This window comes from Phoca vitulina, unplaced genomic scaffold (assembly GCF_004348235.1).
Source record: "Phoca vitulina isolate PV1807 unplaced genomic scaffold, GSC_HSeal_1.0 scaffold19, whole genome shotgun sequence".
Lineage (NCBI taxonomy): Eukaryota > Metazoa > Chordata > Mammalia > Carnivora > Phocidae > Phoca > Phoca vitulina.
In genome coordinates, this window is record NW_022589722.1 from 28,435,471 (window position 1) to 28,505,708 (window position 70,238).

The following is a 70,238-nucleotide window of genomic DNA, read 5'->3' on the forward strand; positions in this document are numbered from 1 at the left end:
TTCCAGGACAACCCTCCTTTGTGCCTGTAACTACATCTGCTTGTTTTCTCTTCCCCATTGGACTGGGAAGAGGCAGAATGGGCCCAGTGCTTTGTAAGTGGTGTTGAACCCTGACTGAGCATTAGAAACTCCTGTGGAACCGCTTAAAAACACAGCTGTCCAGACCCCACCCCACAGCTACTAAATCTAAAATCTGGGCGAAGGCCTGGGCATCTGCATTTTTGACTCCACACGCGATCCTGGATGACGGCAGTGTTCAGAATCTCTGACCTGGTGTTAGAAGGCAAAACTCTACCGAACAATCAAGTTCCTATACGGTTTCCCACATCTGTGTCCAGGCCTCCCTAGAGGCCTCCTGCACACTGGGCAAGTCAGCGGGCGCTCCTACTGCCTCACCCTTCCCCAACTGATTGGAGGGAGACTATCCACCAGCTCCTGTGCTAACAGCAGGAGCACAGCCAAGGTATCAGTAAAGGCAAATCTGGACCTTCATCTTGTTATCCTTTGACCAGTGGAAACACCTGCTGTCCCCAGTATGCTAGAGGACTGCCTAAGGCAGTGATGCACGTACCAATTTTCTTTGAAAAATGGCAAATTACTTTAGGATTTAATTACTTTCCAATGGGTCTACACAAGAACTGGGTGGAAGAGAGAGGGAAAGGGTCATTTACAGAATTGGTCAGTTAAGTTTAAGGTGGGGGTGGGGGTGGGGTGCCCTACTTGTTGGTCCCTGTCCTATTTTCTCCTGTAAAGGAGTGGGTTTAAAAAAAAAAAAAAAAAAAAAAGGCAAGGCCAAAAGGAATGGGGTGTTTAGGGAGTTCAGTAAGCACAATTAGGAGACGGCAACAGGTGCACGTGGCAGACAGCACCCACCTGCCCCTGGAGCGGCCCACCTCGGGTTCATGGTCTGCAAGATCTTGACAATAGTGGGGCTTTGCTCTGTAGTGGCGCTGAAATCCACCGCTACTTGAGGGGCCCCTGGAATTTATGAAGGGCACACAAACTTCTTAATAAAGCCCAACCCCCAGGGCCAAGTAGCAGGTGAGCTAACCCCACTGATTTGTTTTTTTAAGTGCTTTCAGCTCCCTACATCTGTTGATGATGCCCATCAAAGAAATGCAACAGGCTATCAGTTCAGCCCAGGACCTACTACTGAAGGCCTACTGGTAAAATGCGGAAAAGGATTTTTTTTTTTTTTTTTAGATTTCACCATTTGACAGAGAGAGACACACAGCGAGAGAGGGAACACAAGCAGGGGCGTGGGGGAGGGAGAAGCAGGCTTCCCGCTGAGCAGGGAGCCCAATGCGATGGGGCTCTATCCCTAGGATGCAGGGATCATGACCTGAGCTGAAGGCAGACGCTTAATGACTGAGCCACCAGGCGCCCCAGGAAAAGGATTTTGATCAACATTTACCGTCCAGATCCGGACGAAACCAGAGTTAGTGGAAAGCACTCCAGATAAAACTATTCACTTACCACGCACGGGGCCTCTCTGAAGCCAGAGGCCTTGGGCTGGGAAATCAAGTCACCACAAAGAGCATGGTAGGAGCACTCCTGTTCCAGGAGGGGGAGGCCCAAAGCCTCTGGGGACCCTGCATACAACCAGACGCCCGTAGGGCTGAGAGGGCTGGGGAGAGCCGAGTGTGCCCCAGGCCCTGGGAACAACACCCCACGGCCCACAGCTTGCAGCCTCCTGGCTCTCGAAGCTCCGGTGGGCGCCTCCTGCCCTCAAGAGCGTTCCCTCAGCTCCCTCAGCACTTCCACAGTCCGAGGCGCCCTCCCTGGGGCAGTGGAACCTTGGACACAAGTACCGCAGAGGCGCTCACCGTGCTGAATCACGAGGCTGTTTGCAAACCTGTACCTCGGGCAGGACGAGCCGCCTCTCAGGGGCACACCCTGCATCTCCCCGCCTGGGGCAACCCTGCGGGGCAGCCCTGCATCAGGCGGATGGAAAAAAGGCTCGGAGAGCTCTCCGCTCCTGAGCACCCGCTAAGTGCCAGGGACCCTACAGGGCCCCCTCCCCCGGAACTCCTCCTTTCACCCTCCCACCCGTGAGAATGAGGCTGTCAAGCACATGTGACAGGTGAGGAGGCCCTGCTGAAGGCTGCCCTGGACTTGCCGGTACCCAGTTAGAGCGCATGGGTCAAAAATAATGACCAGCTTGAAGAGTTAAAGAGGGGGTGTGCTGTCCCCAGGCTGAGGAACAGCTCACGCTCACAGCCACACGGAGGGTGAGAACAGGTCCATCTGGGGGCGGGAGGGGACGTGGCCGGGGAGGCAGGAGCGCGAGGAAGCTACTTCCCAGGTTACGCCAGCTCCTTCAACCCCTTTCATGAACAGCTCTAGCAGCCTCAGTGCTCAGGCTTTTCATCATCACTGCTCCTCCTCCCGCATGAAGAGACGGCTGTTCATCCCAGCAGGCAGCAGCGCCGGGGACAAGGCAGGCATTAGTCATCAGGAATTTTTCAAATAAACACTCCTGCTAGGAGTGGGTCTCCAAAACAGAGAGTTCGTGGTGTTACCCTCCTGTTCCAAGAACTGATGAGGGCTCCCTAACAAAGCCCAAGCCCTCGGCAGAGCCTCTGGTCTGGCCCCAGCTTCTGCCCGCAGCCTCACCTCCCACTGCACACTCTCTGATGTTCCCGAAACACATTCTGCACATTGGGCCTCAACGCTGGGGAGAGGGGCGGGGGAGGCGTGGAACAAGGCTCTGCACTGCCCCACCCGGCCACACGGACACAATGCACCCCTGCCCTGCTTCCAGGGCCCCGCTAGGTGCTCCACGGGGTCCTGGGAAGAGCACTGTGGGTGAGAGAGCCAGGGCCCCCACTGGAACCTCACGCTCTCCGCCAGACCCCGACCACAGCTGGCTCTGGACAGATGTCTAGTCTGAAGGATTCAGGCCTTTGAGGGGGGCCCCGGATTACTATTATAAAGTGGATTTTAATCCATGGGGTCTTTGGGTTAGAGTTACGTGTACTGAGGTCACCTTTACAAGGAGAAAACACAGATTAGTTCTGTTACAGAGAGTCAACCCTGAATTAGGTGCTTCAGAAACACGTCCCCTTACCCGCCAAGAGTCTTGTGCAGATGTTTTAAATCCCATTTCTTCCCCTCCAGGTTCCCTAACAACTAATTTTCCTCCCCTGTGTTTTAGGTGTACATTTCCTTTATCTTACTTCAACAAGGAAACAAGCAATGAGTACCAGGACCAGAGCCCTGCCCTGAACTGTAAAGTTGACCAACCCCCTTCCCCACGGCTCCAAGGACTCCCCAGACAGGGCAGTTGGCCCAGAGCTGCTCAAACCCACCACACTCATGGTCCGACCTTCCCACGAAGGCTGCCTGCCACCTTAGATGAACCTTCTCTAACTAGGAGGTGGCAGTGGACAGACAGCGATCTTCTGAGAGCTCAACAAATCAAACCACAGTGGGTGACTTTGCAAACCTGACCAGCAGTACGATCACAGCTTCAGGAAAAAACCGACGAGAACAGGCCCGCACTTCAGGTGGTGCCCCGTGCTGTCCTGGGCATGGAGGAGAGCGCCTCACCCTAGTTGAGTGAAGTATCACTCAAAACTCTCCCTTTCTGTATTTTCACATTAATCATCGAAATCTTTTGATGACTAACTGGGGCCCAGGTAATAATAATGACAACGACCCCTTTCTGGACTTACATGGTGTGATGAACACAAAACCCAACGGCTGCTCTGAAGAACAAGCACATTCCATGACCTGTGGGCAAACAGGTTATTTACACTTCCACAGTTTCTTCTGCTATTTTGACTAAGAGGAAGAAAGTTTTTGGAGATCATCACTGGTTCTACTCAAATGACCAAGCACAAAGTTCCTCCTGGGACCTCCATGCAGTGCCATTCCCTCGTTCCCAGGAAGGGCAGAGTTCTTCCAGGAAGCATGTAAGACAGAATGTGCTTACTGTAGGAAATTAGCTTAGACCTTTCAGTTCTTGACAGGGATGCCCTGGATGTAGTCTTCACTGTCTTTGCAAGTAAAAATAAAAATGACGTTTCCACCAGGTTTAACCCAAACCCAGCATGCAGACCAAACTAGTATGTAGAGTCTGTTGCACATTCCCCCAATCCAGTCTTCATGTAACAGTAAGGCAATATTCTCACATATATTCTCACACAAAATTGGAATGTTACTTCTTTATTTAAAAGCCTTCAATGATGATGATGAGAGCTAACATCTACTGGACACTTAGAACCATCAGATACTTTTAAAGTACTTTACATATATGAATTCACTTAGTCCTAACAATCACCTAACGAAATAAATATTATCTACATTTTATAAATGAGAGAGGTATGGAATGGTTAAGTAACTTGCATAAGATCATGTGGAGGGGCACCTGGGGGGCTCAGTCAGTTAAGTGTCTGCCTTCAGCTCAGGTCATGATCTCAGGGTCCTGGGATCAAGCCCCAAGTCAGGCTCCCTGTTTAGCAGAGAATCTGCCTCTCCCTCTGACCCGCCCCTCTCTCATGCTCTCTCTCTCAAATAAATGAAATCTTTAAAAAAAAGAAAAAAGATCACGTGGAAAGTGAGAGAAGGGAATCAAAACTTCACAGGTTGACTCTAAGGCTCCAATGCTTACCTATTGCCCCCCATCGGGGAGGGGTTTGGGTTTCTACTCCTTCAAAAGAAAGAACCATGATAACTGCCCTCATTTGCTGAACACTTACTACCTGGTACAAACTTTACACATTTTTATATTTTCATACTTAATCTCCTCACAACCACCTGCCAGGAACCATTTACTACAAATGAGGAAACGGCCCAGCTCAAAAGTCATCTTGCCAGGGAGGCACAGAACCCAACAACAGGCCCACCAGGGCACCGCGTCTGCCTCGTTGCACAGTTCCCGTTCATCCCGTGGATCCCACCCAACGCCCAACACGAGACTCTGCACACATCAGCGCCAAGAAAGTACAGACCCAACAGACAGTAACAGCCCGACTGCAGTCAGGGACCGAGGGGAGTGACTGCGGAAAGAGCATGTCCTGGGAACCTGGTTCATTCAGCCACTGTCCAGCAGACCTAGGAAACCCAGACAGACTTCCAAGGGGCCAGAGGACTCAGCACCAACTCCACACCAGTTATTAGAGGGAAGACCTAGGAGAGAACTACTCACAGAGCAGAACTACTCACACAGCACAGACTGAGTAAATTAATGCTTTCTGTGCCCCTGTTATGAACGAACCCAGGTGAAGTGCTGGCTGGTGAATTACGTGGTGGCGGCAGGTGCAGTGGATATGCGTGTAGGGGGGTGGGGGTGGGGGAATACATTTCAGTTAGCAACAGAAAGATCTATTTTCGAGCCACCCGCACACGGGAGGTATTAGTAAACTATCTAAGTGAATGACGTCTGAGAAACAGCATCTAACATCTTTACAGCCTGTTTACAAAGACACTTGAACTAATGCAACGTGTGCTGGAGAACTACTGGCCGCCTTCCCACTTCTTCATACAGGTGAACCGGACCTCATAAAGGCTGGAAATGACTAACAATATTTAAGGGTCCAGAGGAAATTTGGGGCACATCACCGCAAATCATCTTCCCAGATCCAGAACAGTCTTCTCCGACAACTCGGAGCTACAACCATCACGAAGCTCTAACCTCCAGTCCCACCTGTTTTTTTTTTGCCCAAGCCTGAGGCCAACTAGAGGGTACTCAGCCCCGACTCTCAGCTCTCCGTGGCCTCGGGCAAGTCACTCACTCTACTTCTCCCGGCCTCAAGCTCTCCGTCTGCAAAATGGGGAAAATATCAATACCTGGCCGATACGGCGGCGAAAAGAGCAAATGGGACAGTAGTTACACGAAAGCGCTTAGAGAACTTGAAACGCCGCGCAACGGAGACAAGTGTTAATAGAGGCGGCAGAGCGGGGAAGCGCACCTAGGATTTGGGAGTTAAGGTCTGGGTCTCAGCTTCGGCGGTAACACGCAGAGTCTGAGCAAGTCACTTCCCCGTAAACTTCACTCGTCCGAACTCTAAGGCCGCGCGGAGATCGGGGAGCACCGGGACCCGAGGGCCAGTCTTCCCAAGGGAGGACCCCTCCCCCCACGGGACGCCCACCCCCACCCCCAGGGCCGCTCCCACGAATGGGGCGCCCCGGCCTCGCCGCCGCCGCCGGCAGCGGCCCCGCCGGCCTCCCCGGAGCGACGGCGCTCCCAACCAGTGCCGACGGCCGAGCGGCTGGGCCCGCGGCGGCGGCGGGGCCGGGCCAATGAGGAGCGCGGCTGCGGCAGGGGGCGGGCGCAGACGGCGCTCCGCGTCGCTCCCGGGCCGCTCCCTCCCCTGCCCCGAGCCCCGCTAGGCTACCGGCCCTGAGCACCGGAGGGAGAAAAGGCCGCTCACCGCCCCTTCGTCGCAGCCCCGCGCTTCCGGATGAGCTCGTCCAGGGAGATGTCCGCCATCTTGCACTGCCGAGCGAGCCGCAAAAAGCTTAGGCTCCCTCGGCCCTCGAGCCCGCCCCTTCGGCCGCTACGGAGCAACTAGCTGCTTCCGGCGTGCGGCGCACGAACTCTCGCGACAGCTCAAACCAGGCAAAAACCGGAAGGGGCGGGGAGATCCCGTGAGCCTTTGCGATGCCAGCTCCTTATCTGCATACGGCGGTCGGCGCAACTACCGTTGCGGGTTCTTTCTAGACACCAAATAAAATGGAAAGCGACATAAACAACTAACTAAATGAGTAAGACAAACCACAAAGGAACTGGATTCTTAGTTCAACGGTCCACTCTGATACTCACCGTAGGGAAAATGAGAATGGAATTCACTACCCAGCGAGTAACACGTGTAAATCTTTATGCCTTAAACTTATGAGTAAGGAAAATAACGATTCGGGGTGACGCCCGAATCCTCACTGCTAATGTGAGACGAATTTTTGAGCGGGTAAAGGTTGCCCCTAAGGTGACCCGCCTACTTTGCGGGATGCCTGGGAGTGTGATCTGCCCGTCCTTCCCCCCTTTAATACTGAAAAAGTAGACGGGCTGGCGGAAGTTGGCAAGCAATTTTGGAGGGTTTTTCTTTTTTATGAGTGAGCTGTTATTCCTGTGGCCTTAGGGGAGGGGTGACGTCGGTCGCTTCCGTATCGGGCTCGCACCTGCTTTCGCCACATCCCCGGTTTACGGGGGATAAAAGTCCTTTTCCCCCGTATGGTTCGTGAACCTTAGGTCGACCACCTTACCCCGTTGTATGAAACTTCACTCTATACAGTGTCAGGCCAGCTGCTTATTTGTGGGTAAGAATTACAGAAGGATACCTGTGACTGCGGCTGCACGCAGTAGGCGCTCACTTTGCGGCTCCGCGGGCGAGAGCTGCACGACCGCCTGCGTCACGTCCCACGAGCCGCCCTTCTCGGCGGCATGACTGTCAGGAGCAAATCGCCTCCCGTCGTTGCGCTTCGGTCGTCCCGATCTATAGAATGGGGCAAATGACAGGTCGTCGCGAGGGTTAAATAGGCTGATTGTAAAAATCTTCCGTACGTAGAATTGCCTTTTCTATGATGCAGCCCGGGGACCCAGCACTAACCTTGGCACGAGGTAGATGTTCAATACATGTTTGTTGCATCAATCGATTAATATATATATATATAAATCTTTATGCCTTAAACTTATGAGTTTTAGAACAGCAAAGAGCATTACTGTACTCTGTGAGTTATTATTATTATTAATTTCTAAGTGCAGTGATGCCAGTGGAGTTCATGTACTGTTGACAGAACACCTAATTAAAACTCTGGCATCAGGAGCTCTGTGGGCGAGAGCTGGTAAAGCCAGCGGGTCCGGGGTCGGGACAGACAAGAGGGCGGGAAGCCAGGTCCCCCCTGCGCAGCCGCGATTGGGAGCTGGCTGGCCCTCCTCTTCTCAGCTGTAAAACGGGGCGCTAACCCCTCCCTCCGTCCTTCCTTTCTTCCTTCCAGGAAGTGCGGGGAGGACCGCGCGGACCAGGTACGAGGAAGGGAGGGCCCAGGTCGGCCTCAGCGCCCTCCCCTGCCGGACTGCGGAGGGCAGGTGCCGAGGAACAAGGGAGGGGCCGGAGGACCGCAGGATTTAAGGCCCCGTCACGACTTAAGTGAAATGTAATAAAGTGACTTAAAGGTTATTTTTATAAAGCCAGTTCAATAAGGTCATTAACTGGGATCAACTGTCGGCGGAGTGGCCCTCCCCTGGAGGCATTTCGGAGGGTGTCGAGTTTTGCAGGGTGGTGTCTGGTTATCTGAAGGACGGGGATCCGGAATCCGGTCATGTGGAGGTTGGGGACTGGGATGTGGCAATCCTGAGACGTGGGCCTTCCCGACGCCTGCGCCTGCGGCATTCCGACGTTCCGGGAGGGAAGAGGCCCCTTACAGTTCTCCCAGGCAGGGCTTCACTGCGTGTCTTGTATGGACACGTCGGACTTTGTGCCCAGTGTGAACAAACGTGGAATTGCCAGGAACGCAGCTGCGCCGTAGCTGAAGGTATCCGGTCCTGCTCTGTTTGGAAAGAGACCAAGAATCGTGCCCTGCTTGGGAAAACCGCGTCCCTCGCAGCAGAGACCGGGAGTCCCGCTGCATTTGGCCCTGTGACCATGGCCCCAGGCGACCCGATTTTTTAAAAATTCTATGTGTAGGCTGGTGATATTACCTGTGAATCCACTTCAGGAGACTAAAGAGGCGGTTATAAATGTTATTTTAAAAGGGTGGAAAGTCATGAGACTAGGAGAGAGGGTAGGGACCAGGTCCAATCCATGCCCTTCTCAGCTCCTGGGGACAGCCCTTGTGAGCTCAGGCAGGTGTACATTCAAAGCCTGAGACTCAGGCCTGTTTTCTCATCCTCCAGAAGGGGACCCGGATGAGGAGACCTAATGTGAGCCCAGTGCTCTGCAGAATCCCCTGCACACAGTAGGTGTGGAGGAGGGATTCCCAGGCCAAGCCCTTTCCTGCCCACTGAGGAGTCCCAGCCCTGCTCTAGGATGTGGGCCTGGGCCAGAATAGAAAGTAAGAGGAGAAGAGAGGAGAAAGGGGCTCCCTGGCCTGAGGCTCGGCTTCTGGCATTCCTTCCTGCGCATTTCCCCATCCTGTCCTCTTCCCCCCTCCACTCCAGTCACACTGGCCTTCACGATGTTCCTGGAGACATCCAGCAGGTCTCTGCCCCAGGGCCTTTGCACTTGCTAGTCACTCCCTCTAGAGCACATCTAGTGTGCTTCCATTTCAGCCTCATTTCCACCGTCCCCTCAGCGACCTGCTTCCTTCCATCTGTTTCTGGAAGTTAATTCCACAGGCTTGTTCCCAATGCAAGGCGTCTGCACTTGCTGAGTTCCCACCACCTTGAACACCTACCTCAGCAGGGCCAGCTTCGTTGTCTCTTCAGAGAGCAGTCCTCACTCCCACGTTGCCTTGTGTCCTGATTTCTGTCTTGGCATTTACCATCTCACTCACGACACCATCTGGCTTACATCTTTCTCACCGGCACCCCAGGAGTAAGGGAGGGCGTGTTGGGGCAGCTGCAGCCGAGTCCCTGGCACTTGGAACAGTGCATGAAGGAACGAGGGAGCTAGCGATCCCACTTGCAGCCTTCCACAGGAAGACTGATGCCTGCCTTACTTCAGGACCCACCTCCAACCCGAAGGCCATTCACTGCTGAGCCTCAGTCCCTCCAGCAGAAACTGAGGCTGATGATGTCTCCCTGCTTTTCAGGGCTGGCCGGAGGGGAAAGCAAAAAGGAAAACAATGGGACATACAGAGTTGCACAACAGGACTGGAGAGAGCTTTTCACACCGCCGAGATGGCGTGAATAAGGCTGGGCATGAGGGGGCTGGACACGAGAGGAGGGTCTCAAGGCTGGACTCCCAGCGTCCACACGCCCTGGCCCGGCTTTCTGTCTCCAGGAATCTAGCCTCAAAAAAATCATCTGAGGGGCACCTGGCTGGCTCAGTCGGTAGAGCACGCGACTCTCAATGTCAAGTTGTGAGTTCAAGCCCAACACTGGGTGTGGAGCCAACTTAAAAAAAAAAACATCTGAAAGGAGGGTGAAGCGGGCCACCGTTATTTACAAAGTCCACAAATGGGGAACAGTCCAATTGTCCAAGGATAGGGGATTTGCTACATAATAAATCATGATCCGTGTGGGCTTATGGAGAATGTGTGACCCCAGGGGAAAGCCCATCTGATGAGGGGAAAAGCAGCAGCCCCCCGATGGGCCACGTGGTTTCATCAGAGCGACTGGCATTTCCTCGGGATGCCCAGTATTTTTTTCCCGTGCATGGCTTTCTGTACAGCCCAAAGCTTACAGGACGAACACCAACACGCATTAGAAGTAAGTGCCGGGCCCCTTCCTGTCTCCTCTCCCACCGCCCCCCAACAGTGACACAAGTCGCAGAGCCTCAGGGAACTGCAGAAGGGTTAGTAATAGCAAAGTTTTATTTCAATGTTTTTTCTGCTCATAAATGATTCTGAAAAAGCCCATACGCAAGAGGCGAACCCACCCTTGTCTAAAGGCAACATCAAGATCACGGAGAATGCTGCTCAGACGAAACCTCCCCTCTGCTGGGGTGCAGGCAGCATGAGGGGCGGGTCTGGGACAGAGGAATAAATACACACGTCTCAGCTCGGCCATCAGCGCTGGTGGCCCGGGCTCCCGAGGCGGTCCACCAGACTGCCGGCCTGAATGCTCAGGTGTGTTGGGAAAGATGCTGAGGCTTCCGGAGGGCCCGTGTGCCCACCAGAGGAGCCCTCGGCCAGCCCCCTCCTCCTCCTCCTCCAGCCCGGAGGGAGGAGAGCCCAGCTCCCTGCTGGCTGGGCTTGCCTGGGTCCTGGGGTGGGGGACAGACTCTCTACCCCACGGCGCCTGCCAAGAGGACTTTTTGGTGTTACTGTCATGTAGTGTCAGGTGCTGAGGCCGGGCTGTGGCCCTGAGCAGGCAGTGAGGGGTGGCAGGCGGGGGTCCCGAGGCAGTGCCTGGCGGGGGGGGGGGGGGGGTGTCCCTGGCACCTGCAGCTCTGGGCTACCTGTACATTCGTGTTTATTTCCAGACGTCGTCTGCCCTGGGAGGGGTGGGTGGAGCGTGGCGCTTGCAGCCTTGGCCTAGTAGTGTGTGGGTGGGTGGGGCAGAGGGAGGGGAGGGCCAGGGCCAGGGCCGAGCATCACTGGTAAGAACCGATGAGGGCCAGACAGGAACCCGCCCAGAAGGTGGCTGGTGGCAGCCCACCTCTAACAGAACCCTGCTCCCAAAGGGGTCCCTCGGGGGCCAGCCCAGCGGGATAGCCAGCCAAGCACAGGCAGGCCAGGCTAAACCCAGGGCCACAGTGGGAGATGTGGGGGAAGGAAGTGATGTTAAAGAACAGTGGCGGGAGGTGTGGACAGGGCACGGTGAGTATGCGGGGCGGGCGTGCGAGCGGCCAGTGCCTGGCCCTCAGAAGGCGAAGCAGCGCTCCTTGGGGTGGCCCACGCGGTCCAGGTTAGGCAGGCAGGCGTACTGGATCATGGGCGGGGGTCCACACATCAGTATCAGTGGCTCCTCCTCTGGAGGCGGGAGGTGATCCCGGATCATCTCTTCATTTACGAAGCCCTGGCTGTAGTCCCAGGCTGCGGGCGGAAGACCAGGTGAGTCCAAGTGTGGCCGCGTGACTGCCCAACGACTGCCCACCTGCCCAAAGCCCCCTCCCCTTGACCGTTATACTCCTGTACCGTGAGTTTTTCCCTTCTTTCAACAAACACTGAAGAATGAAGAGGCTGATCCAGAGCAAACACTTGCTCTGGTCCCCTGCCCCAGCCTGGCTCGCCCAGAACAAAACAGCCAGTAAGCAATTAACAAAATGGCAATAGTGCATAGCTATCAATATTTACTTTAAATGTAAATGGGCTAAATTCTCCAATCAAAAGTGGCTGAGTGGATAAAAAACAAGACCTGTCTATATGGACACGAAAACAGACACATAAATCCATGGAACAGAATAGAAAGCCCAGAAATAAACACATGATTATATGGTCAATTAATCTTCAACAAAGGAGGCAAGAATATCCAATAGGGAAAAAGGCAGTCTCTTCAACAAATGGTGTTGGGGAAACCAGACCGCTACATGCAAAAGGATGAAACTAGACCATTTTTGTACACCATACACACACACAAAAAAGCCCTCAAAATGCGTTAAGGACCTAAATGTAAGACCTGAAACTATAAAAACACTAGAAGAGAGCACAGGCAGTAATGTCTCTAACATCAGCCATAGCAACATTTTTCTAGATAGGTCCCCAGAGGCAAGAGAAATCAAAGCAAAAATAAACTATTGGGACTACATCAAAATAAAAAGCTTCTGCACAGCAGAGGAAACAACCAACAAAACTAAAAGACAACCTACGGAATGGGAGCAGATATTTACAAATGACATATCAGATAAAGGATTAGTATCCAAAATATATAAAGAACTGATACAACTCAACATCCAAAAAACAAACAGTCCAATTAAAAAATGGGCAGGAGACATGAACAGACATTTCTCCATAGACATCCAGATGGCCAACAGACACATGAAAAGATGCTCCACATCACCCATCAGCAGGGAAATACAAATCAAAACTACAATGAGATATCACCTCACACCTGTCACAGTGGCTAAAATAAAAAACACAAAAACAAAAATAAAAAAATACAAACACAAAAAAATAAAAAACAAAAAACGAGGTGTTGGCAAGGATGTAGAGAAAATGGAACCCTTGTGCACTGTTGGTGGGAAGGCAAACTGGTGTAGCCACTGTGGAAAACAGTATGGAAGTGCCTCAAAAAATTAAAAATAGAATTACATTATGATCCAGTAATCATGCAACTGGGTATTTACCCACAGAATACAAAAACACTAATTCAAAGGGATACATGCACCCCTATGTTTATAGCCACGTTATTTACAATAGCCAAATTATGGAAGCAGCCCAAGTGTCCATCAATTGATGAACGGATAAAGAAGATGTGGTGTGTATATATAATGGAATATTAGCCATAATGAAATCTTGCCATTTGCAACAACATGGATGGATCTAGAGAATATAATGCTAAGTGAAGTCAGTCAGTCAGAGAAAGACAAATACCAGATGTCGTCACTCACATATGGAACTTAAGAAACAAAACAAACAAAGAAAAAAAAAAAACCCAGACAAACCAGAAAACAGACTCTTTAACTGTGGAGAACAGAGAGATGGTTATCAGAGGGGAGGTGGATGGGGGGATGGGTGAAACAGGTGAGGGGATGAAGAGGACACCTATCATGATGAGCACTAAGTAATGTATAGAATTGTTGAATCACTTCATTGTACACCTGAAATGTGTAACACTGTATGTTAACTACACTGGAATTAGAAGAAAACAAACAAGACCTATCTACATGTTGCCTGCAAGACACTCACTTCAGATGTTTGTAAGGACACACGCAGACTCAGAGTGAAGGGACGGAAAAAGATATTCTATGCAAATGGAAATGAAAAGAAAGCTAGAGTAAATAAGAGACAAAGATGGGCATTACATAAAGGTAAAGAGGTCAATCCAACAAGGATATAACACTGGTCAATATTTATGTACCCGACATAGAAGTACCCGATTATATAAAGCCAATACTAACAGATCTAAAGGGAGAAATAGCAACACAATAATAGTAAGGGATTTTTAAAAAAGATTATTTATTTGAGAGAGAGAGAGAGAAAGGGAGCAGGAGGGAGAGGGAGAGAGAATCTGAAGCAGACTCTGCCCTGAGCATAGCGCCCGAAATGGGGCTCGATCCCATGACCTCGAGATCATGACCTGAGCTGAAACCAAGAGTTGGATGCTTAACTGACTGAGCCACCCAGGTGCCCCAATAGGGAGGGATTTTAATACCCCACTTTTATCAATGGATAGCTCACCCAGACAGAAAAGCAATAAGGAAACATTGGCCTTAAGGAACACGTTAGACCAGATGGGCCTAACAAACATTTATAGAACATTCCATCCAAAAGCACACACACATTCTGCTCAAGTGCACACCTCACAGCTGTCAGAATGCCATCATCAGAAGACAGGAAACACAAGTGTTGGCGAGGATGTGGAGAAAAAGGGACCCTCATGCACTGTGGGTGGGAATGCAAGCTGGTGCAGCCACTGAAGAAAACAGTATGGAGGTGCCTCAAAAAATTAAAGATAGAATTACACTATGATCCAGCAATCCCACTTTTGGGTATTTATCTGAAGAAAATGAAAACACTAACTCAAAAAGATTTCTGCACCCCATGTTCACTGCTGCATTGTTTACAACAGCCAAGATAGGGAAGCAGCGGAAATGTCCATTAATGGATACATGGGTAAAGAAAGTGTGTTACAAATACTGTCAGGGAGCAAGAATTCCTGTCCCTTCAAGGTCCTTCTAGCTGGGCTAAGAATCAAATTGACATGAGAGAGATTAACAGGAGAAAATCAAATTTAAGAGCGTACACACAGGGAATCCACACAGACACAGACATTCCAAAGACAGTCAGGCAAAATGAGGTCTATATGTCATTCTGAACTAAGGAGAAGGGGGCAGGGCTCTGGGATTTCGGAGGGAAGGAATGCATTTCACAGGGTGATAAGAAGAGCAGATGTTTGGTAGTTAGATGTTTGCCCTACCCGACAGATGGATCACTCAGGTAAAATTTACCTCTGTTAATAGCCCTCATTCTGGGAAAGACCCCCAATTTAGATTCTTCTGTATAGTTAAGGAAGGGATCAAAGTTTCTCTTGAGCTCAGCAGGGTCTCAAGTGCCTCTAGCTCAAGATAATCCACATGCCAAAGTGGCACATTTGGTGGGGGGGGGGGTCCTGAACCCCTTCAATACAATGGAATATTACTCAGCCACAGAAAAGAATGAAATCTTGCCATTTGTGACAACATGGACGGGCCTCGGGGGCATTATGCTAAGTGAAATGAGTCAGACAGAAAGTCAAAATACTGTATGAGCTCACTTACACGTGGACTCTTTAAAAAAAAACAAAAAAAACCCAACACAACCAAAAAACCCCAAGCTCATAGATATAGAGAACAGATTGCTGGTTGCCAGAGGCAGGGGTGGGGGGAGGGAGAAATAGGTGGAGGAGGTTTAAGTCTATTTTTAAGAAATTGCACGGGACTAAGCTGTATTTGCTAGTGTGTAAAACGTGCAGGTACAGAACAGCTCAATTTTACCAGGATTTTGTTTGGACAGTGTATTTTTCTTTATACAGGTACTGAAGGTGGCTTTGTGGGGAAACGCAGGGCCGCTGTCCTTGCCACGGGAGCTCACCCCGCTCCCCGTTCCTTCACTTCCACACCAGCCTAGCCCGCCTGCTACCATGACCTTTCTCAGCACGAAGGATTGCAGTTTATACCTAATGCTGTAGCAACACCCCAACTCCTCTTGAACTGTGGGTCAGGGTAGTAATAAACATACGTGTGAGATGCTAGACCACCCAGCCCAAAGTCCTCCTTGGCGGGTCTGAACGGGTCCCCAGGAGGCAGCACTCCAGTGGTGAGCCATGTGTCACCACCAGGGGTCAGCGCCGGGCCCTCCTCCTCGGGCCACAGGGACCAGCCTACCCTCCCATGAGACCAGCAGGGAGGAAACACCTGTTTCCCACCTTTGATTGAGACAGGGATACAAAAGAAACATTCCTTTCTTTACTGTAGGAAAAGGAGCAACTCCCCTTCTCGGTGGCCCTGCCAGACCTCCCTGCCTGACCCTACAGTTGGCCTGTGAACAGCGGCAGGGGTGTGTGTGTGCGGGGACGACCAGCACGGGTCCACTCATATGTGCATTTTTGGCCATTAGTACACTACTGTCAATGTATTTTCCTTATGATTTTCTTGTTAACACTTTCTTCTCTCTAGCCCAGTTTACTGTAAGAATACCACATGTGTGACATACAAAATAGGTGTTAATGGGGGATTTGTGTTCTTGGTAAGGCTTCTGGTCAACAGTAGGGTATGAGTGGTTACGTTTTTGTGGAGTCAAAAGTTCTATGCGGATTTTCAACTGCACGTGGGGGTCAGTGCCCCGAATCCTGGTGTTGCCCAAGGTCAGCTGTGCTTTGTTTCTCCCTGGTCTCACTAACCACCTGCTACCTGACTCTGTAACTTGCTAATAAGCCTGTTTCCTGTTCATCTCCCCCCACTAGAACATCAGCTCACGGGGCCAAGCCAGCTTCAGGAACAGTGGACAAGGAGCCTGGTTCAGATGGGCTGGTCCAGGCTGGCCGGCCAGCGAAAGATCTCGGGATACTGCTGTCAGGTCCACGATCCAACCAGGCCCACACATAGCTCTTGGCCAGGAGGCCCAGGACCCGGCTTGATCACCCCAGAAGGACGGCTCCTCTCGGGGATGGGTCCAGATGATCCAGTTCATGAGACGGGCGCCCATCCCTACAGCCCATCTGCTCAGTTCCAGGGGAAGCAGAGGTGGGATGTCCCCACACCATGGTTGAGCCCTGGGGAACTGTGGGCCCCAGGAGGAGGGGGGAGGCAAAGCAAGGGCAGGGTGGCCGATCACACACTGGGGCCCGTAAGGGTGCTTCGAAAATGTCGTTTCCAACATTTAGAAGTTTCCCATGGAGATGCAGGTCCCTGCTTCTCTTGAAAAGTAGAAGGGCCTGACCGACAGGGCTGCTGCCACTCGGCCAAGCATCGTCAGTGTCGCAGACCAAGAAGCCTGAGCTACTGCTTTTCTCACAGCAAAGAAGAAATTGAGATATTTCTTGTACCCACATCTCTACCTACAGCAGGAGAATGAAGCAGAACTCAACTCCCAGAGGGCAGCCTTGTTTCAGGTTTTGCAGGCAGCCCTCACTTGCCGCTCCTATGTGACCTTGGCATGGGTAGAAGGAGCGTCACTGTAGGTCAGCCCAGCCCCCAAGGCCCAGGGAGAAAACGGTGTAACATGCCTTACAGGGTACAAACCGCACAGGGGGCGCAGTTGCCCCCACCCCCCCGCAGTGACCCTGCTGACCTGCCCCAGAGTGAGCCCCCCCACCAAGGGCAGAAGGCCAGCTTGCTTAGTCCAAGGGCGGAAGGCCTTGGGCTCTGGAGGAGGATGGGAGTTCAAGCCTCGGCTTCGCTGTTTCCTAGCTGGGGGTTCCCCTCTGACCCCTCCTTCATCTGTGAGGTGGGGTCACACCACCTCCCTCTCCCAGAACCACCCTGAGCACCATCGGAGACCAAGCGAGTCGAAGGCCCAGCACCCTCACCCAGCCCAGCCCACCCAGCGCTTCTGTCTCACCTTCAGGGGCCTTGTCCACAGTGTACCAGAGCTTGAAGCGAGCAGAATGTTCGTTCCTCAGTTCCTCCAGCTCGGGCCGCAGCAGGATGTCCTTCTCAGTCTGGGGGGGGGGGGGAACGCAGGGCCCGGAGGTCAGGAGGGACTGCCCTTGGAGACACTCGTCGCCCAAATGGCTCATCATCCCGCCCACCGTGGGCCACACACTTGGCAAAGCTTGCAGGACAGCAGCCCGGCGGAGCTGACCCAGACTCCCAGAAACGTGCGCCCCGTTCTGCCCATCTCGCCCGAGGCGCGGCTCGAAGCTGCGGATGACGTTCATTACAAATGGCGTTTGCAGATGGTTTCTACCGCTGTGGGGACACGTGCCCCACATAACGGGGTGGAGGAAGCGAACAGCTGAACACAGGTGCGGTCAACTACGGAACAAGGGAAGACCGAGGCAAACAGGCCAAAACCTGCGCAGTGCCTGTCCCACGTAAAATAGCAGTTGGTTCTGGTGACAGGTGCCCCATCCCTCAGATAAGCCTCCTTACGTTCTGGTATCTTGGGTTGCACATCCTTAAATCAGGAAATGCAGACAACGAGTCCCCAAATCACACCTGCTCCTTCCACAGTCTCACCTACGCTGTGGCCTACAGCTCCCCACTCTCTGCTCCCACCGGCTTCATCCAGTTGGCTCCACGTGGCCAGTCCTTCAGCTTGGTGTCACCTCCTCCAGGAAGCCTTCCTAGACTCCCCAGGGGCATCAGCGACCTGCTCCTCACATGGCCCCTCTGACCACAGGCCTCTCTGCCGCACGAGTCTCCAGGTCACTCCCAGATAGAAGGGGCTCCTCGAGCCAGTGGGTGGCGTGACTGACTTCAAGGGGCTGTTATAAACTGGGGGCCAAAGGGCTCCATCAACCAGAAGGGATCACCTACTCACAAAGCACTACTGGGCCCCTGAGCTGGGGCAGCACGGCCCTCCCCAGGGAGGCAGACCTGGGAGAGGTGGGGATGCATTTCCTCTGCTCCCACAGGACCAACGGCACCTCGACATGCTCAGCGAAAGGGGCTCCTGGGGGGCTATTCACAGCAGGGACTGAGCAGGAAAGGACGGATGATTCGAAGCACAGCAATTAATATTTCCTGAGTACCCACTGCGTGGAGGGGGTCCTGCTGACAGGAGGGACCGACCCAGCTCAAGGTGCACTTGTTCTCACAAGGACCCTGCAGGTCTGGTTTCTCAGTATTCCCCTCCAGGAAATGGGCTGCAGGCAGGAGGCATGAGTCTGCAGGTCCCAGGGAGGAGGATGTTGATTGTTTCTTCCATTTCTTTTCTTTTTTAAAGTAGGCTCCATGCCCAGCATGAAGCCCAATGCAGGGCTTGAACTCGCAACCCTGAGATCAAGACCAGAGCTGAAATCAAGAGTCGGACACTTCATCGACTGAGCTGCCCAGGCGCCCCTCGTTTCTCCCATTTCTCAGGGGGGCAGTGGGCCCCTCCTGCCCTGATCGAGTGAGGACAGGGCCAGGGCTCAGGCTGGACAAGCTCTGTGTAAAAAATGCTAAAATATGGAAGTAAAGAAAAATTCCCTGATAGTCTTCAGAGATAACAAGTGTTAGGATTTTTTGTATGTCTTTTAGGCTTCGCTTTCTAATAAGTACATATACTTTCTTTTTAACAAAAATGGGATCAGAGGACGCATGCCACCTTGTCACCTGCTCTTCCAAGGTAAGAACATGTCACAGACCCTCCACGTGTCATCAGCCTCTGAGTGCCTGTGCTTCCCTTACCAGCTGCCCAGCTTGCGCCGGACAGAGGGACCACCTGTTCTCCACTGAAGGGCATTTAAATCGTTTTGAACACCCTCCTTCATAAACAATGTCTCTCTGCCCATCCTCACTGCCCTACCAATTCCTTAGATAAATCTCAGAAAGTGGAGTTCGGGGCAGAAAACTCCACACAGGTAAGGCATTCGATACACGTGGGTTTCAGTCATTCACACCAGCAGGGCACCCAACACCGTCCGTCTTCCTACGCCTTTGCCGGCCCTGGGTAATAACCATTTAGTCTTGGCCAATCAGATGGATGGAAAGTAAATCTCATGTTTTATTTACTTATGTATTTACTTTAAAGTTTATTCATTCATTCTTTTTTTTTTTAAGTAATCTCTATGCCCAATGTGGAGCTCGAACCCATGACCCCGAGATCAAGAGTTGCGTGCTCTTCCGAATGAGCCAGCCAGGTGCCTGTATTTTTTATTACTTAAAAAAAAAGGTAAATTTGTCACTGGCTCTAGTTGTATCTTACTAGTTTGAAAAGACTCTTTCTATATTGGTGATGAGGTACGGATTTTTCCCGGAGTTATTTATCAATCTTATTTATAAGGTTTTCTCATTTGTAAGCCGATGGGCTCTCCTTTCGTGTCTTGCTTACATTGCCCATTCTCATTCATTCATTCAGTACTCATAAAAATGCTCACCTAGCCCCTCTAAAGCTTCACTTTTCTACGTATACATTTTTTTTTTTTAAAGATTTTTATTTATTTGACAGAGAGAGAGACAGCGAGAGAGGGAACACAAGCAGGGGGAGTGGGAGAGGGAGAAGCAGGCTCCCGCCGAGCCAGGAGCCCGATGTGGGGCTCGATCCCAGGACCTTGGGATCATGACCTGAGCTGAAGGCAGACGCCCAACCAACTGAGCCACCCAGGTGCCCCTCTACATGTATATTTTTAACCTAAACCTCATTTTACTGGAAGGTTAAAGTAGGGATCTACTCCACATTTTCCAAATTCATAGCAACTAACCCGACACTCTTTTCGTCCCTCTCCTCGGGTTGAAATGCCACCTGCAAAGCCTTGGATATACTTGGGCCTGTTTCTAGGCCAGTGCTGCTCAGCAGAACTTTCTGCAATGATGGGGATGGGAATGTTCTAGATCTGTTATCCCAGACAGTAACCACGAGCCACAGGTGGCTACAGAACCCATGAAACGCGGCTAGTAAAACCGGGAAAGTGAGTTGTAAATTTTAGTTAATCCTCATTAACTTAAATGTAAACAGCACATGTTCTAGCATGTTCCAGCACAGTCTAGACTTTCCATTATGTTACCAGAAATGTTTTAAGTCCAGTAAGCCCGGCTGTCACGTGTGGCTCAGGAACCACTGTTCCCAACACTGATGCTTTAGTAGCACCCTCCAGCGGGCTGGATTCCTCCTTCTTATTCTTTCTTCTCAAAACTTTCTTGGTTGTGCACGGACACTTTGTCCTCACATAATACTAACACCTTCTCTGCTTTTTTTCCACTCTCCTGCCATCACGGGGGCACACTGCCACTTCCAAAGGCTATGTAACTTGCCACACTGCCCCAACCGAATGCAAAAACAGGTATGGAATCCAGCTGCTTCTAATAAGCCAGACATTAGAAAGGTTTGCAAATATATAAAACGGGACGATATTTTCTAAAATAGTTATTTTTCATAAAATACGCTCTGGCTCAAGTCCTGGTCCCACTACTTCCTGTGAGCCTGGTCGGTCAAGCACCTCTCTGGGTATCTGAGCTCAGAGCTATAAAGTGAGCAATTCCACCACCCTGGCTAGTGAGCCAACAGGCCTGAGGATGCCCTGCACAGGCGACACAAGAGTGACAGCCTCCAGAGACTAGCCCAGCAGCACCGAGTGGAACTGCCATCCCCCCACCCCACCCCACCCCCACCAGCTTGGAATTACTGGCTCTTCCCACCCACCCCGGGGCCTCGTCAAAGCCGCCTCGGTTGGCTTCAGGGCAGTATCCTGTAGTTGTGGGAGTCCAAGGACCTTACAGATGGACGGGACAGAGCCTGGGCCAGAGGGGCCCTGGGACAAGCTGACCTGAACTGTATCTAGAGGCGCGGCAGGCCTGAGCGTGGCCCCTGCGCTGTAGGGGGAGGGGTATCTCACCTCGGCCTTCCCCCAAAGGGGTGTCACTTTGCAAAATCCACATACTCAGTCATAAAACACTAAACCTAGAAAGACCCTTGGGGTGACCTTGTTTCATCAGCTAATTCCACAGTGAGGGAGCGGAGCCCAGAAAGGGAAAGTGGTCTGTCCAAGGTCACACAACAGGCCAGGGCAGACAGGCGGTAGGGTAGGCGTGGGGAGGAGGACATGCACTCGGGAGTCAGAGAGACCAGGTCCAGACCCGGCCCCGAGACCCCCAGCTCAGGGCGGGCCCGCAGCTGTGCTCTCGGCCCCTCTGTAAGGATTGGCCCCTCCGGCTCCAGGCCAGCCCCAGCCCCAGCCCAGGCCGGCATTCTTCCACTTCACGGCCAGGTTCCTACCTCTGTTTGTGGGGCGAGTGCTGAGGTTCAGAGGAAGCAGCCAGGGAGCAAATCCCAGGGTGGGGAATGCTCCAGGTGCCTCACCCCCTCGGCCCCCGAAGCAGCCCCACTTGGGTCAGACACTGGGCTCCAGACTGAAAAGCCTGACCCCCACCAGCCGCAGGAAGGCTGCCCGTGCCCAGGACGCTCAGAGCACCCTCACATTTCAGCCACGGAGCCGCACAGACCCCCTGAGCGGTGCCTCGCAGGGCCCTGCACCCCCTCTCTGCAGGAGCCCGGTTTGCACATCTTGGGATCACCCACTGACCTGGTTGGCAAACAGGAGGTGGCACACGGTAGGGTCATGTGGGTCTTTCATGATGGCGCGGATCACCTGCAGCATCGGGGTGATGCCTGCAAAACAGCAGCCCCCCACATGCTGAGTGAGCCCCTGCTGTATTCGTGCACACAGGCCCAGGCCCAGGCCCAGGCAGGGGGTGGCGTGTCAGGACAACCGGGCCTGGGCTCCTGACCTCGGGGAGCTCACAACTGCTTCTAATCTGTGCCCCGTCCCATGGTCTGACCCTGACCTTGACCCCCACCCATGACATCTGCCTGCCGAGGCTCAGCAAGGGGCTCAGAGTCCACGTACCGGTCCCTCCTGCAATCATGCCGACAGACTTCACCATCTTGATGACGGGGTTGGACTTCTTGTCTGGACGGATGGCAAACTTTCCTGCGGAGAGGAGCAGGGAGGAGATGGGGAGACCCCAGCTCTCAAACATGCCAAGCTTGGGGCTAGATGGGCTGGAGCACCGGCCCCTGCTTCGGGGGTCTGAGGTGCGGGCAGCCACCATTGGGGGTAAGACAGGATGAGAGAGTGACAAAAGCCAGCAAAGAGGAGCAGGAAGATGGGCCCTTCGTTCCCACCACAGACGGTGCGGGGGGCAGTGGCGAGGCTGGGGAGCCAGAGATGCTCTGGCTCGATGCTTTCACTTGTCTGGTTTCAGTCAAACAAAGCCGGTCTGTGGGCAGCCAGTCTGCAACCCCTCTGCTGGCCAACTTCCCTCCTATACGGCCGGGGAAACGGAGGCCCCAGAGAGGAGACCGGCTGCCCAACAAGGGCCACCCACCCAGACAGCAGCAGACCCAGCCTGCACTGTGCCCACCGGGGCCTCCGGGCACTCCAACCCAAAATCACCTTTGCCCTGGTAGACCAGCAGCCCGTTCGGGCCCCGGAACTCAATGGTGTCTCCAATCTTCAGGCTTTCCAGGTACTGGGACATCTTCCCTCCAGCAGGGAACTTGGGATGGGTGTCTTTGAAGTAAACCTGCAAGACACACCCAGTCCTCAGGCCCCATTCCCAGGGTCACCGGGCTGAGCTCTGGGACTCAGAGGGAAGGGAGCGCCTCTTCCAGGGTTCTCTGCGGCCTGTGCGTGGCTCTTTCACGTAAGGCCCTGTCCACCCATCTAAACTCACCTATCTGCATGCCAGCCCCCCAGGAGTCTGCTTTTCCCTAACATCCCCTCTGAACAAAGCGTCAGCCTGGTGAACAAGGCTCCCAACTCGAGGGCTTAATGTATTAACGTTCGGCCAAGAACGGTCTCTGTGCCCCCTCCCGGTGGGAGATTCCCACGCTGTCAGCACAGAAAAGGCTCCGGGAAGTGGGCTTAGCTCCCTCCTGTGCATGTTTGGTTTTTTCCATTCTGTGCTGTCATAAAAACAGCGTTTCTGGAACAACTTCCCTCCCTGTGCCCTGTGGGACTTCCCCTTTGAAAGAAAGGAAGTGCTACAAGACAGAGATAGGGAGCCTGAGGGCATGCAGCTCGCCCTGCCCAGGGCTGAGGGTGCTGGGCTGGGGGTGGGGGGGCCAGCAGCTGTGATGGGCAGGGAGGGGCGGCTGGGGAGGGAGAGACAGGCAGCCCAAAAGGCCTGGGCCTCGGGGAGAACACAGCACAGGGGGGTGTCAGCGTGGGGGAAGCGCAAGGACAGGGAGAGGCGGCCAGAGCCATGTGCAGGCCAGGACTCTGACCTTTGTCCGGGGCCAATGGGGAGCAGGGAGCAAGGTCTCTGAGCCAGAAGGGGCCTGGTCTTCCTGAGTTTCCCATCCTCTACTTGGATCCCAGCCCCACCCCCAACACCTTCTCCACATCCGGCTAGAGTGATTCCAACAAGAACAGATGCTCCAACCCTCGACACATTCCCTTTCCTTCCGGACAAAGCCCCAAACCTTACTGCCTCCCTATCCCCCCTAGTCCTCTGAAGCCCCTGCCCTTTGGCTGCATCAGTCTTTTTTTTTTTTTTTAAAGATTTTATTTATTTATTTGACAGAGAGAGACAGCGAGAGAGAGAGAGCACAAGCAGGGGGAGTGGGAGAGGGAGAAGCAGGCTTCCCGCGGAGCAGGGAGCCCGATGCGGGGCTCGATGCCAGGACCCTGGGATCATGACCTGAGCCAAAGGCAGATGCTTAACGACTGAGCCACCCAGGTACCCCTTCTGACTTCAGGGCCTTTGCACCGGGAAGGTCCTTCTCCTTCCTCTCCGTCTGGTCAACGCCTCCTCGGCCTCCACGTCTCGGCCCTCTGTTACCTGCCCAGGGGAGCAGCTCCCATCACCCCACCCGCCCCACTCTGTACCATTCCTGGTGCTCAGTCTCATGTGCTTCTCCCCTAGAGCAAGGGTATCCACTCTCCAGGCAAAGACAGGCTCCCGAGCCTGGGCCTGGGCACCCAGTACAATCTAAATGACACTAAGCTAAGGAGGGACCCAGGCCCACCTCCTTTCCTGTCCTCACAGACCTAGCGCCACCCCAGGACCCTGTGAGACCCAGGGCCTCAGCTGCGGCCCACAGGGGCCTCTGCCTCTGTCCTTCCACCCACGAGGGGCCCAGTGAGGGGGTCCACACAGTGGAGTTAGGACAGTAAGCCTGGCCCCCAGGAGTGCTGAGCCAGGGTGGCCATGGGGATTTGGGCCTTTCCTGGGAGGGTCTCCACACCCCACCTCCACTGGCCTGGGCTGGTTTGCATTTGCTGGACGTGTAATCTGAGTACATGGATCATTCTGTAAAGCTTGTGCTTCTAATTTTCACAAAAGTATACTGTGCTATGGTTGTCATTTCTCTTTCCACTTGATGTGATGACTTTTTTTTTTAGAGAGAGAGAGAGAGAGCGCGCACGTGCAAGAGAGCACAGTGCGCAAGAAGGGGGGAGGGGCAGAGGGAGAGAGAATTTCAAGCAGACTCCACGGGGCTCGATCTCACAACCCTGAGATCATGACCTGAGCCAAAAACAAGAGTCGGACGCTTAACCAACTGAGCCACCAGCGTGCCCCTCAACGTGATGATTCTTAAGATCCTTGCTGGCTGTTCTGGGCGTCTCTGATCTAATGGCTTCATCTCTCCCACAGCGTGTACCCACCCCTCACCCATGATGGATCTCAGCTCCCCAGACAACGACCTGAGCTCCTCACACCACTCTTGAGGGGGCTTTAGATTGTTTCTTAGGGAAACGTGCTCAGGAAAGGACCGGCTGGTCACCGAGCCCGTGTGACTGAGTGTGGTGGGGCAGGCCCCCTGGGGCCACAACCGGACACCTAGTGCCCTAGGCTCTGCCCATCCAAGAGCAGGCAAGTGAGCTCTGCACGAGCTGGTCAACCTTCCTGGTTTCTCTCCTGCAGACGATCTGTCCTCAGATCCTGCCCTCTGCCAAGCCCCCACATTTGGCTTATGCTGGGAAACTCCAGTTTGCTATTCATTCAGAAACCAGGCACGAGGGAGCACTGGGCCTTCAGAGACCAGATTACAAGGGATGTGGTCACTCCTGCCCCCACACGGCCGCGGCCCCAAGACCTCACCTTGATGACCAGGTCCACAAAGCCCTTGTCATCATCGCTGGAGACGGGCGTGTAGGGCCGAATGACCAGGTTTCCATCGATCCGAGCTGAGAGGTAGATGTGCTGGCCTGCAGGATGAGGAGGGGTGATGCCGGTCCCGAGGGGGCCATGGACTACCTCTGCAGCCTGTGCTGGGTCGAGTCAGCCATCGCCCCGTGCTCCGCCCTGTCCTCCAAGGCCAGCCTGGCCTGGGCTCCAGGGCCCCCTTTCCGCCCCCACCCCCCGGGGATTCCCATCATGCCCCAGCTTCCTGCTGCCACACCTCTGCTCCTGCCGGGGACACCAGGGATTTCCCCTCTCTTTCGGACACTCATCTTTGGAGGCCCAGTGTGGCTGTCACCTTGAAGCCTTCCCCACTCTCCCTAGTGCAAGTGTGAAGCTCCCACTCTCTGACCTAGCCCCCGGCGTCACTCACCGACGGGGAGGCCCAGGATGTGCTCCGGCGACGGCAGGGCGAAGCGGAACCGCCGGGTGTCGTGGCTGATCAGCTGCAAAGAGACCCGAGCGTTGGGCGGCGCCCCGCCCCCAGCCCTCAGAGCTGCTCGTGCCCCGTGCCACCCAGAAGGGATGCCGATGCCACCCGCGGACTCACATCCTGCAGGCACGTGTGCACGGGCGCCGGAGGCAAGCACACCGCATCTGTTCCCACTGGCCCAGGGAAGGGCAGGGACCCGCCCGGGGCCACCCAGCGAGGTGATCAGGGTAGGGAACAAACTCAGGATCCCAAAGGGAGGCTGCCAGATGGCCCAGAAAATTCTGGGGGCAAGGGGGAGGATCCAACCCTGCCATCAGCTTGGGCAGTGTCCTGGGGTGGCAGGAAGCCCTCGGGCCCTGGGCTGGCAAGCTAGGGGCAGAGCTGAGACAAGGCCCGTGTACCCGGGCCGAGGACACAAGAGAGGGGCTCCAGATTACACTCAAAGCCCCCTGAGAAGTGGGACAGCTGTGACTGCAGCAGGGCTGCACAGGGCAGGAAGCGTGCCAGCCCCACTGCTCACGAGGTCACGGCCACGGCTAAGAGCCCTAAGCCAGGCCTCCACCCTGCGCAGGATGGGCAGGTGACGGCCACTTCCCCTCCAGAGCAGGGCAGAGGCTGGTTAAGGGCCAGGCTGGGCCAAAAAAGGAGCCGGAACCCAAGCCCCTGAATCCCCATTAAGCAGTCTTAAACCAAGGCCAGGGGAGGCAAGCCTCCCACAGTGAGCTGTGGTCAGAGCCGGGAACAAGCCCAGCACCCCAGCCCCCTGAGGCCCCTGTGGGGTCTCTCCTGCACCCGGGGCAGCCAGGACGGGGGGTGTGGAGGGGCCGCACAGAAGGCAGGCTGCTGTCCAGCACTGGTCCGCGCCCACACGAGACCAGGCGACGTGGCAAGGTCACAGATGGACACAGTGTCATCACTTGGAGGGAGGACAGCAGACTCCTCCAGAGGAGCAGAGCATCATTCTGAGTGTCCCTGAAGTGTCCGAGCAGAGCCAGGAGGCCCGGGTCTCAGAAAGCCAGAGCCCACCCACCACTCAGGACACAAGCAGCGGTCTCTCCACCCCAGCAGCCCAGGCCTGAGGCTGCCTCCCCCAGGAACCTTGCACTCCACGCAAACGGAGCCCCCAGGCCTCCTGGGAACAGATTCCAGGATTATCCATTGGTCCTGGGGCTCAAGGTCAGAAACCCACACGCCAGACAATTTTTGGAAGAAGAGAAACGAGGGAAAGACACTGATAATTCTTGGGCTGGATGACAGTGGCAGGGCACATCTGTGTGGGGCTCAGCATGGTGCTGGCGTTCAGGAGGCTGCTGGCCGTGATGAGCCGAGCAGTCGACCCCCAGAGCTTCAGGGGGACCTTGAGGGTCAACAGGTACGGGGAGGGCAAGCAGTGGGGGCTTCCCTGTGCCCCTGGGGGAGCTTAGCAAAAGTATCAAAAAGCGGACCCACCGGCTGACCCCGGAAAGCCACCACTAGGCTACAACGGGGAGGCGGCAGATTTAACTGCTAAGACACTAGCCTCCGGCTCAATCCAAAGGGACTGGTGGGTCCACTGTGCAACATCCCTACAGAGAAATACTAGACTGTCGTCAAAAATAATGAACCAGCTTTAGGTGAGATGTGATAAGGTGTCCATGTTGTATGGCTGGCTAAAAAATCAGGTTATTAAAAAAGTGAGAGTAAGTATATACACGCCTAAAACTCTGCAAATCCACGTATATGAATGTGATGCCCAGAAAAGGCTCACACGGGCCCGTGAATTGGGACCCTCCACACGGGGGAGGCGTGGCAGGGGATGGGATGGACAGGACGTTAATACTTCACAAAGAATTTTTATAGTGAGCACATACAAGCCATATATTCCTTCTGGAATTAAAATTTTTAAAATATATATAAAACATAATGAAAAGATAAAGCCTGGTAAAAGCCTCTGGGAAGCGATTTTTTTTTTTCCCTATCTTTGGTTTTTGACGTGTCTGTGACCTCCCGGTCCTGTGCCTCAGGGGACCTCAGACTCGCATGGAGCTCAGGGTGGAGCCGGGGCCCAGGGCTCAGGGCCTGGCAGGTGACTTTCTCTGCTCCATGACTCAGTTCTCCCTGTCACACCCTTCCAAGGCAGCTGCCGGTGGCCAGAAATAGCAGCAGGGAGGGGCTCTGCTGAGGGAGAGTAGGGAGAAAAGCAGCTGTTATAGGGATGCAAGTCAAAGGAGGGAGAGGATGGTTTTAAATCATGATCAGACGTTTGAAAAGGAAAAGGGTCAAACAGGAGGGCAAGAGTAAGCCTTCCAGAGGGGTGGATGGAGCCCCATAGCGAGATAACGGGATCACGAATCTGCACAGAGGAAGAGATACCGGGGTCCAACAAGCACCAGGCCCGGAGTAGATGACCGTGGGGGCAGGGAGGAGTCATTCACTTTAAGGAAAGGGGCACTGGGCTGGGAAGCTCCTGGGACCAAGGCAGGGGTAGGCCTGAATCCTGGTTCTACCCCTAACTCACAACGTGACCTCCAATGCCCCCCTGCTCCTCTCTTGCCCTCTGTTTTCCCATCTGTTAAATGGGCGCTTCGACCCCAAAGTCCTGAGGGGTCCCTCTTGTTCTGGCTTTCTGTGGGATAGAGAGCGTAGTTCGGAGAGCAGGCTCTGTGGTCAGAGACCTGGGTTTGAATCCTTCTGCACACTTACAGGTAACTTTAGAAGGCAACATCACTTCAATTTCCCATCTATAAGAAGGGCAGACAACAAGACCTACTTTGGAGCGGGGGCCGGGGCCCTGAGTACACACAGCAGGTGCTGAGAAACACTGTGATGCTGGCAAAGAGGGTGAGGAGCCTCCATGGGTCCAGACCCCCACGGTGTCGGGCACTCACCTCCTTGTCGATGAGCCGCAGTGGGTACTTGATGTCCGGGCTCTCAAGGGTGATGGCCGGGGTGGAGCGCTGGAACAGCTTCATGAGCAGGCTGTAGAGGAACCAGACTGGGGAGAGGACCACGTGGCCCAACTGAAATGACAGGGACAGACCCACGAGGTCAGTGTGGGCACGGGGAGGGGCCTGCCCCCTGCCCTTCCCGCAGGCACACCAGTTGGTTCACACCTCCAGGCCTCTGCTCGTGCTGTCCCCTCTGCCAGGAGCACCCTCTCCCCACCATCCTCATCTAGGGAATCCCAGCATCCATTCTGGTGCTGGCTGGGCAAAGTTATAAAACCCAGGCACATGAAACCTATCACCGTATTCCTAAGTCACTGGCAAAGCTCCATTTCCCAGAGGAACCAGGACAAAGAAAGCTACGTAACAGAGCATGTGTCCCTTTTCACTTTGGCTGCCAGGAAGCTCAGAGTAAAGTTCACAAGTAATTGTGCTTCATTTTGAGCACTGTGTATCTGTGCTCCCTCCCTCCTTCCCTTCCTTTAGTCAATTTCCCTGGTCCTATTAAGTGATGTTGAGCCCTAGCTCTATTTACATAGACACACCCCTGAGCCCAGAGTTCTGCCTTAAGGTGGGAGAGACAGCTGAGGGACTGACCTGGGCACTGGGGAGCTCTGCTCCTTGCTGGCTGTGGGATCCTGGCTAAGTCCCTTCCCCTCTCTGAAATGAATGGACCAGATGATCTGCAAGGTCCCCTGAAACTCGGAGAGTCTACTGCTCAGCACCATGATGAGCCCCACACGGGCGTTCATCTCAGGACAACCCTCAGTGGGTTGTCATCACCACCACTTTACAGATGAGCAAGCAGCTCAGAAAGGTGAAGCAACCTGCCCACAGTCACACAGCAGCTGGTGGGTGGGGAGCTGCAATGTGAACCTGAGTCCACTCACTTCCCCAGTCCCACTCAAACAGCGGGCCCATGCTCACTCTCCTGCGTGACCCTGAGAGGCTCCTCCTTGCCAGCCCCCTGCCCCCCCATATCTCAACCTCACAAAGAGGTTGTTTAGATTTTTGTTAAGAGCTAGTTTAGATTTTTATTTATTTTTTAAAGTAGACTTCTTTTTAAGGATTTATTTATTTATGAGAGGGGGCGGAGCACACGAGCACGGGGTGGAGCAGCAGTGGGAGAGGGAAAGTCCCAAGTCGACTCTGTGCTGAGCATAGAGCCAGATGCGGGGCTCGATCCCACAACTCCGAGATCACGATCAGAGCCGAAACCAAGAGTCGGATGCTCAACTGACTGCGCCAGCCAGGCACCAGTGTTTAGATTTTTAAAAAACAGAAAACCCAAATCCCATGGCCAGATAGCTCACTGCTTTGGTTTACTTGGGGAGAACACCCTTGTGGAGGAAGACAAGTGGTCACCTGTTCTTTCTAGCTGTTTTTGTCCCGGGGGCAAATCACTTAGCCGCTCTGAGCTGTTTCTCCATCTGTGAAATGGGATCGTTTCATCTGCCTCTAACCATGAGGAAAACAGTGAGGGCCATTCTCCAGGACAACTGGCCAAGACTCCTCAAAAATGTCAACAGCACAAAAAAACAAAGAAAGGTCAGAGAATTGGTCCCAATTAAAGGAAGCTCTGGTGGGTTGAATGGTGGCCCAAAGATATATCCACCCAGATCCCGGGAATGTGACCTGACTTGGATAAAGGGTCTTTGTCGATGCAACCAAGCTAAGGATCTTGAGATGAGATCATCTGAGATTATTCTGGTGGGCCCTAAACCCCATGACAAGTGTCCTTATAAGAGAAAGAAGACTCAGAGGCCACATGAAGACAGAGACAAAGACGAGCAAGGTGGCCACAAGCCAAGGAAGCTAAACATTGTTGACAGCCACGGGAGCAGGAAGAGACAAGAAGGACCCTTCCCTACACTTCCAGAGAGGGCGGCCCTGCCAACACACTGATTTCAGACTTCTGGCCTCCAGAAGAGTGAGAGAATAACGTCTGCTGTTTTATGTAGTTTGTGGTGACTGTTAGAGTCCTAGGAAACCAATAGAGAGGCCAAAGAGACAGAGCACCAGAATGCGATGCGTGGCTTTGGACTAAATCCTGCGTCAGAAATAAAACAGCTATAAAGGGCAATATTTTTTTAAAGATTTATTTATTATTTGAGAGAAAGAGACAGAGAGAGCGAGCACAAGCAGGGGAGGGGCAGAGAGGGAGGGGGAGAATCTCAAGCAAGACTCCCTGCTGAGCGCAGAGCCAGAAACAGGCTTGATCTCACAACCAGGACCCGAGCTGAAATCAAGAGTCGGATGCTCAACCGACTGAGCCACCCAGGCACCCCTATAAAGGGCAATATTGAGACAATGGGTGAAATCTGAATTAAGACCCATGGATTAGATAAGAGCATTGCAGGGGCGCCTGGGTGGCTCAGTCGGTTAAGCGTCGGCTTTTGGCTCAGGTCATGATCCCAGGGTCCTGGGATTGGCCCCACATCCGGCTCTCTGCCCAGCAGGGAGCCTGTTTCTCCCTCTGCCTGCCACTCGCTCGTGCGCTCTCTCACTCTCTCTCTCTTCTGTCAAATAAATACAAATCTTAAAAAAAAAAAAAAAAAAAAAGGATAAGAGCATTGCATCAATGTTACTTTCCTGATTTGGTCACTGTCCTGTAATTAGGCAACAGAATGGCCTTGTCCTTAGGGGGTAAAGGGGCATCGTACCTGTAACTTACTCTTAAATAGTTAAAAAAATAAATAAAATATACACACACCCACAATAAAGCAAATATAGTAAATGTTAACAGTGGGTCCATCTGGGCAAAAAGTATACAATGGTTCTTTGCACATTACTGCAACTTTACTGTAAGTCTGAAATTATTTCAAAATAAAAAGTGGGGGTGGGGTAGGGAGGAGCCCACACTGGTGGTTTGAACAGTGCGGTGGTAGAGGCCCATTGAGGACGGCAGGAAAAAGCTCCTGTGTGTCCACACAGAACACTGCTTCTCCAGAAAGCTGGCTCACATTTTGTTCTCCAAGCATCACTAGCACACCTCCCTGACTTTAATTCTCTCAGCAAATGACCATGTGTTCTCCTTATCATCATCCTACAAGTTCCCCTTTTTGCCTTGGCGGCCAGGAAGCTCAGAGCCAAGTTCTCTGCTTGCATGGAGGCCTCTTTGCTTCCTTTGTGGGCTTCTGGAGATAGCATATTCTGCAGAGCATGGACCTGGAAGTGGCTGGGTGAGAGGACCCTCGCCTCTCAAGGTCCAACCCACTGCTCCCTGGCTTCCTAGAAGCCTTGCCAGGATTCCCCAGTTTCTATCAACCCAGGGAAGGCGCTCTAGCTGAGTACCTGAGGCCTCTCTGAGCCTCAGTGTTCTCATCTGTAGAAGGTAGGTAAGAGCTACTGCTCTGCCCACCTCCTGGGGGAGCCGGGATATGAGATGAGATGGGGGCGCCCAGGTCACAGAGGAATGTGGGTGCACACACAGGAGCTTTTTCCTGCCGTCCTCAATGGGCCTCTACCACCAGGGAGATGGAACACCCAGGTGAAGGAAGGGCAGAAGCACAAGATCCCATGGCAGGCCTGGCCCCTGCTCCCCAAACTGGCCCAGCAGCTTCAAGTTACCTTGTCGCAGCTATGGTTTCAGGCCCTTTTTTGGGCTCAGAACAATGTGCCTTCTCTTCCGGGCAGGGCCTCCAGGCTGGGTACAGCCTAGGCCCCACCCCACAGAGCCCCTGGTCTGTGACTAATGAGTCTGAAGGAAAGGCCCATGGGAGCCAGCCAGGGCTCCCTTCTCCAACCCCACCCATCACAGCAGGGGCTGGGGCCACGCGGCAGGGGTCTCTGGCCACTGCCCATTTAACCAGCACCCACCGTATCCCAGGCACCACACGGCGTTTCGCCCATCCTGGGTCTCATTAAGGGGCCTGGTTGGCAGCCCTGAACCCGGGGGTCAGAAGGCCCAGGTCTGAAACCCCAGCTCAGGACCTCAGGAGAGAATCTCAGCCTCTCCAGGCCCCACCCTCCTCAAGTGCAAATGGCCGGTCCCATCTAGGGCTGGGGAGGTGGGGGTGGGGGGGCGGAGATGGAATAGGCCACACACACAGCAGGCCGACAAACGTTTCCAAGCTGGCAGTGCTCGGCGAATGGGATGTGAGCAACCTGGGAGAATCCTCCTTTCGACCTCAGGCCATAGACGCCATGATTATCACCAGGTTACAGATAAGGAAATAGACCCAGGGAAGGCCAGTATCTTGCCCCAATCGCACCAAAGTCAATCCTCAGGGGACCACACTCACAGGGGATACTACTGTCCCTGTTTCTCAGTGAAGTGACTTGCCTGTGGTCCCGCAGCAAGTCAAGGGGTGGAGCCAGGACTCAACGCCAGGCCTGTCTAGCTCTTCCTAGGCCACCTCCCAGGACGGGTGCCCTCTCTGTGCCCTGGCCACAGAGCCCGAGGCCCGAATCCCACCTGCTCCACCACAGTCCGATATCCTGCCTCCCACAATGAGGCCCCAACTGCCAAGCCAACAGGGCACCCACCCCCTCCTCAAACACCCACGACGGCTCCCCATTGCCTACACTCAAGGCCCCTACCGTATGGCTACAACTCTGGCCAAAAGCCCTTCTTGCCTCAGGCCTTTGCATACTCTTCTTTCTGCCCCTAATGCCCTTTTTCTTCCCTCATCCAAACAGGAAACTCCTATTCATCCCTCAGAGCCCAGCTCAAATGTCAAATCTTCCTTGACGGGCCCCTCCCTAGTTAATCAGGCCCTCAGGGGACTTCCACAGCCCCTACTCCCCTCTGCAAAGTCTGTGGGGGCGAGGAGATTCTGCAGGCCCCTCCCAGAGAAGCCATATCCGTTGGGAACACTGTTGAGGGAGAAATGAAGTGAAGTTACATTTGCAGGAAATCACCATTGTAGGGAGCCCTGGAGATGAATTGAAATGACAGTAAGAGCCAGCTGGAGTTGTGTTTGGTGCTCCCTGGAGTTTTATTTTCCCGAGTGCACAGCCAAGTTTAATAACATAAGACCCCTTGGCCTGCAGCTCGCTCCCTTGCATTTCCTCACTGACCCACAGCAGTGGGAGACAGGCCAACTGCATTCATTTGACAAATGAGGAAACTGAGGCTCAGGGAGGCCCAGGGTGAAGTCTGGGCTTGGGTTGCCAATTTTCTCTCCCTTATCTCTCACCTGCCCCAAGCCCACAAACACTGGCAGTGAAAACGGTTCCTAAGTCAACAGCTCTGAAGGCAAGTCCTGAACAAGGGTTGCAGCCCTAGCACAGACCTTCCAGATGCCAGGTCCCAGCCTCGGGGACCCTGGATGCCAGCCTGGGCTCAAACAGCTGGGGCCAGCGCCCACATGTGGTCATGGCTGACACGGAACAGCAGACCCCAGAGCAGAAGCCCCAGAAGGGTGGGGGCATCTGGGTGTCTCATCACCACGGCACCCCCAGAGCTCAGAGCAGAGACACTCCATAAATATTTGTGGATAAATTCGTGAAGGGACAACAACAAGCCCCACCCCCGCCCCCACTCCAGGCCTTTCTCTGACTCTTTTTATTTTGTCTGGAAGTTTCAGGAACCAGGGCAAGAGGCCAGGTCCCTCCCGGGAAGGCACGGGCCTACCAGCTTACCCTGTCGATTTAAAAAACCCACAGCCCTCCACAGAGCACAGGCCCAGGCGGCTAGGATCCTAGCTTCGATCCTGTTAGGCGCACCCACCTTCCAGAGGTATGGTGGGTTCAGTGCCAAGGCCAGAAGGGGCCGCCCACGTGGGCAGGTGATACGGTCAGCCGCCTCCCTTCCAGCGCCCACTGCCAGGGACCAGGCTCTGCAGAGCACCGGGCGGCCGCCCTGCGCATAATTATTTCCCATAATCCTGAAGCCCATTCCAGGCCAGAAAGCTGAGGCCCAGGTGACAGACCTGGCCCAAGGGCCAGGATTTGAACCCCGGCATCTGGCTCGAGTCCACGCACTGAGTCACCGTACAACACTGCCCCTCTGTGCCCGCGGGCACCGTGCGGCCCCTGAGAGAGCAGAGGTGGACTTGGCAAGCGCAACATTCCTACCCGGGGAGGCCGCTGTGGGCAGCTCGTCCTTCAGGCCAGAAACCCCCGGGAGCACACCTACCAGGGCTCACGCTGGATTCGGGGGACACAAGCCAGGGCACCCTGCCCCTGAGGAGCTCAAGCCAGTGGGGAAGCCAGATGCAGTCAGGGGAAAGGGTACAGTGGCTTCATCTCCCGAAAATTGAAGGCTTTGCCAGATTCACAAGGGGCAGGAATGCCCCTGTTCCCGCAACTTGGGTTCCCGCAACTCTGCACCCCCCGCCAGCCCTGCACGCGGTGGGCAGAGTAAACAGGAGGCAGACGGCTGAGGCCAAGGCCCCACCCCAGCTCCTCCTCAGCCGAGCTGCTCGTACACAGACACACACACACGTACACACACACACACACGTACACACACACACACGTACACACACACGTACACATGCACACGCACATACCCACGTTACCACAGCCTTTGGGGGGGTGGGTCTAGGAGACAGCTGCCTCCCAAGCCTTGACCTGATGCCCCCCAGGCCATGCTCTGCCCACCAGGGAACCCAGCACCTGCCTTTCCTCACCTCTGCTGACACAGAAGGGGCAGCCGGAGTCCCAGGATGTCTCCAGGGAGCCCCCCCAGCTCGCCCACCACTGCTGAGGGGCTGGGAAGCCTGCAACCCTCCACGGGGCACCCTGCCCTGCTGCTCAGCCCCTGGAATTCCCTACTGGGACTGTGGCATCCACTCTACCCGGGTTAGGTCTGCGTGGGCAGACTGAGCCCCCCCCCCAGGTGCCAGCTCCCTGTGCTGAGCCTTACCTGCCTGTCGCCCACCAGCTGTCCTGCTGCGATCTGAGTGTCCACCCCCGTCCTGGTCCCCTTCTCAGGAAGTGGAAGGAAGTTGGAGGGAGTGGAGGAAGTTCTGCAGAGGGGGGCTCCTGGCTCCGAACTGTGGGGGAGGGGAACTCGGGAGGAGGGGCAGGTGCACAGCAATGCTGCTCTCAGCAGGGGAGACACAGCCCTGCTTTCCTGGGGCCAGGGATGAGGGCCACAGATGAGGCACAGGGCAGCCAGGGCGGGGGGCGGTGGCAAGCCTGGGACTCTACCTGTAATGGCAGCCTGTCCGGGCCCACTGAGCACTCACGGCCCTGCTGGGGGCAGGGGAGCCACCGTCCTGGATGGTGGGCCAATCCCCGTGTTCCCCCCAGGTGGCTGACAGACTCAAGTGCCACCCCTTCAGCTGGGGCCCCCTGGAGTATGGGCGGAGGCCTCCCGCAGAGCCTGCTCATCTCCGATAAGACGTCTGGGGCCCAGAGCCCGAGCCAGCCTCCCGCAGACCCTGTGGAGACCGTGTGCCAGGAGGCCTAGCTCGGGTCTGCTGTGGGGATTTCGGGCTAAGCGGGGATCCCAGCAGGGCACACACAAGGAAGGGGCAATTCCTGCCCAGCCACCTGGGGGGAACACTGGGCGACTGGCCTGCCGTCTGGGGCTGCGGCCCCCCTGCCCCCAGCACAGCTGTGAGTCCTCAGTGGGCCCCCTGGACCGAGGAGGCCGTGGACTTGGTGAGTCTCCTGACTCCCAGACAGGGCTCTGCCCCTCACAAGGGGGTTGCCAAGAGGCCTTGGCTCTTCAGCAAAAATGTATGGAGCGGCCACACGCTGGGGACGCACTGACAAATCCTACCAACACCAGCTAGAAGGTGAGAAGCGTTGGGAAACAGAGCAGGGGTGGGGGTCAGGGGGTTGAGTAATGGAGGAGGAGGGTCAGGACGTTACTCCGAAGCTGAGTAATACCCACAGGTTCGCCCTGGGCAAGGCTGCTCCTTGGTCTGAATGTCTCCCAGAGTCCTGGGCTGGGCCACAACTGCATGACAAGTACCCAGGCCAAGAGGCCTTTTGCCTCACCGTGAGGAGGAGCCTCACAGAGCCAGAGGGAGGAAGCAGGCACCCTCCAAGTCCCAGGCACCCGGGGTGGCGGTGGCGGTGGAGGCAAGTGGCTCTGGGCCTAGTCCTCAGTGCCAGGCCTGTGGCCTGCTCCCTGCGCCCAGCCAGCACCCGGGACCAGAGTACGTGTAAGGGCATGGGAGGCTGCCCTCTGCCTCCAGCCTTCACCCAGCCCGGCCACTGTGGCTTTTGAGAAATCCAAGAGCAGAGGCAGGTCGGGGGGAGGCCCTGGGCCGACCCAAAAGTGACAGCATGGTGGTGGACTTTGGAGCCCACAAGTTCGGGCCCTGCCAGGCACAGGCAGGCGGCCGAGTGTGAGTTGCATTTCTTCATCTGTGAAATGGGGCTCACAAGTCTGTCAGCTTCTAGCATTCACGGGAGAGCCGGAGCCAGGCCTGGCTGCGCCCCAGGGCCCCTCCCGGCAGGAGACAAGGCTGCAGCGCGGTCACTGTGGCCCAGAGGAGCCACAAACCCTGCCACCCGACCACAGTACACACATACTCCACGCCCACATTCACGGGCTCTCAGATGCTCTCACACACGTTCACTCCCACCTGCTCACTCGCTCACACACACACAGTCTCCCCCTCACACCTCCACACTCACACTGCCCACCACCCCTGCTTCGTAGATTCACTCAGCCACACATCTGCACTCTCAAACTCACGCACATGCACACTCTCGTGCACACTCACACTTCACATATTCCATCAGCCGTGTATCTGCAATCACAAACTCGTGCGCATTCACACTCACACGCACTCTCGTGCACACTCACACTTGGCACTACACCTAGTCGTGTCATTTGTTCACGCCCAGCCACACACGAGCGCGCTCAGACTCCTGCACACTCCCCCTCGCTCACCAGCACACCCAGTCACACTCCAACTTTCCCCGCCACACCCTCTCCCACCCTCACGCGCGCGGCTCACGGGCGCAGCCCGCTCCTCCCTCCACTGGGCGGGACCGCGCGGGATGTGAGGTGCGGCGGGGGGAGGGATGCGGGCGGGCGGGGCGCCCCGGTGCCCATCAGCCGGGTGCCCGCCCCCCGGGGCCCGCCGCCCGCACGCCCCCCGGGCAGGAGGGCTGGGTCCCGGCGACCGAGGGCCGGGGCGTGAGTCGCGGCTCCCGCGGCCCACGCGCGGGGCCGGGCGGGCCGGGTGGGGTCTCCGCGGCCCCCATCCCCGCGGCCCCCGCGCCCGTCCCCGCGCCCCCGGCGCCCCTCCCCGCCTACCGTGCTCAGCTGGGCTCCCATGGTGGCGCCGCACGGTGCTCGCTCCGCCGCCGCCGAGACAGTCGGGCCGCCGCGCCCAGGCCCCGCCCCCGGGCCGCGTCACCCTCGGAGGAGGGGCGGGGCCGAGCGGGCCCAGGCGGCCCCGCCCCGCACGCCGCCGCGGGGAAGGGGCGACGGGGGACCCCGCGCACGGCACGTGGCCCGCCGCACCCGCGGGCCGCGGTGCGGTCGCCAGGCGAGCGCGCGGCCGGGGTGGCCCGCGGGGCCGCCTGGGGTGGGACGTTGGCCGGGTCTGGGTCCCGTTTGTCAGCAGAATGGGGGAAGATGGCGCCCCCCCTCGATGGGATCCGGAACATAAAGTCCGGAAACCACCAGGCCACGCCTGGCCTAAACTCCGACGGAGGCACCTAGCGCGGTGCTGGGCCCCGGGTCCTGACACTGCTTAGCTCCGTTCCCCTCCAGGCCTTTGAACTCGCTGTTCCCTCTCTCCGGGACACTGTCCCCAACGGCCTCAGAGCCAGCCCCGGCCTACTGTTTGGCTGCAGGTCAAACGTTCCCTCCTCAACAAGGCCTGCCCCGCCCCTGTGGTCTTCCTAGCACTTGGCCTGGAGCTGAAGTCATCCCATTGTGTTCCCTGGGGGCGAGGCGGGGCGGGGAGTGGTCTGCCTCCAGGCCTACTGCCTCCCAGCGGACTGTGGGCTCCCTGAGGGCAAGACTTTTTTTTTTTAAGAATTATTTATTAGAGAGGCAGAGGGAGAGAATTCTCAAGCAGACCCCCCCACACATACTGAGCGTATAGCCTGATGGGGTGCAATCCCAGGACCCTGAGATCATGACGTGAGCCAAAAATCCAGAGTCTCGTGCTTAACCCACTGAGCCACCCACAAGCCCCCCAACTCTGCTTTGAAGTCCCCTGCGTGCCTGGAGTCTAGGGTATAGTGGTTGCTCAATAAATACTTGTTGAATGAGCGAATTTAACAGACAGGACCGCCTCTGTGTAAGCCCACGCTGGCTCCAGGGCGGCTCTGTGGCCTTGGCCTCAGGAATGGTCTTGGACCCAGATGTGAGCTCCTGGTAGTCTGACTGCTCAGGCTGCCAGGCGTCGCGTCCCTGCAGTGTGATGCTGACCAGGCAGGGAACGGGGCCTTCCAGGCAGAAGGAGCTGGGCAGAACCTGGAGGTAGAAACAAGGTGGACACACACAGGGCTGCAAAAACCAGAGAGGCTGATAGAGGTGGAGCTGGAGGCACAAGGGGATGATGTGAAGTCAGGATGAGGCAGTATGGGGACCTGGGTGGGGGGAACTGGGATGTGGGGAGCCCTGGAGGATTTAGGCATGTGAGGGAGTGAATGGCTGGTTTTAAAGGGCAACAGGGGACAGCGTGGAGGGAGGAACAGAGAGAGGGATCTACTACCATAGAATATAAGGGTAAATGTGGCAGCAGATCAGTTAGGTATGATTTCAGTTTTATTGATCACAATTTTTTTTCTTTTTCTTTCTCTCTTTTTTTTTTTTTAGTAATCTATGCCCAACATGGAGCTCAATCAAACTCAGGACCCCGAATTCAAGAGTTGCATACTCCATGGACTGAGCCAGCCAGGTGCCCCTATTGATCACAATTTTAGTATTACAAAGGAAGTAATGAAATCAGAAAGCTTGAGTTCAGGGTGTGCAACCAGTAACTTCCCATGAGTAGGTGCTTCTTTGGACAAGCACCCTCGTCCACAACACCTTCCACTGAGGCCTGGGAGCAGAAGCTCACCCCTGACCTCATTTTCCGCAGTCACGTCTGGTTTTCTTCATGTTCTTTAATGATGATGATGATCACAAATGTGGACATGTGATGTTGGCGTTTGTTCTCCTTGTGAAATCTGGAGGTGACTAACTTGGCTTTCTCCTCTGATCATACATCCTCACAAGCCATGAAGAATTCCCGTATAGGGCTTTTCCTCGAAACATTCATCCCTTAGATGGCATTAAATATACAAACAAAACTTAAATAACATTTAGACTAAGGCTATAAATGCTAGTCCAGCAAACAATCCTACAAAATCGGAATTAAGATGAAATCTATTTTTCTGTCTTGTATTATTATTTAAATTATTAGATGCATTTGTAGACTCGAAAAGGAAATGGCTTTCCTCCTAAAGTTATCACATTATTACTGCCTCTCATAAGATTATGTTAATTATCCACTTTATCTTTGACCCTCTTCATTTTTTCTTTTTTTTTTTTTTTTTTTTTAAGATTTTATTTATTTATTTGAGAGAGAGAGAATGAGAGACAGAGAGCATGAGAGGGGTTAGGGTCAGAGGGAGAAGCAGACCCCCTGCCGAGCAGGGAGCCCGATGCGGGACTCGATCCAGGGACTCCAGGATCATGACCTGAGCCGAAGGCAGTCGCTTAACCAACTGAGCCACCCAGGCGCCCCTCTTCATTTTTTCTGTATATAAAATTAACATTGTTCATAATCAACATAAAGTGTTGAAGCATTTTGCTCTCTCTGTAATAAATCCTGTCTGTGTTTACACCTCAACCCACTAACACACCTCAGTATGTAGAGCACAAAAGGAGATTTCACCCCTAGTTACTTCTGGAAGCTTCCCTAGAAAGTGACCCACCTGCCAGGCCTGGCCTCACACGGGTGTTGGTTCCTGCTTGCTTGTGAGACCACATTCCATGGCTGTACATGAACTTGGAGAGGCCAAACCTGGCGCACAAGTGGACAAAAATTGAAGCTGAAGCCAAAACTGGGGGCAGATTTGGTCTGCTTGAGGCTCGCATGTGGTCAGGACGTTTGCTATGAGCTCTGCATGGTGCCAACTCCAGCATCCCCAGAGACCCCTTGCAGCCACACCGTCCAGCTGGCTTGGACCCCAGGCCCAGCAATCCTGTCCTCTGGCTGCCCCCATCCCTGAAAAGGGACTGGTCCAGGTGTGTTTATTTTGCCCAGTTATTGATCTGGGCCTCAACTCCCAACAGAGGTCCTTCCTGGGGTTTGGATCTGCTTACAATGGCCGAGTGAGACCCTAGGCCTGTTGCTTTCCAGGGGACACCGTTACAATTCCTGTCCCCTTTTCTCTGAGCTTCCCTCTTCTCCCTCCTGTCTGATCCTGCGTGCATCTTGGGAGGTGGGATGTCTATTCAGGGGTGGTAGGGAATGCAGGTTTACGGAGTTGTGGCTCCTTTTCTTTGGAGAGAGAGGGCTAGATTCCTACCCAGACTCCATGGGAGTTGCTTACGCCTGCAGGTCTATAGGGTGCCCATAGTGTTGGGGAGTATGTGGGGCTCAGAGAAAAGAGCTGGGATGACACTGATCAGGTGGCCCTCTCCTGCTCTTGAGACTCAAACCAAGAGGGTAGGTTTCACTGCCATTCATTGTGTGACAGGCTCAGGCCTTCCCCTTTCAGGGTCCCCCTCTGAGAAAGGATGGCTGTGGGTGTTGGGGAGGGCACAGTGTCTTCAAGACCACTTCTACTTCTGATATTTTATTTCTGAGTGCCCTCAGACTTGGAAAAATACCCAATGTTCAGAGAAATTGCAAGAATAGTACTACGAGGGACACCTGGGTGGCTCAGTCGGTTAAGCGTCTGACTCTTCATTTCGGCTCAGGTCATGATCTCGGTCTCGGGGTCACGGGATGGAGCCCCCCATCAGGCTCTATGCTCTGTAGGGAGTCTGCTTGAGGTTCTCTCTCTCCCTCTCCCTCTGCCCCTCCCCCTGCTCATGCTCTCTAAACAAACAAACACACAAATAAATAAAATCTTTACAAAAAAAGAATAGTACGATGAACTATCAGATTCACCAACTGTTATCATTTGACCTCTCTCTCTCTCCCCCTTCCTTCCTGTTTTCTTTTGCTGCACCTTGGAGAGTTCGTTGCAGGTTATGTGACCCCTCACCTCTAAACACTTCACATTTCTCCTAAGAACAAGGCCATTCTTTTATATACCACAGTTAAATGACCAAATTCAGGAACTTTCACATCGACAGGACACCATGACCTAGTCCCCAGTCCACATTCCACTTGCCCCAGCTGCCCCTATAATGTTTTTTATTATTTTTTCTGGCTCAGGCTCTAATCCCAGGTTAAGCGTGGCATTTACTTGACAGATCTCTTTAGTGTCCTTTGGATCAGAGAGCAGGTGATGGACTGTTCGCCTGGTGTTGGCTGCCACGTCCACCTACAATAAGTTACCTTGATACCATCTGAAGGTCCTCATCCCCCACATTGGTTTTTGCATTTGCGGACGCTCCTTGCCTGAGTCAATTGTCATCATGGTGATTTAACTGGTTTACTAGTTGCTTTGGGGAAAGAAAAAAAAAAAAGACCTTTGTCCTAATCATTCCTCAAGGTCCTTCAGGAAGCCAAAGAACAGAAACTCCCCACAGGCCTGTTTGCCTTCTGGGCATGAGCTGTCAGCTGAGAATCCCCTCCTCTACTCAGGTGTTTGCTCCTGGGGAGAGGCTGAGAGACCGGGTGGAGAAACCATTAGTTTCATTTCATGGAAGAGGAAACTGAGGCCCAGAATGAGGAGAGAAGTGGGCAGCCGTGAAGCAGCTCCTCCCAAAGAGTCTCTGGGCTCCAACACCTTCCACGGACCAGGGTACGGGTTTGGAAAGGAGGTTTTCAGGCAGACTGCAGGGCAGAGTTTCAGGGTCCAGGTTGGGGCTCTCTGACCCCTGACAATCCCCCTGGTCCCTGTGACCTGTGTAGGACCTAGGTTGCCAGATTTAGCAAATAAAGATATAGGATGCCCGGTTAAATGTGAATTTCAGCTAAACAATGAATACTTTTTTAGTAGAAGTCTGTCCCAAATAAAGCACTTAAAACACACTTATACTAAAAATTACACTAAAACCTCATGATGTCTGGGATGTTTGAACTGACACAAGGGTTGCCAATTAAGATACAGGACACCCAGGTCAATTTCAATTTCAGGGAAACAATTTTTAAACTCAGATGTAGGGAATGAAAACACATGTGGCAGGTGTTGTCAGATGCAAGAAGTGAGGCAGGTGAAGTTGGGGCCTTGAATGCCAGGAGCGAGAGTAGATGACAGCCCTGGGAGGAAGGGACTGAAGCTCAGAGAGCCATGGCCAGACAGTTCTAGAAATCTCCCTCTGGGGGCACCTGGCTGGCTCAGTTGGTAGAGCACACAATTCTTGACCTCAGGGTCATGAGTTCAAGCCCTATATTGGGCGTAGAGCTTACTTAAAGATAAAAAAAAGAGAGAGAGAAAGAAAGAAAAAGCTCCCTCTGGCTATGGGGTGGCGGGGAGTGTGGGCAGAGGTGAGCAAGGCTAAAGGTCAAGGAGCAATCTGGGCACAGCTGCAGGGGCCAGTGACATGTCAGGAGGTTCAGGCCAATGGTCAGGGGATGAAAAGAACATTCAGGAGGCAGGACCTATGGGGCCTGAGGCCCACCAGCTCAAGAAGGTGGGCAGGAGGCTTCTGGCCTGGCATGGGAGTTTGGGGGGCTGTGGGAGGGGGCAGGGAAGGCCTGATAGGCAATGGGGTCCAGCATCTGTAGTTCAGAAGCAGCCAGGCCCCAGAAGGAGAGTGTGGCCCTGGGCAGGGAAGGAGGGACACGGGGCTAGGGCGGGGTGGGGGCTGTGCAGCCCCATCCTGGGAGGCATCTTCGCCCACATTACTTCCCCCAGCTCGTTCCTGCCCTATGAGGAGCTAGCTGGACTGCAGGGCCCTGGAAAAGAGCAGGGGCGGAGCCCAAGCCTGCCAGACCACCTGTCTACCCCCACCCCTCACTGAGTGTCTGGAGAGGCCCTGAAATGATTTGTTGGGAGCTGATGTATTAATCTCCTTAGGCATTTGCAATTTGAAGAGAGAACTTGGGGGGGGGGGGGGGGTTGGAGCAGTGGCAGTAGCAACTGGGACTGGGGTGGCTTCCCAGCCAGAGACTGGTGTTACTGGTGGAATCTAGGCACCTGCTCGGGTGCTTCGATGGGGAGGGGGCACCTGGACAGGCGGTCAGCTCCAGGGTCACCAGGCCTGTTCTGGAAGCCAAGCAGCCCGCTCTGGCACAATCTTCATGTGGGCAACAGGGAGGATGATGACACAGGAACTGGTGCGGCGTGCTCTCTATGTGGTAAGCGCGTGAGGAGTATTCGAAGACAGCCCCGGCCTGGGGGGCTCAAAACCCACGCGGCCAGTGGAATGGGGTGGTCCGAGGAGCCAGCTGAGCTTGAGAGCAAGTCATCCCTTACCCAGGGCACCACATCCCCACCTTACAGAGGAGAGGCGTGGCTCAGAGAGGGAAGAACCTTGTCGGAAATCACACGTCACGCAGCTGAAGGGGGTTTGGGCTAGAGTTTGAACCCAGGTCTATTTCCCTCTGACACTCAGCTCTCCCCATGACCACCTGGCCCTGGAATTAGGCATCCGTTTTTTCCTCTTCCTTGGTGGCCTGGGCTGCCTTATGGTGAATGGCAGGGACTGAGTCCGGGGTGGGGACTCTGTGTCACTCCCCCTAAAATACTGCCTTCTCTAGACCAGAGATTTTCAAATCTTGGCTCTTGCCATGTGACCCTGGGCAAATCACTCCCCTCTCTGGGCCTATTTCCTTGCCTATAAAATACAGGATCTTCTAGAATCTAGGTAGAATCTTGACGGAACAAAAGTTGCAAACTGCTGGCCAAGGATGGCATCCAGCCCACGGAAGAATCTGTTCTGGGTTTAGCTTCATTTGAATTAGTTGCCAACTTAGGATTTCTGGCTTCTTGTGACAAATCCAAGGCTCTCATTAGATCAGCTCCCGGTCTGGGGGCCCTTCAGTTCCTGGATTTGCAACCTCTGGTGAAGCTGATTCTAAGATTCTCCCAAAGTGCCCACACAGGATATAATTCTCACGCACTTTGCTCCCTGGGAACCAGGAGACGAGGGGTCTAGGCTTGGCTCTGCCCCAAGCTTGGCTCTGTCTGAGCTTAAGCCAGCCACCATTCCTCTCTGGGCCACATCTGTACACAAGGATGATCAACACATCTCTCAGAAGGCTATGTTGGGGATTAACCGAGATGGCAGTATAAACCTGCGTTACAAAGCTGGATCTGTGCACAGGTGGAAATTAGACCTAGGAGCATGATTACCTGCGTGTCTATGGTATGCCAAGAGCCAGGCTGGGGACTAAGAGATGAATGTGACTCAGTCTCCAGAGACACACAGAAGCAATGAGCTGAAAACAGTGGGGAGGAACCCCAGGTCAAGGCCTTTCACTTGTGGGTGAAATCAAGGAAGACCTCACGAAGGAGGTGACATCTGGGCTGCCACCACCAGATTCACTTATTCATTCCTCCTAGCTTTACCAAGCACCTACTGTGTTCCAGGCATCATTCTAGGTGCTGGGGGTCCAGCAGTGAGCAAGACAAAAATGCCTTTGAAGAGCTGACATTCTAGTGGGGGAAAACAGAATAAACCAGAAACAATGAGAAAAAAAAAATAGACCTATTATGTCAGGTGGAAAAGGAAAGGCAGAGCAGGGCCAGGAAACAGGTAGCAGTGGGTGTAGCTATCTTAGGTAGGGGTCAAGGAGGTCTTCCTGAGGTGATGACATTGAAGCAGAGACCCGAAGGAAGTCAGCAAGCAAGCCCTGTGGATAACTGGGGGAAAAGTATTCCAGGCAGTGAGAACAGCCAGTCCAAAGGCCCTGGGGCAGGAGTAGGTGTGGCTTCTTTAAGAAGCAGCAACAATGGTGGTTTATTCCATTTCTGTGATGCTAGCTAGCTTCGATCACTTGGCTCAGCCATGTCCGCCAGACTTTTCCCTGTAAAGTTTCTTTCCGTCTTTGTATTGAATAAGTCTTCTATGGCTGGGGCACCTGGGTGGCTCGGTGGGTTAAGCGTCACCTTCAGCTCAGGTCATGATCCCGGGGGTCCTGGGATCAAGCCCCGCACTGGGCTCCCTGCTCAGTGGAGAGTCTGCTTCTCCCTCTCCCTCTGCCGCTCCCCCTGCTTGTGCTCACTCGCTCTGCCTCTCTCTCTCACATAAATAAATAAAAAATCTTAAAAATAAGTCATCTATGGGATGATCCTTTCAGACTCATGACCCGATTTGACTTAATCCTCATAGCAGCCCTATGGCAGTTTTAAAACATTCTTTGACATCCCACTCATTGAGAGATGGGGGTCTGGGTCCTGTGACTTCTTGACCAAAAGAATATGGCAGAAGTGACACTCTACCATTGGCGGGGGGGGGGGGGGGGGCAAGGAAGGCCATAAGAAATTGGTGGCATCCAGTTCCTGTCTCTTGAGATGCTTTCCCTTGAAACCCAGCAGCCACCATGCTGTGAGGAAACCCTAGCAACCCAAAGAGAAGCCCCTGTGGAGAGGAAGCGAGGCCTCCGACCCTCTGCTCAGCTGACCCCCCAGCCATGGCCAACGTCCCAGCCATGTGAGTGTGCCATCTTAGAAGCAGGTCCTCTAGCCCCCCAGCCGAGTGGAACTGAGCCGCCCCCCTGCAAGCTCTGTTCCAATTTCACATATGTGAGCAAGTGAGAAATCTGTTGTTGTTTTACACCACACTACGTTTTAGAGGGGTTGGTTACACAGTAAGAGTTCACTGGGTCTCAGAAGGTGTAGGACCCAGAGCGTTCCCGACTGAAAAGCTGGTGTTATTGAGGTCTTCCTGGGTGCCGGGTGCTGTTATAACTCAGCCCCACGGTAAGCCAGGGTGGGCTACAGTTGGGGAAACTGAGGTCCTGCGCTATTCAGCAACACGCCAAAGGTAACACAGCTAGCGAGTGCGGGCTGGCTTCAGAGTCCTTGTTCTTAGCGCACGTGATGGGCCGCCACCTGATTCAAACCAGCCAAACGGGAAGGAAGGAATGTACTAAAGGCCCCTGGAGCAGCTCACCAAATCAAAGCAGGGGCAGCCTGGGGAAAGGCTGGGGAGGACCACGGCCAGGGCTTCCCTCCTGCACATCTTTGCCTCTCCCTTCCGGGGAGCCTCATCTCTCCAGTCCCGATGGGCCTCTTCCCACACGCACGTGCCTCCAGCACCCGCGCCGGGCTGGTTGGAATAAAGAAATCCTAGGGAAGGACCCTGATTGGGCCCGTTTTGTCATATGTCCATCTTTAGGAAATGGCACTCTCTGATTGGCTCAATTTGGGTCAGGTGCCTCCGCTTAGCCAATCATTCCAGTGAGGGAGGCGGAGTCAAGTGGGGGTGGGCGGGTCGGGAACGCCCACTGGAATCACTGGGCTGGTAGAGGTGCGCACAGGAGGGTCCCCAGGAGAAGGGGTCAGTCAGCATGCCTGTGACCACAGAGCAGTTGAAGCGAGCTGGCTGCCACCCGGTGGGGGTCACCACTGGGTCCTAGAGCTGGAAAAGGCTCCATTCCTGACTTGCTGTGTGTGACCTGGGCAAGGAGAGGATGGGAAGGGGCTCTGAGGACCTCAGGAGGGTGTGGGATTTGATGCACAAGAAGGAGGAAGGGAGCCGCCTGGCGCCAGGCGCTTTGCTTTCGTGGGCAGATAGGATCAGAGATCTTGATCTGGGCTCCACTTTCTCTCTGTTTTCCCCTGTATTTTCCTCCTTCCTTTTCCGTGTGCTCGCTGCCCCTGGGGAAGGGCTAGGCAGAGCAGAAGCCCGCCACCTGTCTGGAGCAGGAAGAGGACTTCCAGCACGGGCAAGAGCTCCTTGAGAATGCACAGAGGAATCAAGGCTCCCAGAGAGGCGGACCCACGGCTGGGGCAAGTGGCAGGGGGCTAAAGGAGGTGTGGAGATCCTGGAGCCAAGGGGCCTACCCCCCCCCCCCCCCCCCCCCCCGCACTCCTGCTGGCCCATAGGATGCCTTGTGTGAGTTAGAGAGAGGTGCCCCCTCTGGGAGATGCCCCTGCTCTGCCCCGCGCTGGGATCCAGGGCTTGGTGGGCGCCCACGCTGGGGGTCAAGCTGGGTTTCCACTCCCCCCTTTGCTTGGTTCTTGCAGGACAGGCCCAGACGTTTCTAACTGCATCTGTTTCCTCTGTGGGTCACACTGCCAGAGACCAGACCCAGGTAGTCTCCCTAGAAAAGCCCCTGAGCCCCGTAGGGATAGGAAGCAGCAGGGAGCTGCTCAATTTCAGCCAGCCTGTGCTGATTTGTGAAGACAGGCGCCCCCCCCCCCGGGCCCCCACCCGAAATTCCTGAGACTCTAGAGCTGAGCTTGTGTTTCCCGCCAGCTGTGTGTTAGGCACTGAAACTGCTAGAAAACAGAAATCAGTGTTTCTTGTACAACTGTGCATGGTGTGAGCTTCATATCCAGTGCACACCAGTGACCTCACTTTGTTCTTATATCAACCGATGAGACAGGAAAGCCATCTTAGGCTCACAGATGGGGACCCTGAGACAGACTCAGAGAGGTCCTGGAACTGCCCGGAGTCACACAGCCCCACGGCACCCAGTCACTCATGCGACCGCTCAGTCTCTAACTTCCGTCCTCTCCCTCTTTCACTCGTTTGACGATTTTATTGAGTGTCAGTTATGCCCCTCACCCCCTGTGAGATCTGAGGGTACACTGCGGGGAGCAGGCCAGACAGGGAACAGGCCAGGACCCCCCCCCCCCCCCCGGGGAGCTGAAAAGCTTCCCGTTGACTAGCCATGTGATCTGTTACTTGGCCTCTCTGAGGCTCAGTTTCCTCATCTGTAAAATGGAGACAATATAGGGTGCACCTAAGGAGTTCTTGGAAAGATCCGATCAGATCAGCTATACTCTGGGAGGAAGCTCCTGGGCACCACCACGCTTGAGCGGGAGTTCTGCTCACCTCCTTGAATGTGGGGCATCAACGTAAGTTATTTGGAATTCTCCTGCCTGGGAGATTTGTCCCCCTCCCCTGTTCATTTATGTAGTCAATCATTTATTTATATTAATATGGACTCATGGCTATATTTTTAAAGAGATTTTCCTACTTTGGGTAATCATCCAATTCTCTCCTTTCTTTCTTTTACTCAGATTGTCTTTGGCCATTGGTAACTTTTTGTTGGCCCGTGTCCCTTTAGCACACAGCATGTGTGTGTTTATTTTTTTTAAAGATTTTATTTATTTATTTGCTAGAGAGAGAGAGAGAGTGAGAGTACAAGCACGGGGAGTGGCAGGCAGAGGGAGAGGGAGAAGCAGGCTCCCCGCTGAGCAAGGAGCCCCATGTGGGACTCGATCCCAGGACCCTGGAATCATGACCCGAGCCAAAGGCAGCTGCTTAACTGACTGAGCCACCCAGGCATCCCAACATGTTTATGTTTAAACACGTCCCTGGTTCCTGGCACGACGAGGTGCTCCGGGCTTATCTTGTATAGATGCTGCCCTAGTCCCAGAATCAGCCATTTCTCCCAGGAGCTGGAGAATGGCGTTAGAAACCAAGGTCTGGCTGAATAACATTCCAGTGTATGGATATATACTTTATTTATCCATTCTTCTGTTTATGGATATTTAGGTTGTTTGCACTTTGGGGCTATTATGAGTAATGCTGTGGGGCACCTGGGTGGCTCAGTCAGTTGGACGTCTGCCTTCAGCTCAGGTCATGATCTCAGGGTCCTGGGATTGAGCCCCGCATCAGTGTCCCTGCTCAATGGGGAGTCTGCTTGTCCCTCTCCCCCTGCCCCTCCACCTCGCTTGTGATCTCTCTCTCTCTCTCAAATAAATAAATAAAATCTTAAAAAAAAAAAAAAGTAATGCTGCTATGCACATCTGTGTGCAAATTTTTGTGTGGATATATATTTTCATTTCTCTTGGGGATATACCTAGAGGTGGAATTGCTGGGCCATGGTGTGATTCTATGTTTACCTTATTGAGGAACCACCAAACTGTTTTTCAAAGTGGCTACCCCCAAAAAAAACAAAGTGGCTACCCCATTTCCCATTCTGACCAGCAATGTCGGAGGGCTCCAATTTCCCCACGTCCTTGCCGGCACTTGTCATTGCTTGTCTTTCTGATTGCAGCCATCCAGTGGCTGTGAGGTGGGATCTCAGTGTGGGTTTGATGTGCATTTGCCTTGCGATTAACGATGTTGAGCATCTTTTCATGTGCTTGTTGGCCATTAGCGTATCTTCTTCGAAGAAATGTCTATTACAGACCCTATGCCCACTATTAATTGGGTTGTTTGTCCTGATCCCTGCTTTTGGGCACTCCCTTCAATGTGGGGCCTGAGGAGTGTGCCTCTCTCACTTCACCCAAGCCCCAGCCTTGACTGGAAAGAAAAGAATGGGGCTCCATGAAGCTTAGTGATGGGGCACCTCATCCATCCCCAGCGGTGTTCGGTGACAGGGTGCAGGATGAAAATGGGGCAAAAGGATAAGGGGCCTAAGTCTGGGTGGGTGGGTGGGTGTCCTGCTGTGTGAGGAGGGGAAGGGGCCAGAGGGTGTGCTCTCACCCCCACTGGACACCAGGAGTGGGGACCGCCAGGGGCACCTGTTTATGCACAGGCTCTGGGGGATGCAGGGAAGGTGCTATCCCACTCGGGCTACAAAGATGCTCCCAGAGTCCCTACAGCTGACACAAAACAGAGGTAGAACCTGCTCCCTGCTGTGGCACCCCGTCTCTCCATGCCCACAGGGCACCTGGAGTGCCACCTTGGCCTCTCTCAAGGCCACCCCACCCAAGCGAGATCCAGTGTGTTGGCCCCTAAACCAGATTGTGCCTGTTTTATCCTTGAGATTGTAAACCCTAACGTAATTGTTGTGTAAGCTGTTGAAACTTAAGGGCAAAACATAAAAAGTGCGGTGGTTTCCGTGAGAATAAACTTGAACCCCACAGGAAAGTGTGATACAAGCCAGTTGCTTAAACCATTTCTGCAAAGGAGGTGAGGGAGTTGGCTGCTAAATACAGGGAGGAGATAATCAAAATCCAGAAGGGCTCTGTGTGCACATGGCTTGTGGGACCTCCGGGGGATCTCACTCAGCTTTGGGGGCCACGCCTGGAAGTCACAGGTGCTGCCTGATGGGGGTGGGTCAGGCAAGAAGGATGGTCATCTCCAGCAGCAGCCCCAGGTTCCAGAAGGGTCTGGGTGCTCACCAACAGTTCCCTAGGGGATGTCCGCTTACACACGCTCAAGCAAACTGTTGAAGGCACGCGTGTGCCCCTTGTTACCCAAGGCTCTCTAATTCAGTGAACTTCCTCAGTAACTGACCATCCATGGTCTGTCCATGGACCTAATTGTGGAGGTCACGAGAGCTCGTCTATGTGATGGCATCCTGTGCTCCAGGTACGGCGTGGGGAGACCAAGACCCCGCGTGAAGGAGCGGAGGGAAGCAGAGGGAGGGCCTGGGACCCACACAGCAACCCTGTGTGGGATATGCGCAAGGTTAGCAGCTCAGTTTCCTGGAGGCCATAACTGAGGCTCACAGGAAGGCAGGAGTCGCCCCAGAGCTGCTTGCGGACTTGCCGTGTGGGCCCTTTCCCATGTTTCTGGCTGTGGTGCCAACAAAGAGCATCATGGGACAAGAAATGAGTCCAGAGAGAGTCCCGGGGGGGGGGGGGGGTTCCCAAGAAGTGCGCCTCTAAGATTCAGGAGGATTCAGATTCTTGACACAGCTGGAAGCTGGAAGGAAAGCAAGGAAAGAACACAGGTTCCAGGCTCAGATGGAGTTGGGTTCAAGGCCCAGACCCTCTATCCACCCGCTGGCTCTGTGGCCTTGGGCACATCCCTTGGCTGGAGTCTGTTTCCCACCTGCAGGGCAGAGATGATGATGCACCACACACCCATCTGTGGGGCCGCACTCCCTCCTCTGTGAGGGAGTGCCTCACGGGGTTAAGGAGCACATGGGTCAGTGGTGAGTGCTTTGGAGAGAAAGCTGCCTGTCAGATCCCTGACGCTCAAGGGCTTTGCCATCCTGGCTCCCAAAGACCATGCTGCCAGCCAAGGTATGAGTTCCTGGCCCCAGGTGAAGGAGCCCAGGCTCTGGGATGCAAGGTTTGGGCATGGGGGGTGGGGGATGGGATGGCAGAGTCCCATCAGTCAAGGCCTTTCTCTGTCGTGATCACTTCCCCTCTAGGGACCTCTGTCTCCTCAGCTGTGCAAAGGGGACAATACCCCAGCTAAGGCACCGACTGGGTAGTTGGGAGGGTCAGAGGAGTGCATTCTCCATTCCCCAAACTCCATGCATTCCAGGGCATTCTGAGAGGTCTGTTCCATCTGAGCTCCATCTTCTGTTACATCCTTGAATTGGTTCACTGTTTTCTTTTAAAAAAAACTTTTGTGTCATCCCAAGTAGAGAACAAATATCATTTACCAGAAATAGAAAGTAACCATAAAGATAAAAACAATGGAAAAAATGTGATTAAATTCTAGCTGGGTAATGTCCCGAGACCTGGGGTGGGGCTGGGGTTCCTGTTCTTCCCTGGATGAAAAGGGTGTTCATCCAGTAAAGGCCATCCATGTAATCAGAGGCTGGAAAGAGACTTGAAAAGGCAGAACTTTCTCTCCATGGGAGTCCACATTAGTTAATGTCCACATAGCACTAAATGACCCCAGGACCCTCCGGCCCCAGTGGGATGCCTGCGCATCTAGGGGAGTGGCAAAGGACCTGCTTGGTGAACCCACACACCCCGCAGCAGCTCCCCTGGGCAAGCTAGCCCATACACGTGTCATCTGCGTGAATTAGGACCTGGCTTCTCTGGGTTCTTGGTCAGCTTCTTGGTGTCTGGTTAGTGGAAAGTCAAGTCCCACAGTCCACTTCCAGTCCCCCTGGGAATGGCAGGGGCAGAGGACCCAACCACAGATCCCGTGGGGTCCCCTCCCACAGAGGCCCCGTCCTGTCTGGACCACACGGCGACCCACAAGGGGACCTTGTGCTATTCGTGCACTTAGCGGGCTGTATGGAGGCCTCCATGGGCTGCCCTCGAGGAGCTGAAGGTCTGGGGGTCTCGCATCCAGAAACAAGGGGTTACAGAGTTGGAGATGGGGGGGCGCCATGGAGGAGGGGAGGCCGAGCATCTCCCGTGAGCCTCCAAGTGGCCTGGTGAGCCCACAGCCACCTCACCCTGTCTGGGCCCTGGTTTTAGAGCAAAGAAGGAAAAGGAGGAGTTCTGGAAATGGAAGAGGTGCAGGAACATGGCCAAGGGCCCAGCTGGCCAGGGGAGAGACCAGCGAGGTGGGGGAGCCAGACTGCCCAGGTCCTGATCTAGGCCAGAAATGCCACCTCGATCAGCACAAGTGTGGCCTCCCACACTTGGGACGGGGGACGGTGAGCCAAAGATGACAGCTGGAGGTCTGTTCAGGCTGCTGGGTGGGTGAGGAGGGGCTGCAGGTGAGCAGGCAGCGGAGAGAATCGTGGGGCCCCCAGGGGAGATGTCCTGGGCAGCTGGCGAAGGGAGCTCTGCGAAGCTCAGGTCCCAGCTTTGCTATCCAGCGCCCCCCGGTGGACAATTTGAGAGTGGCCGACAACCCAGAAGAAGGAGAAAGGAGACTGGTGTTGCGCTTCCTTCCCAGATGGGGACAAGTCACCACGTGATGCAGCGTCCTCAAGCAAACCCATCTGAAGCTGGCCCCCCCCGCTCACTTGCTCCGGGACCTCAGGCAGGCCCCTGAATTCTCAGTTTTATCATATGTAAAATGGAGTTCAGTCCCAGGAGGCCCTCGGCTATTTGCGGCTTCCTCCCCATCCCCCATACCACTTGTTTGCACTGACCACCTCGTGACAGGGTCACCTCGCAGGTCTCAGAAAATCTGCAGGAGGCTGAAATACTGACGTTGCAGTCTGCTTGACCTCTCCGCCACCACCCCCCAAGCAACCCTAGGTAAGTTATTTTCCCTCCCTCAGCCTCGATTTCCTCATCTGTAAAATGGGGTAAATGGTCTGTAAAGCACTCAACACTGAGAAGACCCTGTCTTCTTGCAGGTAGGATGACTCTGAGGATTTAATTACAGTAAGTTCATTTTTTTTTTTAAGATTATTTATTTGAGAGAGAGAGCAGAGCTAACGAGAGAGAGAACACGCGTGAGGGGGAGGGGTAAAAAGAGAGGGAGAAGAAGGCTCCCCGCTGAGCAGGGAGCCCGATGTGGGACTCGATCCCAGGACCCTGGGATCATGACCTGAGCCACCCAGGCGTCCCGGTGTGCCTGCTTTACATCCACCTCCGTGAAGCCATGCGTCTGCCCAGTGGCAGCCACATGCTCCTTCCTCTTTAATCAAGCCTGGTGGAAAACCCTTTTTCTTCTACCTTCTGTGACCCTGGGGCTGCTTCATACCCCCTGCTCAGCCTAGGCCTGTCTCCTGAGGCTTGAACCTGTGTTCACGGGTGAGACATGGGTGGCTGCTGAACCGGGCCTGCATCTCTCCTGCAGGTGACATGGACTGTGGGTAAGGCCTGGCAGGGGACCAGGGGTGCAGGTTAGTGTCCCAGGAGCTGCGAGGTCACAAGCATTCAGAACAGGCAGCATTGGGGGGCAGGGATAAGGAGAATGGGCTCAAGGAAAGAGACACCAGCTCTGCCACCTGCCCATTGTGTGACCCTAGGCAAGTGACTTGACCTCTCTGAGCCTTGTTTGCTGAATTGTAGAGAATCCTATCTTTCACCAAATGAATTGACTGCAGGAGAAACACCAGATGAGCATCTCAATAGATGCTAAGGAGGTATTTCATAAAATCCAACATCCATTCCTAATCTCAGAAAAATACCTTATTAAAATAGGATTGGATTTTATGCTTCAACATGATAAAATATGTATAAATATATGACACCAAAAGCCAGCATTCTATTCTCTAGTGAAACATGAGATGCATTCCCATTAACTTCTGGAACAAGGCAAGGACTTCCTGTCACCACACTTTACTGCTGCTCTGGGGGAACTAAGCCATGCAATTAGACAGGACATATAAATAAGAGGGATAACTGTTGGAAGTGCAGAGGCCAAATTCCACTATTTTTAGATTATTACTTGGAAAAGCTAAGAGAGTCCATTGAAAAAATTACTATTTAAAAACCAAGTGCATGGGGCGCCTGGGTGGCTCAGTTGGTTGGGCGACTGCCTTCGGCTCGGGTCATGATCCTGGAGTCCCGGGATCGAGTCCCGCATCGGGCTCCCTGCTCGGCGGGGAGCCTGCTTCTCCCTCTGACCCTCCCCCCTCTCATGTGCTCTCTCTCTCTCATTCTCTCTGTCTCAAATAAATAAATAAATAAAAATCTTTAAAAAAAAAAAAAAAAAACCAAGTGCAACTAGTCTATGTGATACTATAATGGTGGATATACATGATTATGCATTTGTCCAAACCCATAGAATGTGAGACACCAAGAGGGAACCCTAATGGACTCTGGGTGACAATGACGTGTCAGTGCAGGCTCATCAATTGTAATGGATGTCCCACTCTCGTGGGGAATGTTGATAAGGGGAAGTCTGTGTATGTGTGGGTGCCAGGGATGTATGGGAAATCTCTGTACCTTCTGCTTAATTTTGCTGTGAACCTAAAACTACTCCAAAAAATAAAGCCTATTAAAAAAATCAATTGCCTGTATGTAGCCTATCTATAGATATATAGTAATTGGTTAGGATATGTATCTGAAGAAAAGACTTGATTCACAATAGCATTTAGGAAAAAACAGTAAAATACCAGGAAATAAATTTAGCAAGGATTGTGTTAAGTTCTATGTGAAGAAAAGGGGCATAAAGGGAAGATCTGAATCAAAAGACAAGCTTTATTCTTGGAGAGAAACCCAACATCTTTTTTTTCTTTTTTAAGATTCATCCATTTATTTTGGAGAGAGAGTACAAGCAGGAGGAGCAGAGGGAGAGGGAGAGGGAGAGAGAATCTCAAGCAGACTCCACGCTGAGCGTGGAGCCCGATGCGGGGCTCGATCCCACAACCCTGAGATCATGACCTGAGCCAGTCCCAAGTCAGAGGCTTAAGCGACTGTGCCACCCAGGCACCCCGAGAAACCCAACATCATTAAAATGTCTATTTTTTTTTCTAAATTACTTATGCATTTAATGAAATCCTAACAGGATATTTTAAAAATTAATTAAATGATTCATCTAGAAGAGTAAATGTGCGAAAATTGCTAGGAAAAATTCTGTAACGGAGGCATAATGAGGAAGGACTGACTCCACTAGCTATTAAAAGATGTAACGCTTGTTATTATAATTATCTAAGTTAATTGAGCACTTAATATGTTCCAAGCTCTGCTCCAAGGGCTTTGTAAAGACTAAACCATTTGATCTTCATTCCAGCACTTGAGGTAGCAGGTATTAGGGTTTAGGGGCTCAATACATGTACCCTTTCCCCCCTGCTCAAGTTCAAATCCACTGAGAGAAAGACAGGGACATATCCTTCTTACTGACAGAAGCTGGATTAGGGGGTGAGGCAACAATGAGCTTGTTCTGATTTTTATTTTATTTTTTTAAGTAAGTTCTATGCCCAGTTTGGGGCTTGAACTCACAACCCCCAGATCAAGAGTCCCATGCTCCACCGACCGAGGAAGCCAGGTGCCCCAACAAGTGAGCTTCTTAAAGCAGAACTCCGTCAAGAGATTGAAAATATAAGTCAGAGACTGGGAAAAAATATTTGCAAAACATGTATCTGATAAAGAACTTGTATCCAAAATATACAAAGAACTCTTATAACTCAATAGTAAGAAAGCAAATGAACAACCCAATTTATTATATTATTTTTTTATGTAGGACAGTGTCCTTTTTTTATGATTTTATTTATTTATTTGACAGACAGAGTAAGCGCAAGCAGGGGGAGCAGCAGAGGGAGAGGGAGAAGGAGGCTCCCCGCTGAGCAGGGAGCCCGATGCGGGGCTCCATCCCAGAACCCTGGGATCGTGACCTGAGAAGGCAGGTACTAAACCGATGCCCCAAACAACCCAATTTAAAAATGGGCGAAAGATCTAAACAGACACCTCACGGAAGAAGATATACAGATTGGCAAATAAGCATCAGAAAAGATGACCAAGATCATCTGAATTAGTCAATTGCAAATTAAAACGAGATACCACACACAACTATTAAAATCAAAATGGCCAAAATCCAAAAAGCTAAAATAAACAAGCTCAAATGCTGGTGAGCACCTACAGCAAGAGGAACTCTCACTCATTGCTGCTGGAAATGCACAATAGTATAGCCACTTTGGGAGACAGGTTGGTAGTTTCTTACAAAGCAAAACATAGCCTCATCACATGATCCAGCAATCACGCGCCTTGGTATTCAACCAACTGACCTGAAAACTAATTGTCCACACAAACCCTGCACATCAATGTTTGTAGCAGATTTATTCATAATTACCCCAAACTGAAAGCAACTGAGACGTCCTTCAGTAGATGAAGAGACAATGCAATGCATAGCCATACAATGGAATATTATTCAGTGCCAAAAACAATCTAGCAGTTAAGCCATGAAAAGGCATGGACTAACTTTAAATGCATATTGCTTAGTCAGAGAGACGGGTCTGAGAAGGCTACATACGTATGATTCCAACTACAGGACATTCTGGCAAAGGCAAAATTATAGAGACACTACAAAGCCCAATGGTTGCCTGGGGTCTGGGGGAGTGAGAAGAAGGATGAACAGGTGGAGTATGGTGGGTCTTTAGGGCAGTGAGACTGGTATCCACCGTGTCATACAGGACAGTATGTACCCACACTGTAATTGTGGATACACAACATTATGCGTTTTTCCAAACCCACAGATAACTGTGCACCAGAGACAGTAGACCCTAACGTAAACTATGGACTTTAGTTAATAGCAGTGTATCGGTATTAGTTCATCGGTGGTAACAAATGCATCACCCCAGTGTAAAACGTTAATAATAGGGGAGCAGTGGGCAAGGAAGGGGGGTATATGGGAACTCTGTACTATCTACTCAATTTTCTGTAAATCTAAGACTGCTCCAAAAAATAAAGTCTATTAATTAAAAGAAAAGAAGGGACACCTGGGTGGCTCAGTCGGTTAAGCGTCTGCCTTTGGCTCAGGTCATGATCTCGGGGTCCTGGGATGGAGTCCCACATCAGGGTCCTTGCTCAGCAGTGAACCTGCTTCTCCCTCTCCTTCTGCCCCTCCCCCTGCTTGTGCTCTCTCTTTCTCAAATAAATAAATAAAATATCTACAAAAAAGAAAAAGAAAAGGAGAACCAACCCAGAAAGGGACAGACTCTCCATCCAGCACAAGCAGCTGGAAACCCCGCCCCCGCCCCGCCCCCTCCCCCACATAGGAGTGGGAGGAGCTCTCTGGGGACCCCATGGGTGGGGAGCCGGGTACTGGAGGTGTGTCCAGTTCCTCATCCTAACTCACCAATCACGTGGGCCTCTCTCCTTCTCCGGGGCCAGCGATCTAAGTGTTGGGGAAAATCCCTCCCAGGCGAGGGGGTTCAGGACATGCTACCCCAAACTTTGCGGCTTGGGCGTATTGGTTATTTTGAGTTGAAGGCATTTGAGACGCCGCAGACGCAGCAAAGGCTCTCAGCCCTCCCCGTTTCTACCTAAAAGCCGGTCATCACATTTCCCGAGAGAAAGGTGCCCTCCCTGTACCAAGAAGAGAACATTCTTATCACCAGAGCCCAGGGGTCGATGCCAAATCGGATGTGTACCAACAAACCTGCTAAAACAAGCCCTCTCTTCCCAGAGTTTCCCCGTATACTCCCCAGTCACTGTTCCACATCTTCCTGCCCCAGCCAAGCCCCATCGTCTGCTCACGTCCCTACAAGGTACCTCATTCTTTATGCAAAAAGGTATATAAGCTTTTGGGCCCATGGCTTCTCTGGGTCCTCATTTTTCTTCTGAAGATTCCTATGTACTCATAGAAACATGTCATAAATCTGTATGCTTCTCCCCCGTTAACCTGTCCCAGGCCAGCCGCAGACCCAGGAAAGTCCCCAAGGTAGGTAGCAAGTTTCCCCCATGCAGGGAAACAGAAAGGGAGCAGGGGCAGGGCTCCCAGTCCCACAGAAAGTTCTATTATTTTCCCTATTTGGGGAAAAGTGGTTCTGTCCAATGCAGAACAGCCATCCGTGGAACATTTGAGAGTCCGTACAAAGGTGGCCTTTCAAATTAGGAAGGGAGAGATGAATTACTCAGTAAGTGGGGTTGGGAGAGCCTGCTGAGAACCACCCCAGCCTGTCGCTGGCCCTAGAATTCCTGCATCACAGCCACTCATGCTGGCTTCCGGTGTGGCCACACCAGCCCTTTATCAACCCTACTCTTCCAGCAGTGCGTGCTTACCCCGTCTTTGCTACCCTAGGGCTTGGCGCGCCAGGGGGGCTATGTGTGAGTTGGCAGTTGGGGGGCCTGGCCCAGAAGGTGGGCACCGCCTTCTTGGATGATGGGGGCGGGCACCGCCTTCTTGGATGATGGGGGCGGGCACCGCCTTCTTGGATGATGGGGGCGGGCACCAGCAAGCCTGGTGATAAAGCCGGTGGAGTGAGCAAAGGGTGAACCGCACAGACAGGGCAGTGCGTCGGCGTGTGCGCACATGCACGTGTAGGTGTGCGCGCGCACATGTGAGTGCGCGTTTGCAGGCGTGTGGTGGGCCGAGTGTGTGCCCCCGGCACGTGCGTGCGTGCCCGCGGTGTGCGCGTGCCATCCAGCGTGGGGGCGGGGGTATCCGGGACGGAAAGGTCTGCTCCGTGGTGACTCCGCTCTGCCGGATGTGGGCTCCCTCGGATCGCTCCCTCCCTTTGCCCCTGGGTGTTCCTGGAGGAGGTGCGCACTTTTCAGACTCCCCACCGGTCCTCCCAGCCCGCGAGGAAGCTTGGGGGAGGTGGGGGGAGGGCAGGGCCTAGGGGTCTGGGGAGGCCGCCCCGCCTGAGGTCAGCTTGTGGGGCGCGCAGAGCCGTGGTACGCACCTGCGGGCAGGTCCCGGCCACCAGGGGGCGCCCCGAGCCAGGAAAAGGCTCCTGCGCGGGTTGGTGGGACCCCAAACAACCACCTCGGTGGGGATGTGTGTGTGTGTCTGTGTGTGTGTGTGTGTGTGTGTGTGTGTGAGCGCGCGCGTGCATCTCCACTGTATATGCGTGCATCCGCGCTGTGTGTGTGTGTGTGTGTGTCCACCGCTCCAGGTTTACGGGCCTGCGGGCTCTTCCACCCCAAATAACCACCCCAGGGCGGGCGGTGGGGTGGAGGGGAGGCGTGTGTGTCTGCGTGTCTGTGCATGCATCTCCAGTGTATGGGTGTGAATCTCCGCTGTGTGCGTGTGCGTGTCTCCACCGCTCCAGGAGATGTTCCCGGCCGTTCGGCGTCCGTCCCCCGCTACAGACCCCTCGGCGGAGAGGAGAGGCCGCGGCCCCCCGAGGGCGGTGCAGTACCCTCGCGCCATGGGGCGCCGGGGAAGTCGGAGGACGGAGCAGAAACTGCCCAGGGGAGGGGGGACGGCCCGGGGAGGCTGCCCGAGAAGGCAGGGAGGACGAGCAGGGGTTCAGTGGGTGGAGAGTGTTCCGGGCCCCGAGGGCCGGGAGGGGGAGAGCTGGCGGGGCTGGGGAGACCGGCCGGGGCCCTGGTGAGGGGCCGGGGTCGCCCTGCGGAGATCTGCGCTCTGGACCAGGGCGTCCTCAGATTCCCCGGGAGGCTGCGGGGCGCCCTCTGGAGCCTCGGGGCCGCCGTCTGGGTCCCCCGCGCAGCCTGGAGGCGGCAGCCCCCGATCTCCAGCGCTCGTGATAAAATTCCCTTCCCTCCCCGCCCAGCTCCTTCCCTGGCCATCCCCGCATCCCGCTTACTCCCCGCCTCGCTCAGCACTTCTAGCCCTGCCCCTCGTTCTCCAGCGCCCCAGGGGCTTCCGGCCTGGGTGGGCTGAAGCGCTAGAACGAAAGCCCAGAGGCATGGGGGAGGGGGGGGCGGGCACGCAGGGCCCATCCCCTAGGCATCCCCACTTGATGGGTTCAAGGAGGCCATGCGGTAGTGCTGAGGACAGAGCCTGGCACAAAGAAGGTGCTTAATAAACGTTCATGCTTTGTAATAGCTGTCTCCCCGCAAACCTCCCATAGGTGCCAGTTAACTTCTCCAAATTTCACACTCTGGAACTTTCTTCTGTCCCTTTCCACCTACCTCCTTCCAAAACAGACTGCTTCCTCCAGCCCGCACCCCATCTCCTTCCATCCAGTGGGGCACTGGTGCTGAGCCCAGTGGGAGAGCGGGGAGGGGTGTTCTTGAGCCAACATTTCCCACGAGGACTTCCTGCACAGCCTGAGCAGGGCGGATTCGGCTGGAGACTACTGCAGGACCAAGGCCATCTCAGGCCGCCTGTCCTCCTGGGCAGTGGTGTCTCCGAGCTTCAATTTTCTCATCTGTAAAACGGAACTAATTATAGCCTTTCCTGTCTGCCTTACAGTTTTGCAATTAAATCCATCCATCCGTTCACCAAACAATAAGGGAAGGAGGGTGCTTGTTATTATATGTGGCATTATGCACACACCTTAACACATCAATCCCTCCTGACCAGTCCGGAGGTAGACAGGCTGTATTACCACCATTCCACAGATGAGGAAAACAGGCCACTGGCTCGCTCCCTGGCATCATGCAGCTGGGCGTGAGCTAAACCGGGCATTCTGGCCTGACAGGCACCTCTCTGGACACGGTCCACCGCAGCAGGGGCAGCTGTATGGTAGCCCACGATAAATAGTGGCTGAGTGAATGACACTGCAAAAGTGCCCTTCGGAGAGAGGGTCCGACTAGGGTCCACACCCCAGCCTGCTCAATGACACAGATGAACATTGCAGGCTTTTGCACTGCAACAAGCAAAGGATGGGATTTGCCATGCAGTTTCATCCCCATCTGAGATCTGTGATTTGTTGGGTCCCCTGGGTTGTCACAGGGCAGGGTCTTTGGGAGAAAGCTCGGGACCTCTTGGTGTGGTTGAAGGAGCATGAGTTTTATCCTCAGAGAGAAAGGAGTTCAAATCTTGACTGTGTGACCACCTCTCTAGGGCCTCAACAGTCTCGTCTCTAAAATGGGAATCTTTCTTACAACACAGTAAGGTGGTTCTGTGAATTAAACAAGAAAACTAGGTGAGAAATCCTGCAGAGTGAGCAAGAATCACGGCACAGACCAATTTCTCGGGGGAACCATGCTGTGGCTGTTGAGGCAGGACCAGGAAAAAATTAACTTTGCCTGGAAAATACCTTCTTAGTAGCTTTCCGTCATCCCAGCTTCCTGGGGAACCCACCCTGCTTGTCGCTGGGGTCACTTGCTCTGCTTAATTAAGCTCTTCTTGGAAACAGATTGTTTGCAGGTTAAGAGCTTGTCGAATCTGACGCAGGATGGTGGCAGGACAGAGGCACTGAACTGCATTTGTTCAAAGATTAATGCAGATAAGCACCGTGCCATGCTCTCCTGGGCACAAAGACAGCCAAGGTTTTGTTTTTTTGTTTTTTTAACTTCCATTCTGAGATTAATTTTATTACAAAAGAAATCAACCCCGTTGTTAAAAAATGAAATTACATAATAGCTTAAATGTTTGAAACTAACAAGTCCTGCCTCTGGTATATTTCCTTTTCATTCTGCTCAAAACCTGAAGAGTTGCTTTTTTAGGTCCTCGGTCCTCTTGTATTTTATGAGAGGCAGCTAAAAGAAGACCTCTGGCATTTTCAACGTTCTGCCTGGACAGCACTTTAACCAGATCCACACATTCCTTAGACACATTTTCTATATTCTACCTCACCACAGGCAACAGCTGGGCTAAGTGTTATGGCATAGAGACTAAAGTTAAAGCCAATATCGTGTACCGAGTTAACTTCTGGTGAAATCAGAAGACCCTCAAATGGCCAAATGGCAAGTCCCCCTAACCCCAACTCTACTCCTGTGGATGGATAAGGCCCCTAGCTAGGGACGCTGGGTGCCTCAGTCAGTTAAGCGTCTGCCTTCGGCTCAGGTCATGATCCCAGGGTCCTGGAATCGAGCCCCGCATCGGGCTCCCTGTTCAGTGGGAAGCCTGCTTCTCTCTCTCCCTCTTCTGCTCCCCCTGCTTGTGAGCTCTATCTCTCTCTGTCAAATAAATAAATAAAATCTTTCAAAAAATAAAAAAGGCTCCTAGCTAAACAACCCTCCTTATCACACATGGACCAGGTACAAATGCCTGCTTCTTCCTGCATAGCTCGGGTCTGGGTTCCCTGGCAGCCCGTCGAACTATACAAACAAGTCCATCCTCCCATGGGAACCAAGGGCCCTCCACCCTCTCAGTACTACGGAGACTGCCTCTCGCCACCCCTGGTTGCTCATGAGTGCAGCCCTGAGTGGCCGTGCGTGGACAGCAATGACTCATAAACCACTGTCCATCTCATCTGTCCGGTGTTGGGGGGCATGTTTTCAGCCATTCCCAGAATCCCCCCTGCCTCACCAACAAGACAAACAGGAGGGGATTAAAACAAACATCTGCTTTTAGCTAACTTGGGTTACATAACCGGGGTCCTATTTTCTTCAGCAATCTCCTCACTGTTCTTTGAGCTGTGACAGTTTCTGCAAGGCCCTTCAACCGTCAGGTCCCCAAACCAATGCCCCACGTTTAAAATGTTTGTTTCAACAGCATCCTACTTCTACGTATCAGATTGTCTCTTTTTTTTGTGTGAAAGATTTTATTTATTTTTTTGAGAGAGAGAGAGCACGAGCAGGGCAGAGGGAGAGGGACAAGCAGACTCTCTGCTGAGCAGGAAGCCTGATGCGGGGCTCGATCCCTGGACCCTGGGATCATGACCCAGGCCGAAGGCAGATGCCCAACTGACTGAGCCACCAGGTCGCCCCTATCAGATTGTCTTCTGCTCATTCATTGCTGCCTAACAAACGGTCCTCAAATCTAGTAGCTTGGAACAAAGATCATTTATCTGTTAACGGCTTGCAATTTCGTGGTGTCAGCAGGATCATGTCTTAGCTCCACTTGGCATCAATGGGGAGAGCTGACTGTCTGGAAGATCCACGTCCCTGGTGGCTCACTCACACAGCTGGGAGCCTCATTCCTACTGCATGTGGGTTTGTCCCGGCCGTTGCCCGGGCTTCCTGGAGCCTTTCCTATGTGCCCAGTACTGTGGCGGGTCCCCACGTACAATGTCACAACAATCCTATGAGGCAGAAACAATTATTATTCCATTTTACAGATGAGGAAATTGAGTCACAAGCAGGTAAGTAATTTGCCCAAAGCCATATGGCTTACAGAAAGAGGGTCCAGAGTCACACCTGAGCAGTCAAACCAGAGTCAAACTCCAGAGCCCATCCTTAGAACCAGCAGCAAAGTCCAAAAACCATTATATTTTTATCTTGGGACATGGTTTTGGCATTAACAATAAAGTGGAATTGTGCCCAAGATGCTAGCAAGTTCCAAATAAAATAAACTTCGACATTCTTCGTGCTTTAGCATGGTGCATTCTGGAAAACTGTGCCATAGAATGGACTGTATTTTCCCAAGGAACCCTCTGTGGCAGAAATGGCCAGTTTCTTCCAAATAACTATTTTTCTGTCTTATATAGCAATAAACTTTTTAGTTGGGCACCTGGCATCCCACCTAACAACTGTTTTATCCAGCTCCCCTTGCAACTAAGGGGAGTGAGGTCTAGCCAGTGGGATAAGAGCAGAAGTGATGGCGACGATCTCTGGGTTGAGTCTGCTGGCTGAGTGTGGGTGCAATGGCAGGAGCTGGAGCAGTTACTTTGGACCATGAGATGAAAGCTGAGTGTGGGGGGACAAGGACAGAACGGGTAGCAGGAGCCTAGGTGTTTGGATGACTTTGAGGGGCAGTTAATCCTTGAGCCCTTTGGCTTCTTACCTGAGAGAGAAATAAAATTCTACCTTCTTTAAGCCATTGTTAATTTCAGTGTTTGTTTCTGTATCTGGAATTGTATCATAACTTACAGGCTGTCTTCAAATGGAAAGGTAAGTATTTGTGCAGGGTTGTAGCAGCTGGGCCTGTGGGTCTATGGTCCCTCAGGGTCCTGAAATTCCGTGGCTTTGTGACGGGAAAGGGTTGCATGGGTTGAGGATTTCCAGTAGTTTCTAGTCTCTGGACTGGGTGCTGATCTTTTCCTTCTTTGCATCATGTGAACAATTTTCCCTCAATCTTATTTTGGCCTTCTGCAATTTGAATGCGGGGTTGGACTACATTTAAAGCCTAATGGAAAGTAAGAAGCTGTTTGAAATGAATTTTCCTTTCAGTCTCTTTGGGAAGTTGGGACAGTTTATGATCATTTTGCAATGGCCAGAAATCATTTTGTGAAATGCTGTGTGTGTGTCTTTTTGCTCTTTGCTCTACAAAAACATCATGGAGTAATTGGGGGTTTTGTGTGTATGCATGTGTGTTTCCCTTTACTCTGATTTAAAAAAAAAAAAAAAAAAGCTTTGTTTCCCCATCATGGTTAGGATGTGGAGTTTCCTGGTGAAGAAATATTCAGTTTGATTTAGCCTCTCTGGGCATGTGGGGACTTCCCTGGGACAGGGAACAGGATGGGGAGGCTCAGAAGTTGGGGGAGACAAAAACAGAATTGAGAGGGGGGAGGGGTTGCCAGGCGGGAGGGTCTGGAGCCCCAGCCATGGCAAGTCTCAGGCAGAACCACAGATGGAGGAGAGGGTGACAGGGCAGCATTGGCGAGGACAGAGGTCTCAGGGCGGGGAGCGGGGAGCTGGTTCCCGGAGCACAGCCCCCATGCCCGGGGCCTCTTTCGGATAGGGCGTTCCTGTCCAAGGGGCTGTGCCTGGCATGTCTCACCAGAGGAGTCAGGAGTCAGACTGGCCAAACATGGAAGAAGTAGAAAATTGATTAAAGGCCAACATCAAAACGACATTGACCACAAATGGCTCATCCTGACTTAGAAGATGCTTCGAGATCTTACAAAGTGGAGTCAATATAGCCCCTTCTTCAGGGGCACCTGGGTGGCTCAGTCGGTTGAGCATCTGACTCTTGATCTCAGCTCTGGTCTTGATCTCGGGGTCATGAGTTCAGGCCCCGTGCTGGGGGCCTGAAAAAAAAAAAGCCCCTTCTTCAAAGGGTGAGTGTGAGGATAAATGAGTTAACACATGGAAAGGTGGCTGAGAACAACGGCTTGGAAAATGTGAGTGGCCACTGCCGTCATCATCATGATTTCCCCTCTTAAATAGTTATTCACTGGAGTCAGCAGTGGCCTTTCATGACTAAGAAAGTCTTTGTCATTAAGAAAGTTTCATGTTGCTATTAAAACAGTGGGTGGCCAAAGGCAAATAAGGAAGGCACTGCAATTTCCCTATGATTTGAGGAATTTTAGGTTTGGGGTTTCTGTCTCTTAAGCACAGTCAGCATTGACACATGTCTGTTGGATGGGGTTCAAGTTCAAGGCTTTGCCATAGGGCTTCCTGATCTCATTGCGCACTTCCCATCTCCTGTTGATTATTACTGCAAAAAATTAACTGCGGTAAAATTTGCGTAAGGTTTATCCCCTCACACTTTGGTAAGTGTCAAGTTCAGTTGTGCCAGGCACACCCACATAGTTTTGGCTCATTATCATTTTAATTTTATTTTGCATACTATCTTGCCCTATCCTGGGGCTACAAGTTCATCACTATCATCAGTCCCTGTCGTCTCCTCGAGGTTCCGAGGTTCCAGTAAGATGCACTCTTCCCGAGTCTCTTAGCTTGGAGGGGGATCCCACCTCTGTTGGGCCTTTAGCTCAAGCTGGGGTCAAAACTGCCCCTGCCCGCCTCAGCCCTGCTCTGCTGCCCGGGAGAGCCTGGCTTCGCGGACTTCATCCACCACCAGGGGGGGCCCTCTGAGGGCGGGATGGGTCTTTGTGAAGCCCAGATTGCCTCTGAGATGCCCTGCCACCCAGAAACAGCTGGTCCAGCAGAATGGGGCAGGCCCCACCAAAGACCCAAGTTCTATCTGCAAGTGGAGGCAACACTTAGAAGCTGGGGATCTGTCTCAGTGGATAGAGCGTATGCGTTGAACCACAGGCGGACGTGGGCCATAATCATGACCAGGCATCACGACCACACCCAATAATCGCTCATGGAATTTTTGTTTCCAAACCCCGAAACTTGGAGCGGGGAATGTTTCCATGGCGGTGGGGGTGGGGCAGAACAGTGTTTTCACCGACTTTGGAAGCCCAGACTGCCAAGTCGGGCTCCCTATCCTCTGAACCAAAAAAAAAAAAAAAAAAAAAAGGTATGTATTATATATTAAAAAAAAAACATTATTGAGATACCATAATAACATCTGCCCAGTGGTTTTGTTTTAGTATACTCACAGAGCTGAGCCACCATCACCCATTTTAGAACATTTTCATCATTCCAGAAAGAAACTGCGGGGCTCCTGGGTGGCTCAGTCGTTAAGCGTCTGCCTTTGGCTCAGGTCATGATCCCAGGGTCCCGGGATCAAGCCCCTTGTCAGGCTCCCTGCTCAGTGGGAAGCCGGCTTCTCCCTCTCCCACTCCCCCTGCTTGTGTTCCCTCTCTCGCTGTCTTTCTCTCTGTCAGATAAATAAATAAAATCTTTTAAAAAAAAAACAACTGCACCTATTAACAGTCATCCCTCCCACCCCCTTCCCCCCCAGCCCCTGGCAACCACTCATCTATTTTCCCTTTCCATGGATTTGCCTATTCTGGACATTTCAAATCAATGGAATCATGTGGTACACGTCTGGCTTCTTTCAGTGAGCGTGTTTGCAAGGCTTCATCCACACTGTAGGATATGCTGGTGCTCCATTCTGGAAAAATATACCATTGTATGAGTATATCCGGGCGTGAGTTAATGGACATTTGTATGCTAAAACAAAACCAATGGGCAGATGTTACGGTATCTCATTAAAGTTCCCAGCTTTTGGCTGTTATGAATAGACCCGCTATGATCGTTCATGTTCAGAGTTTTGTGTGGATAGATATTTTCAATTCTCTTGGGTATACACCTCAGAAGGGAACTTCTGGGTCATGTGGTAACTCCATGTTTAAATTTTGGAGGAGATTTCAAGCTGTTTTCTGAAGCGGCTGCACCATTTTAGATTCCCCCAGCGATGGATGTATGAGGTTTATAATTTCTGACACCTTTACTGACACTTGTCATTGTCTTTTTTTTTTTTAAGATTTTATTTATTTGACAGACAGAGACACAGCGAGAGAGGGAACACAAGCAGGGGGAGTGGGACAGGGAGAGGCAGGCTTCCCGCTGAGCAGGGAGCCCGATGTGGGGCTCGATCCCAGGACCCTGGGATCATGACCTGAGCCGAAGGCAGACGCTTAACGACTGAGCCACCCAGGTGCCCCTGTCATTGTCTTTTTGACGATAGCCATCCTAGTGGGTGTGAAGTGGTGTCTCAGTACGGCTTTCACTTTTCCATCATGATTAAAGGTGTTGAGCATCTTTTCACGTGCTTATTGGCCATTTGTGTATCTTCTTTGAGGAAGTGACTTTCATGCTTCCTGCCTCCTCCCTATCCGGCCGCGGGAGACTCAGGGGCTCTCCACCCTGGGGAGCTGCTGTGGGAGTAGGGACAGATGGCACTTGCATAGCCCAGCTGGGGTCCCCTGGGGCCTGTCGAGGCTATTCTGCTCAAGCCAGCCCATGGCAAGCTAATGGGATCCAGATGCCACAGCTAGCTCTGGCACCTGCCGAGTCAGGCCTGAGGCCCCTCAGCGGAGCCAGGGAGGCTGGATGATGTTTGCCAACAGGGGAGGGAGCTTCGTTCTGACTAGATTCCGCCCATTAGAGAGTCTCTTGGCTCAGAAAGCCCTGTGGTTTACCTGATGGGATCGACCTGACAGTGGGCTGTACCTGAGGGTGGGAGGAGGGAGGGGCGGTCCTGTGACCCTCTCTGCATTCCGCTCCTGAATGCGTCGGCCCTTCTTGGGTTTACCTGGAGGACATCAGAGCAGCACGATTCCCGGGCTCGGGGTCAGACAGACCCGGACCTGTCCTGGCCCCGCCTCCGACTAGCTGTGGCCTCTGGGCAAGGTCTTCTCAGGGCATGGGTGTCTCCTCGCTAAAAGTGGGGACAATACTTACCTCGCAGGAAAGAGGGGGCACTTTGTGAAACGTAAAATCCTGCACCCCATGAAGAGGACAAGACTTTGTCCTTGTGCTTGAGGCCTCAGAGCCTGCAGGGGAGATGAAAGTGCTCTGTGCGTGAAGAGCTGGGGTGGATGGGTGGGGGGGGCAGAGAGGGAGCATGGGGCCAGGCTGGAGATAGGGGTATTTCTGTACTCAAGATTGGGCTGTTCCAGGGCCGCCTGGGTGGCTCACTCAATTAAGCGTCTACCTTTGACTCAGGTCATGATCCCAGGGTCCTGGGATCGAGTCCCGCATCCGGCTCCCTGCTCCGCAGGGAGTCTGCTTCTCCCTCTTTCCCTCTGCCCTGCGCATGCTCTCTCTCTTTCTCTCTTGCAAAAATTAAATAAACAAAATCTTAAAAAAAAAAAAAAAGATTGAACTGTTCTGGGGAGGGCAGGAGCCGGCAGTGTGACTGGGCATACGCTAGCCCTCTCTGGCACCTGTCTCCTCTTTAGCGAGGGGACAGTCATGACGCCTACCCGAGAGAGTTGGCTGAGGCGGCATGCGGTACTCCTGCATTTTGCCTGCCATCTGGGACATCTCTCGGGCCTTCACTGCCTCTAGGCTTTGAGGTGTGTGGTCTCCTGGCATGGATGCTCTATAATGACTCTGCAGGCTGGATCCAGAAACTCCCTCCCCCCCACTGCTACCCCCCCCCCCCCCCCCCCAGGCAGCTGGGTCAGAGCCCCCATCGAGGCCTCAAGAGGGACCTGTGGCCACATCCCAGCTCTAGCCCCTGAGGCCCCTTGAAGTTTCTCATCTGTTTGGGGATGTTAGAGCCAGAAGCTGCTTAAAGGCTCCTTGGTCTCCTGCCCCCACTTTGCAGATGAAGAAACTGGGGCTCAGAGAGGATGTGAGTTTCTCAAGTCCCACAGAAAGTTTGTAGCCCAGGAACACAATTCTTCCCACTACCCTGCAAAGCAGCCTTTCAAGGGGTCGCTATCAAGTATGATTTGCACACCCCTGACTAACTCTTTCGACTTCCTAAGATAATATTTGGGGTGAATATCCCAAAGGCCTCAAATCCCAGGGCCCAGCCTAGCCCTTCCCCTCGTGGCTGATCTGGAGGCCTATCCCACCGCTGCCCCTCGGCCCAGCTCCATCCTCCATACCATGCAGCCGGGGCTGCATCTGGCCCGGGCTGCCTTGGCTCCCTGCCCGTCTCTGCTCTGACAGCAGGGACCCGGCCAAGTCTCCAGCAGCTCTGCCAGGGCCTCCTCCGCCTGGGATCCCTGCAAGGCCTCCCTGATTGCTGCCAACCCTCTTCCTAAATGGGCAGGTGTTCCTGTTCCCTGCCTGTGTCCGAAGGGAGAGTGCCTGGCACTGCCGGCTTGGGGGCTCCGAGGGCCCCAG

At 53.5% G+C, this 70,238-nt stretch overlaps 2 protein-coding genes and 1 non-coding gene across 3 annotated transcripts in view; 1 reads left to right on the forward strand and 2 right to left on the reverse strand.

Annotated features, from left to right (window-relative positions):
* Nucleotides 1-6,530, reverse strand: part of POLDIP3 (DNA polymerase delta interacting protein 3) — a 21,711-nt gene extending 15,181 nt beyond the window's left edge. The window contains exon 1 of the mRNA XM_032416667.1: nt 6,378-6,530. Within this exon, the coding sequence (XP_032272558.1) occupies nt 6,378-6,436 (59 nt within the window). The 5' untranslated portion in view covers nt 6,437-6,530. The remainder of the gene's footprint in view (nt 1-6,377) is intronic.
* Nucleotides 6,531-6,825: 295 nt separating this feature from the next.
* Nucleotides 6,826-6,974, forward strand: LOC116640140. The gene has a single exon (XR_004300972.1). It is a non-coding gene; the product is annotated as a U12 minor spliceosomal RNA (small nuclear RNA).
* Nucleotides 6,975-11,296: 4,322 nt separating this feature from the next.
* On the reverse strand, nt 11,297-38,079 carry LOC116639984 (NADH-cytochrome b5 reductase 3). The gene is made up of 9 exons (XM_032416746.1): nt 37,987-38,079; nt 28,758-28,889; nt 25,831-25,903; nt 25,377-25,483; nt 22,724-22,853; nt 22,175-22,258; nt 21,851-21,936; nt 17,245-17,344; nt 11,297-11,580 (listed from the first exon to the last, which is right to left on the reverse strand). The coding sequence occupies exons 1-9, from the start codon at nt 38,005-38,007 to the stop codon at nt 11,408-11,410; spliced, it is 906 nt and encodes a 301-aa protein (XP_032272637.1). The 5' UTR covers nt 38,008-38,079; the 3' UTR covers nt 11,297-11,407.
* Between the last annotated feature and the right edge of the window lie 32,159 nt (nt 38,080-70,238).

Bases quoted from the DNA above. Each gene is read 5' to 3' on its own strand.
- LOC116639984 (XM_032416746.1), bottom strand. From the start codon at position 38,007: ATGGGAGCCCAGCTGAGCACG. The intron at 25,904-28,757 runs GTGAGTGCCCGA...GTCTCTTTGCAG, and splicing joins TGCGGCTCATCGACAAGGAG to CTGATCAGCCACGACACCCG. The intron at 22,259-22,723 runs GTGATTTTGGGT...TCCTCTCCGCAG, and splicing joins GCTGGTCTACCAGGGCAAAG to GAAAGTTTGCCATCCGTCCA.